This window comes from Jaculus jaculus, chromosome 4 (assembly GCF_020740685.1).
Source record: "Jaculus jaculus isolate mJacJac1 chromosome 4, mJacJac1.mat.Y.cur, whole genome shotgun sequence".
Taxonomy (NCBI): domain Eukaryota; kingdom Metazoa; phylum Chordata; class Mammalia; order Rodentia; family Dipodidae; genus Jaculus; species Jaculus jaculus.
The window spans coordinates 122629799-122690746 of NC_059105.1; the positions used below are offsets into that span (position 1 = coordinate 122629799).

General features: G+C 43.8%; 1 protein-coding gene across 6 annotated transcripts; it reads left to right on the forward strand.

Annotated features, from left to right (window-relative positions):
* The first annotated feature begins 10426 nt into the window (after positions 1 to 10426).
* On the forward strand, positions 10427 to 56880 carry Psd4 (pleckstrin and Sec7 domain containing 4). 6 transcript variants are annotated; one of them, XM_045148257.1, is made up of 17 exons: positions 10427 to 10483; positions 16591 to 16680; positions 42208 to 43236; positions 44437 to 44545; positions 44968 to 45343; positions 48205 to 48381; positions 48791 to 48871; positions 48990 to 49102; positions 49287 to 49345; positions 49529 to 49618; positions 50640 to 50683; positions 51057 to 51217; positions 52292 to 52362; positions 52638 to 52801; positions 53235 to 53379; positions 53547 to 53690; positions 55253 to 56880. In XM_045148257.1, the coding sequence occupies exons 3-17, from the start codon at positions 42319 to 42321 to the stop codon at positions 55508 to 55510; spliced, it is 2910 nt and encodes a 969-aa protein (XP_045004192.1). In that variant the 5' UTR covers positions 10427 to 10483; positions 16591 to 16680; positions 42208 to 42318; the 3' UTR covers positions 55511 to 56880. The 6 variants fall into 6 exon arrangements, with proteins under 6 accessions (XP_045004192.1, XP_045004195.1, XP_045004196.1 ...); XM_045148258.1 differs by lacking the exon at positions 10427 to 10483 and adding an exon at positions 10521 to 10584; XM_045148260.1 differs by lacking the exon at positions 49287 to 49345 and having other exon boundaries at positions 48990 to 49098.
* Positions 56881 to 60948: the final 4068 nt, after the last annotated feature.

Below are 60948 nucleotides of genomic sequence, written 5' to 3' on the forward strand. Positions count from 1 at the left end.
TAATATAGTTTTGGAAGCCTTAGCCAGAGCAATAAGGCAAGAGACACACATAAAAGGGATACAAATTGCAAAGGAAGAAATCAAGTTATCATTATTTGCAGATGACATGATTCTATACATAAAGGACCCTAAAGACTCTACTAGCAAGCTGTTAGAGCTGATCAAAACCTACAGCAATGTAGCAGGATACAAAATAAATACACAGAAATCAGTAGCCTTCATATATGCTAACAACAAACACACAGAGGATGAAATCAGAGAATCACTCCCATTCACAAATGCATCAAAAAAAATAAAATACCTTGGAATAAACCTAACTAAGGAAGTAAAGAATCTATACAATGAGAACTTTAAGACACTCAAGCGAGAAATTGCAGAAGACACTAGAAAGTGGAGAAACATCCCTTGTTCCTGGCTTGGAAGATTCAATATCGTGAAAATGGCAATCTTACCTAAAGCAATCTACACATTTAATGCAATCCCTATCAAAATTCCAAAGGCTTTCTTCATGGAAATAGAAAAAACAATCCAAAAATTCATTTGGAATCATAAAAAACCTCGAATATCTAAAATAATACTGAGCAACAAAAAAGAGGCTGGTGGTATCACCATACCTGATTTTAACCTATACTACAGAGCCATAGTAACAAAAACAGCATGGTACTGGCACAAAAACAGACATGTAGATCAGTGGAACAGAATAGAGGACCCAGATGTAAGCCCAAGTAGCTATAGCCACCTGATATTCGATAAAAATGCCAAAAATACTCATTGGAGAAGAGACAGCCTCTTCAGCAAATGGTGTTTTGAAAACTGGATAAATATCTGCAGAAGGATGAAAATAGATTCTTCTCTCTCGCCATGCACAAGAATTAAGTCCAAATGGATTAAAGACCTTAACATCAGACCGGAAACTCTGAAACTGCTAGAGGAAAAAGTAGGGGAAACCCTTCAACATATTGGTCTTGGCAAAGACTTTCTGAATACAACCCCAATTGCTCAGGCAATAAAATCACAGATTAACCACTGGGACCTAATGAAATTACAAAGATTTTGCACCGCAAAGGACACAGTGAAAAAAGCAAAGAGGCAACCTACAGAATGGAAAAAATCTTCGCCAGCTATATATCTGATAGAGGATTAATATCTAGGATATACAAAGAACTCAAAAAGTTAACTAATAAGGAATCAAACAAGCCAATCAAAAAATGGGCTATGGAGCTAAATAGAGAGTTCTCAAAGGAAGAAATACGAATGGCATATAAGCACCTAAAAAAATGTTCTACGTCACTAGTCATCAGGGAAATGCAGATGAAAACTACATTGAGATTCCATCTCACTCCTGTCAGATTGGCCACCATCATGAAAACAAATGATCATAAATGTTGGCGGGGATGTGGAAAAAAAGGAACCCTTCTGCACTGCTGGTGGGAATGCAATCTGGTCCAGCCATTGTGGAAAACAGTGTGGAGGTTCCTAAAGCAGCTAGAGATTGATCTACCATATGACCCAGCTATAGCACTCCTAGGCATATATCCAAAGGACTCATCTCATTTCCTTAGAAGTACATGCTCAACCATGTTTATTGCTGCTCAATTTTATAATAGCCGGGAAATGGAACCAGCCTAGATGTCCCTCAACAGATGAGTGGATAATGAAGATGTGGTACATTTATACAATGGAGTTCTACTCAGGGGTGAAGAAAAATGAAGTTATGAAATTTGCAGAAAAATGGATGGACCTGGAAAGTATTATACTAAGTCAGGTAACCCAGGCCCAGAAAGCCAAGCGCCACATGTTCTCTCTCATATGGGGATCCTAGCTACAGATGACTGGGCTTCTGTGTGAGAATGAAAATACTTAGTAGCAGAGGCCAGTAAGTTGAAGGAGACATAAAGGGTGGAGAAAGGAAGGGAGGAGGATACTTAATAGGTTGATATTGTATATATGTAATTACAATGATTGTAATGGGGAGGTAATATGATTGAGAATGGAATTTCAAACGGGAAAGTGTGGGGGTGGGGAGGGAGGGAATTACCATGGGATATATTTTATAATCATGGAAAATGTTAATAAAAATTAAAAAAAAAAAACAAGCAATACTCAAATACTAGTTAACGGAAGAGAGCACAGGTAGAACCGGAACCACAAAAAAAAAGAAAAAAAAAAACAACTAGCAAACATAAATACACAGCTTTCAATAATATCTCTTAATATCAAGGGCCTCAATGCCCCAACGAAAAGACATAGGTTTGCAGACTGGGTTAAAAACCATGATCCTACAATTTGTTGTCTCCAAGAAACTCACCTTTCTACAAAGGATAGACATTGTCTTAGAGTGAAAGGTTGGAAGACGGTGTTTCAAGCAAATGGGCCTAGAAAACAAGCAGGGGTTGCTATCCGACTATCTGACAAGGTAGACTTCAGTCCAATGTTAGTCAAGCAAGATAAGGAAGGTCACTTTATATAGCTTAAGGGAACACTCCAACAGGAGGACATTACAATCCTAAACATATATGCACCTAACATGAGGGCTCCCAAATTCATCAAACAAACACTATTAGAACTAAGGTCACAGATAACACCAAACACAGTGGTGGTGGGTGACTTTAACACCCCACTCTCATCAATTGACAGGTCATCCCGGGAAAAAATAAACAGAGAGGCATCTGGACTAAATGAGGTCATAGAAGAAATGGACCTAACAGATATATACAGGACATTTCATCCAAAGGCTGCAAAATATACATTCGTTTCAGCAGCACATGGAACATTCTCTAAAATAGACCATATATTAGGACACAAAGCAAATCTTAACAAATTCAGGAAAATTGAAATAATTCCTTGCATTCTATCTGACCACAATGGAATTAAACTACAAATCAGTAGCAAGAAAGGCTATAGAGCATACACAAAATCATGGAAACTAAACAATACACTACTAAATGATGAATGGATCAATGAAGAAATCAAGAAGGAAATCAAAAAAATTTATAGAGTCAAATGATAATGAGAACAAAACATACCAAAATCTCTGGGACACAATGAAGGCAGTTCTAAGAGGTAAATTTATAGCCTTAAGTGCCTATATTAAGAAATTAGAAAGGTCACAGGTAAACAACCTAATGCTTCACATTAAAGCCTTGGAAAAAGAAAAACAAGGCAAACAAAAAATCAGTAGGCGGGAAGAAATAATAAAGATTAGGGCAGAAATTAATGAAATAGAAACAAACAAACAAAAAATCCAAAGAATTAATGAAACAAAGAGTTGGTTCTTTGAAAGGATAAACAAGATTGATAAACCCTTAGCAAATCTGACCAAAAGAAAGACAGAAGAGACACAAATTAATAAAACTAGAGATGAACAAGGTAACATCACAACAGATTCCAGAGAAATTCAAAAAATCATAGGGACATATTATAAAAGCATATGCTCCACAAAGTATGAAAATCTGAAAGAAATGGGTGATTTCCTTGATTTATATGCCCTACCTAAATTAAATCAAAATGAGATTAAACACTTAAATAGACCTATAACAAACATGGAACTCTGAACAGTTATCAATAATCTTCCACCTAAAAAAAACCCAGACCTAGATGGATTCACTGCTGAATTTTACCAGACCTTTAAGAAAGAGCTAGCACCATTGCTTCTTAAGCTTTTACAGGAAATAGAAAAAGAAGGAATTCTACCAAACTCCTTCTATGAGGCCAGCATCACCCTGATACCAAAACCAGGCAAAGATAGAACAAAAAAAAGAAAATTACAGACCAATCTCCCTCATGAACATAGATGCAAAAATTCTCAACAAAATATTGGCAAACAGACTACAAGAGTATGTCAAAAAGATGATTCACCCTGACCAAGTAGACTTTATCCCAGACATGCAGGGATTGTTCAACATATGAAAATCTATAAATGTAATACATTACATAAATGGGTTGAAGGACAAAAATCACATGATCATCTCATTAGACACAGAGAAAGCATTTGACAAAATCCAACATCCCTTCATGATAAAAGTCCTACAGAGACTGGGAATAGAAGGAGCATATCTCAATATAATAAAGGCTATTTATGACAAGCCTACAGACAACATATTACTAAATGGGGAAAAACTGGAAGCTTTTCCACTAAAATCAGCAACAAGACAAGGGTGTCCACTGTCCCCACTTTTATTTAATATAGTTTTGGAAGTCTTAGCCATAGCAATAAGGTAAGAGACACACATAAAAGGGATACAAATTGGAAAGGAAGAGATCAAGTTATCATTATTTGCAGATGACATGATTCTATACATAAAGGACCCTAAAGACTCTACTGGCAAGCTGTTAGAGCTGATCAAAACCTACAGCAATGTAGCAGGATACAAAATAAATACACAGAAATCAATAGCCTTCATATATGCTAACAATAAACACACAGAGGATGAAATCAGAGAATCACTCCCATTCACAATTGCATCAAAAAAAATAAAGTACCTTGGAATAAACCTAACCAAGGAAGTAAAGAATCTCTACAATGAGAACATTAAAACACTCAAGCGAGAAATTGCAGAAGACACTAGAAAGTGGAGAAACATCCCTTGTTCCTGGATTGGAAGAATCAATATCATGAATATGGCAATCTTACCTTAAGCAATCTACACATTTAATGCAATCCCTATCAAAATTCCAAAGGCTTTCTTCATGGAAATAGAAAAAACAATCCAAAAATTCATTGGGAATCACAAAAACGTAGAATATCTAAAATAATACTGAGCAACAAAAATAAGGCTCGTGGTATCACCATACCTGATTTTAACCTATACTACAGAGCCATAGTAACAAAAACAGCATGGTAGTGGCACAAAAACAGACACGTAGATCAGTGGAACAGAATAGAGGACCCAGATGTAAGCCCAAGTAGCTATAGCCACCTGATATTCGATAAAAAATGCCCAAAATACTCATTGGAGAAAAGACAGCCTCTTCAGCAAATGGTGTTTTGAAAACTGCATATATATCTGCAGAAAGATGAAAATATTCTTCTCTCTCACCATGCACAAGAATTAAGTCCAAATGGATTAAAGACCTTAACATCAGACCGGAAACTTTGAAACTGCTAGAGGAAAAAGTAGGGGAAACCCTTCAACATATTGGTCTTGGCAAAGACTTTCTGAATACAACCCCAATTGCTCAGGCAATAAAACCACAGATTAACCACTGGGACCTCATGAAATTACAGGGATTTTGCACTGCAAAGGACACAGTGAAAAAAGCAAAGAGGCAACCTACAGAATGGGAAAGAATCTTCGCCAGCTATATATCTGATAGAGAATTAATATCTAGGGTATACTAAGAACTCAAAAAGTTAAATAATAAGGAATCAAACAAGCCAATCAAAAAATGGGCTATGGAGCTAAATGGAGCATTCCCAAAGGAAGAAATACGAATGGCATATAAGCATCTAAAAAAATGTTCTACGTCACTAGTCATCAGGGAAATGCAGATTAAAACTACATTGAAATTCCATCTCACTCCTGTCAGATTGGCTACCATCATGAAAACAAATGATCATAAATGTTGGCGGGGATGTGGAAGAAGGGGAACCCTTCTACACTGTTGGTGGGAATGCAATCTGGTCCAGCCATTGTGGAAAACAGTGTGGAGGTTCCTAAACAGCTAAAGATTGATCTACCATATGACCCAGCTATAGCACTCCTAGGCATATATCTGAAGGACTCATCTCATTTCCTTAGAAGTACGTGCTCTACCATGTTCATTGTTGCTCAATTTATAATAGCTGGGAAATGGAACCAGCCTAGATGTCCCTCAACTGAGGAGTGGATAATGAAGATGTGGCACATTTATACAATGGAGTTCTACTCAGCGGTAAAGAAAAATGAAGTTATGAAATTTGAAGAAAAATGGATGGACCTGGAGAGGATTATACTAAGTCAGGTAACCCAGGCCCAGAAAGCCAAGCGCCACATGTTCTCTCTCATATGTGGATTCTATCTACAGATGATTGGGCTTCTCTGTGAGAAGGAAAATACTTGGTAGCAGAGGCCAGTAGGTTAAAAAGGGGACATAAAGGGAAGAGAAAGGAAAGGAGGAGGATACTTAATAGGTTGATGTTGTATATATGTAAGTACAATGATTGTAATGGGGAGGTGACATGATGGAGAATGTAATTTCAAAGGGGAAAGTGTGGAGGGGGAGTGAGGGAATTACCATGGGATTTTTTTTATAATCATGGAAAATGTTAATAAAAATTTAAAAATTTTTAAAAAAACGCAAAAAAAAACCCAAAAAAATTAAAATGACATTTCAGAGCTGAGGAAATGGCTCAGTGGGTAAGAGCTCTTGCAGACCAATCATGAGAGCCTTAGAGGTCCCGATTTGATGTAAATTCTATCCCCCAGCCTCCAGTTAAACACCTGGGCATGGCACACCTGTAACTCCAATCCTCTCCACTCCTGGGGCTCACTGAAAATAGCATATCAGGTTTCATTGGAGATTCCATCTCAAGGAAACATGTGGATAAGTGATAGAGACAGACACCTGGCATTCTCCTCAGACCTCCACATGTGCATGGAGTGCACATACATGCATACACCATATATATTGCACTCATGCATAAATAATTCAGTAAATAAATACATGGATCAATAAATATGTCATTTCAAAGTCTAGCCAGCATGGTCCCTCCTCTTGGATCCATCTAGGGCTTTTATATTTATTTCTGTTAGGTCAGTAATTATGAAAGGGTATCCATATTTATTCTTTTAAAATATATTTCATTTATTTATTTAAAAGCGTAGAGGGGGGCTAGAGAAATGGCTTAGTGTTTAAGGCATTTGCCTGTGAAACCTAACGACCCAGTTTGATTCCCTAGGACCCATCTAAGCCAGATTCACAAGATGGCCTGAGCATCTGTAGTTCATTTGCAGTAGCTGGAGGCCCTAGCATGCCCATTCCCTCTTCTCAAAAAAAAATTTTTTTAAGTAACATAAATAAAAACCAGAGAGGGAGGGAATGAAAGATCACAACAGAGCCTCGTGCCACTGCAAATGAACTCCAATGCATATGTCAGTTTGTATATCTGGCTTTACATAGGTAAAGGGACTGAAACCCAGGGTGTCAAGCTTTGTAAGCAAGTGCCTTCAACTGCTAAGCCATCTCTCCAGACCTTAATCTTTATTCTTGTAAGTTAACCAGCTAGTCTGTCACAGTTGCATAGGTTTAAACAGAATTTAGAAGACAATTTGTAATAAAAATCACAGAAATTACTGTTGCTGAATGAATGGGGTCCCTAAGTTCTAGTGTTTATAGAAGATTTTTTTAATTTTAAATGATCCTCAAAGGTCTTTATGCTAAAAGCTTGGTTGCTAGCATATAATGCCACTGGGAACTAGAGGAACCTTTAAGAGGAGTGGCCTAGTAAAAGAAAGTTAAGTCACAGGGAGTATTTCCCCTTCATGTCTCTTTTCCTTCCTGGTCACCATGAGTGAACAGCCTTCTTTGCTGTCCCAGATCATGATGTACTTCCTTGACACAGGACCAAGCACAACAAGGCCAAGTGATCATGGACTGAAACCTTGGAAAGCAGGGACAGCCCCATTTTTAACTTTACCCCCTATAAATGGCTTGTCTCAGAAACCTTGCATAGCAATGGAAAGATGACTAATACAGCATGAAAACCTGATCAACCTGACCTTTGGAGGGAAAAGATAGAGATTCAAAATACTATCCTCACTGGAGCACACTTACTCACATTTCATTTGATATTTTATTACCAATAGTTAGTTCTGCTGAAATTCTTCATCTCTTTTCCCATTTCCCCTTTCAAGGTTCTTTATTATTTATCATAGCTTTTCTTTTTAGTTCATTAGTTATTAATAACACAACCTTGGTTGTTTGTGGGACTTTTTCAATGTACTTATTCCTCTTCACTACATATTTTTCTGTTTCTTTGAATAATTTTGTGTTACATGTTGACTGTCAAGGAAATTAGTTTAGTGGAAGCTCATCCTGGTCTTGTGGATTAGTTTTCTATTTTATTTCCATGAATACTGGGGATGTAGTCCTATTGTCTAGGTGTGACTATCCTGGGGTTTCAGTGAAAGCTCAAAATTTTTACTCAGTCAGAAATGACAACACTTAAATTACATTCCTCTGGGGTTACTAACTGTTCAACCTTCTGTCCACTGTTGTTTTCTGGAGTTATTTTCATTCGGCCCCATGTGTTCACTCAGGGGTCCCAAGGATTTGCAAGGGGTTTGTATGCACACACATTTCCCCTTTGTAGCTCCCTTTTCCCACTCAGGAGCAGCTCCCCCTGCCATGTGTAAGACAGCTACTGCTTATCTGCTCTGCTGAGCTGCAGGTTTTTGTATTTGGCTCATCCTCCTATTCTATAGTGCCCACCAGTACCTGGCGTGCATACAGTAGATGCACAAGAAATATTCATAGGGCGGACATACGCAGTAACGATTACTGACTGGCCCCCTCAGGACCCATCCTGTTGCACAGGGATTTGAAGAACCCTTATGCCCTGTCTGTCTCTCTGTGTGACTTTGGTCAGGTTTCTTACCTTCTCTGGGTCTCATTAAGTGTAAAGCTTCCTACCTAACAGAGTTGTAAAAAGTTTACGTGTAGCTCTCCATACACATTAGCTGTGGCCGGCCGTTGCTTACAGAGCACTTGGTCAGCTCTGCTTTCAGGCACCATTCAACTAACCGCTGAGCTTTTCCATGATGCCAGTTTCTAAGGCAGCTAAAAATATCACGGGACATACAGGAAACATGGAATCACTCAACTCAAAATTTCACATAGTGACAGAAACACAAGCTGGAGCGTGCTTGTAAACGTCATCCCACATCCGTGGGTAAATTTGGGGAAATATGCCACCAATCCCAATCCCCTTAGGGAAAGTTCATAGCAGCGGCGCGAGTCAGAGCTCTCCATGTAGTCTTCCCTAGCACTCAGAGGTAAGAAAGAACTACTGGAGACAAGAGGACGCTCCAACGGGGCTCGGCGCGACGAGCAAGTATCTGCGTCTAGCCTGGGTTTCCGGAGCCCGTGCTGGAAAAGCGAAGGCTGGAGGCCCGCACCCCTCTCTCGGCTCCCGCGGCGGTCCGACCAGTCGGCCGGCCCCGCCCCGCCCCGCCCCGCCCCGCCCCGCCCCGCGCTCGCTCCGCCCGCCTCCCCTCCCGGAAACCCGGATCCCCGCGAGCCCGCCGAGGGCCGCCAGTAGCCGCCCTCGCGCGGCGGGGGCGCACAGCCTTGGGGCGTGGGGGCGGCGGGAGCCCGAGCTGGAGCCCGGCGGGAAACGGGTAAGAGCAAGTGGGGAGGGCCGGACTGGACTGAGGGGAACGAGCCACCACGGGCCTCCACCGCCCGGTGCGGACACCGAGTAGGTGAGCACCTGCGGAGCCACGATGGGTCGCCGACGAGACGACCTGGGCTCTGAGCCCGGGGCAGGCTGCAGCGAGCGGGGACCCCGGGGTATTCAGCCTCCCTGAAGGGAGTCACTCCAAGCATGGACTGCGGTGTCTCCAGAGACCTCACAGCGAGGCTGATGGATTGGGGTTCCAAGTGTCCAAGAGAGCAGGGAGTCCTCATCGTCTGAGCTTTGCGCCTCGATGCTCCCATGGCAGGTGGGGACCCTCCCCTCTCTAGCTCCAGCTTGATGGAAGCTGGGTTAGGGGGTTGCCCCCAAGGCATGCACTGACACTAAGGAAACTGCATTTCTTCCCCACCTGCTTAGTGCAGACCTCTTTCCATGGCTCTTGAAGTGTCTGGGCACAAAGCTTGGAGGACATTCCTGGGAAAGTTAACAGTGCTCACCCCACAATCCCTCTGAGGTTCCTTTCTGGCCATAGGATTGAGTGTAGCTTGTCCTTTTTCAGCAGGTCAGTGATAGAGCCAGGGGTGTGAATTCTACTGGATATTTTCAGGCCATGGGATGGGTTTTACCACTGTGATCAGTGCATTCATCAAACCCCTGTGTCCATAGCCAGCATAAGTCAGAAGGCTAGGTAGGATCAAAGTAAAAAGTGGGGCTATTTTAACCTCATCTGCCAATGAACCTCATTAGCTCAGCCCCGCCTCAAGTCCATAGCTGATTGGATGTAATTAGCATCTAATTGAATGTCTGTGAGACCCTCTGTTTGAGAAACAAGCCAAGGTCAAGTTTAGACAGCGTGTAGTGCTATGGTTCACTCCGCCTTGTGTTGGTGGAAGGAAAGAAGTCAGTTTATTTAGCAGGTTTTTGTTAAGCTTCAAGGCCATTCAGACCTGTAGGTACTGTGAATGTAGTCCTTTACATACTGGTTGTAGGAGACAGAGTAAAATGGTGACTTGCATTTTCAAGTATTTTATTTTTATTTATTTATTTGACAGAGTAAGAGGGAGAGAGAGAGAATGGGCGTACCAGAGCCTTCAGCCACTGCAAATGAACTCCAGAAGTGTGTGTCCCCTTGTGCATATGACTAAGGTGGGTCCTGGGGAATTGAACCTGGGTACTTTGGCTTTGCAGACAAGCGCCTTGACGGCTAAGCCATCCCTCCAGCCCAACTTGCATCATTTTAGAGAATGGTAAGTGGTATAGAAACAAAAAAACAAAAAGAAAAGAAAAGAAAAATACACCAAAACAGGTCAATGAGGGATATGGCAAGGAAACAAGAGAAATTGGCCCTTAGCTAGAAAGGGTAGCAGCAGACTTCTTAAATTGAGGTGAGGAAATGGTATTGTCTTGAGGTCTGAAGTGTGGAGACAAGCCAGTGAGTGGGAGTTACAAGCTGTCTGTAAGGTCCATGAGCAGTGGATGAGGTGAAGTTCTTAGAGTACTTATTGTTGAAGCTAAAGTGGAGCCCTTGCTTCAGGTCCACACTGCTATTTTATCAGGGTGGAGTTCTGGCTGTTGCCCCCCATGTTTAGGGAAGTATAGAGATGTTACATGAAAATGTTCCCCTTAGGGCTGGGGAAATGGCTTAGTGGTTAAAACATATGCCTGTGAAGCCTAAGGATCCTGGTTCAATTCCCCAGGATCTACTTAAACCAGATGCACATGGATCTGGAGTTTGTTTGCAGTGGCTGGAGGCCCTGGCATGCCCATTCTGTCTTTCTCTCTCTCTCTCTCTCTCTCTTTCTCTCTCAAATAAATAAATAAATAAAATATTTTTTAAAATGTTCTCCTTATAAAATAGCTGTGTCCAGGTACATTCCCACAAGTTCTGGTTTTAGGCTGTGGAGAGAGAGAGGAAATGTGGTTGCAGTATAAACATTGCATAGTGTGTATGAGGTCAGTTGGTCAGGTTCTATTCAGTCCTACCCAGTCTGCCACCCAGCCTCCTGCCCATGGTTCCATTTCCATTTCCCTGTGGACTCTCTGCTACCACCTTATCCCCACACCTCTCTTAGATGCTGGCCCTAGTCTCTCCTTCCTCTAGGATCAAGGTGGGTAGCAATAATCTGGAGAAAATTGTTATCTCAGTTTGTTTTCTGTTACTTCAACAAAGTACCTGAGACTGGGTAATTTAGTTTTTAAAAAATAGATGATTTATTTAGGTCATTGTTCTGAAGGCTAGGATGTCCAAGATTGTGGTGCTGGTATCTGATGGGGGTTTTCTTGATGTATCCTAACATGAGGAGGGTACCAGATAGCCAGACAAAGCAAACTAATAAGAGAGCAGCCACGTTTATGACACCCCATTAATCCATTAATTCATGAATAGATGAATCTACCTATGGGAATGAACCATTATGACCTAATCAGTTATGAAGGCTTCACCTCTTAAATTAGCATGACTGGGAATTAAGCTCCAATCCCATGAAATTTTGAGGACACATTCAGATCATAGGAATTACCATTGCAACTGGCTCTCCTGATTTTCACATCAAGACTGGGGAGAACAGGAAGGCATATTTTCAGGTCATGGCCCAGTGCAACAAGGTTGTTGGCTGGGTGGAGATGAGCCATTGGAGACCTGGTGAGGGGTGTGTTTTAGCTGAAAGATGTTTGTCCACAATGGAGAGGAATCCCCAAAACATGACCACACGTAGTAGCAAGAGGAAACACTAGGGAGCTAGGCTTGGTGGCATTCACCTATAATCCCAGCATTTGGGATGATGATTATGAGTTTACCAGCCTGGGCTATATTAGAAGATCTTGTCTCCAATAATATGAGAGAGAGAGAGGGAGGGAGGGAGAGGGAGAGAGAAAGAAAATGAGTGCAGAGAGACTAGGGTTGTGAGTACATTTTAAAATATTTTAATGGTAATGTTTGTATATGTGTTAAATATTTTTTCAATTGTTAAAATATAATTTATTTCCAAGAGGAGAGTGGGGAGAGAGAAAAAGAGAGGAAGAGAGAATGGGTGTGCCAGGACCTTCAGCTGCTGCAAATGAACTCCATATGCATGCACTACTTTGTGCATCTAGCTTTATGTGGGTACTGGGAAATTTAACTTGGCTTGCTAGGCTTTGCAGGCAAGCTCCTTCACCACTTAGTAATCTCTCCTTCCTCTAAATATTTTTTAGAAATAATTAAAACAGCCCTTAAAGTCACCAGTGAAGAATTTCCTATCCTCTGATCTCTGATCCTTCTCCTTGTTGCTGAACCCAAACCTGTCTTACTTGCCTCTTGAAAAGGGCCCAGTGAACTGTGAACCAACTTTGCAGCAAGGAAAGGTATTCTATAAACCAGCAGCCATATGGTAAATGCCCATTTTAACACAGATTTTTGCTTGTGGGTTCATTTGTTTATTTGAGACTCATTATTGGAGACAAGATCTTCTAATATAGCCCAGGCTAGTAAACTCATAATCATCATCCCAAATGCTGGGATTATAGGTGAATGCCACCAAGCCTAGCTCCCTAGTGTTTCCTCTTGCCACTACGTGTGGTCATGTTTTGGGGATTCCTCTCCATTGTGGACAAACATCTTTCAGCTAAAACACACTCGTCACCAGGCCTCCAATGGCTCATCTCCACCCAACCAACAACCTTGTTGCACTGGGCCATGACCTGAAAATATGCCTTCCTGTTCTCCCCAGTCTTGATGTGAAAATCAGGAGAGCCAGTTGCAATGGTAATTCCTATGATCTGAATGTGTCCTCAAAATTTCATGGGATTGGAGCTTAATTCCCAGTCATGCTAATTTGAGACTAGGCTGGCCTTGAAGTCTTGATCCTCTTGCCTCCACCTTTTGAGTGCTGGGATTGCAAGCATGGGCCACCATACCCAGTTGCATGTTAAGGATCAAACTCAGGGCTTCACATCTGCTGGGTAAGCACACTACCAACTGAGCTCCATCCTCAGCCCTTAATTCAGAGCCTTTTATCTGTAAAGGAAATGACTGAAGAAACTGGCTGCTGGTGATCTGGTCTGCATCAGTCATGAAGGGAGAGGAAAGAGGTTGAGGAAGTATCAGGTAAATCAACCTTGCATCCCTACTTTAAAGGTTTATTGAGAGCCACATGCTCAGGAGGCACAAACTTTTCTAGCAAAGATAGACATGTATAAATACAGTGTGGTGGCTCTGGGGCTGTAGTGCTGTGGGCTAGGTTTTCTTTCTGTTATAAGCATGGCTGCATCCTCAGAGCCCATATATGTGTGCATACCTTCCCCTTTTCCTTTTGTTTTTACAGATAAAATAATATAAATATAAATATAATACTTTTTTTAAAATTTAATTTATTAGTTTTCATTTCAGTGAATACAGGCAGTTTGGTACCATTATTTAGGCTCATCTGTGATCTACCCCCTCCCATTAGACCCTCCTTGTTAATGAAAATGGGTCGTGCATTGTGGAGTTAGCCCCCAGTTATTAGTATGATAAATGTCTCTGCAAATCATGACCCAACATGTAACTCTGACATTCTTTCCAAGAAAACCTTAGCATTAACAGTCTTTTAAGAAATATAAATTAATTTGACCTTTTAAAATTTTATTTATTTACTTATTAGAGAAGAGAGAGATATGTCAGAGTTTTCTGCCACTGCAAATGAACTCCAGATGCATGTGCCACTTGATGCATCTGGCATAAATGAGTACTGGGGACTTGAAGCCTGGGATGTTAAGCTTTACAAACAAGCACTTTTAACCACTTAGCCCTCTCTTCAGCCTGAACCTCACCTTTTACATGCATTTCTTGATGAATGGATGTACTGTATGTATAAAGCTAGTCAACTGAGAGTTATAGGTTGTTTTCCATATTTTTGTTTGTTTGCTTTTGTAAACAATGGTGGCTGAAAGGTATTTGTACCTCATCTCTCTTCTCAAACTCATCAGTGTGGTTTAAAAGTTCTGTATATGTTAGCTTGTTTCACCAGCTGCTCTCTAACAACACAGCATGACTTCCTTATGAAAGCTCTGATTTCCCTATAGCTCTGCCAACTTGGGGGGGGGGGGTTGCATCATCCTTTTGTTTTTGCTGACTTGGAAATTATAATATAGGATAAATAATATAGGATAAATGGTGTTTTGCGTCTTCCTAGGTTTTAAACTCTTTGTCCTTCTGTTCATATCCTTGATATGTTTGTTAGCTTTGTATTATTGAGCAAGCACTCTACCAACTAAGTTACTTCCCCAGCCTGTGTTTGATAGGTTTCTGTTACTGTAATAAAATACCTGAAATAACCAATTTATAAAAAGGAAAGGTATATTTTCTATGATTGTAACAAAATATTTAAAATAATCAACTTAAAAAGTAAAAAGGTGGGCTGGAGAGATGGCTTAGCAGTTAAGCGCTTGCCTGTGAAGCCTGAGGACCCTGGTTTGAGGCTCGATTCCCCAGGACCCACGTTAGCCAGATGCACAAGAGGCTGCACGTGTCTGGGGTTTGTTTGTAGTGGCTGGAGGCCCTGGCGCGCCCTTTCTCTCTCTCTATCTGCCTCTTCCTCTGTTGCTCTCAAATAAATAAATGAAAATAAACAAAAATTATTTTTTTTAAAAAAGTAAAAGGTTTTATTTTGGCCCACAGTTTTGGAGGCTTCAGTCTCTGGTCAGCTGAACTATTGCTTTGGTTCTGTGGCCAAACACAGCTGCTTAACTCATGACCAAGAAGCAAAAGAGAGAAAGAAACTTGTCTGGGGTCCCAGTGATTTAAGACCTCTTACTAGGTCTCCTCTGAAAGGTTCTACCACTTCCCTAAGTTGCGCTATGGGTTAGGAACTAAGCCTCTAACTTTAACACATGCAACTTTTGTAGGCCTGTATCCCAGTGATTGCCCCACGTGTCTTCCACCCCTCCCAACCTCATGAGCAGCAGCCATTCTGATGCATTTATGATAGGTTTATCCTTAGAGCTGAACATATTTTAGAAGAAGGCATGGTGATGACTTATATATGCATGCATTACATATATTACATTGTGCTATAAAAAATGATCTTTTCTTATATATGCTATAGCCATTTCTTTTTTTTTTTGTGTGATGAACTGGTGATATGATTCCTGAGAGGTCAGAAGCCCCTGTATTTCTCATATCTGCTGCATGAGGGGAGAGCCCAGGTTGTTGGCAACACTGCTCACTGAAAAAGCTATCTAATGTGAAGCCATTTGCTTGGGCCCAGAAGTGAGAAGGGCAATCTTGGCATGTGGGCCAGCTGCTAGGTCTGAAGATGAGGAGAGTTCCTCTCTGCAAGTAGGGCTCTGGGCTATAGAGGGTTTCCTGAGTCTTCAGGAAGTCAGTTCTTGGGAAGGGAACCTGTGGGAATGACTTGACATTACTCTGGAAGAGAGAAACTTGAAGGGTCAGAGAGGCCTAGCCAGATCAAGAGCCTTGGGGCACCTATGTATGGAGAAGTGGATGAACAGGCTGGGCCAGCCAAGGAAACCTGGTGTTTTAATTTAGTGTGTGTGTGTGTGTGTTGTGCACATATGCATGCTTGTTATGTGTGTGGGGACATTTGTGTGATGGTTCATGTGCACGTGTGTGCACTTGTTTGCATGTGGGGGTCAGAGGACAACTTGAAGTGTTCTTCCTCAGTATATTCTCCACCTCTTTTTGAGACAGGGTCTCTTACTGGCCTGGAGCTCACCAAGTAAGCTAGATTAACTGCCCAGTGAGCCCAGGGATCCACCATCTCTGTCTCCCCAGCACTGAGTTATAGGTATGTACTCTAAGCCTGATATTTTATGTGGGTACTAGGGATTAAGCTCAGTTTCCTATATTTGTGAGGCAAGTTTACCAACTGAATTATATCTACCCAGCTCCAACCAGAGGTATTTTTGAAAACTTTCTGCTATTCTGGAACATGGGGTTATAGACAAGGAGCACCTCATCCTTTTTGACTGGAGGATACAAAGCTGTGCTGAGGTACAGGAGGAAGGTGACCTTAGACAATGTGATGTGCTGGTTCTGTCCTGCAGATGTGAACTGGCAGGTACTAGCACTGCTTCTTCCTGCAAGGACCTACCTGCAGAGTGATGAGGCTAGAGAGTAAGTCTATCCCTACTGGTCAGAGGGCTCAGCACAGCCCAAGGCTTTGTCATGACCTTTCTGGTGGCCCAGAAATGCCTTGAGTTGCCTTCCTCCTTCCTTGCCAAGCATACCTGCACTTTCTTTTTATAAGTCATGTCATGCCTTGTTTTCCTGCTAGCGATACACACCTGGATTACTACTCAGTGATTAATGGCTGATCAGAATGATTGTAAGGAAGAGGAAGACATACGTCTCTTTCTCCAAAGAGGTAAGCACTGAAAACTGACAGATCCAGCTGTACAAAGTGTCTGCTCACTTACGTATCCTTGTCATGATTTTTGGCACAAGAGGTTTTCACCTGTAATATTTCCTTAATATTTTTCTCCACATGTACATATTTACAAACCACATGCAGTAGGTATGATCTATTTTAGCCTTTTATTCTAAGTAACAACATCTAAGAGACCACAAGCTTACTACTATAAAGCTGTATTTCTCTAATGCATATTCAAATAAACACCTACAAAAAGGTTCATTATGTATATTATATATCCAGTTAGAGAAACACAACTTGAATTTCTGGATTGTAGGAGTAGGTAATCTTTGCAAATGCTTCCTCCCCACTCTACTTAGGGGAGGATATTGTCTTAGATTTCATGATGAATTAGCAAATTAAGCTGACAAAAGACAGATGAACAGGAATAACTGGCTTTTTACATGATGAAAGTTAAAGGCTTGTTAATACTTAGCTGGGAAAAAGAAGGAGCAGAAAAAGGTGTCTATGGGGAGAAAAAACAGATGGATTTTTGAGAAAACAAAGACAAAGAAAGTTTGTGATAATGTTTATTCATGAGTGGTTCTGCCAGCTCCTTCAGAGCTTCTCCAGAGAGAAGGACTTGGCTAGGTTTATTTCTCTTTTCCCTTCTGGGAGTAGACCCTCCCTGAAGAAGGAATTTATAGCAGCCTTGTTTCTCAGAAGTTGCTGCCTTCCATCATGTAAAAGAAGTTCCAAGAAGGTTTCTTGCTGCATCTACTGTATTTCAAATGTCTTCATCTTAAAATACTATTTGTATCAACACTGGGGTTCCATGTAGCTCTCCAACACCTGTATCAGGGAGGTGATGCTGGCAGCCACTTTTGGGATGGAGATAGCTAAGGGTCAAGAACAGTAGTCATGGTTCAGTAGTAGAACATTTGCGCAGCACACAGTAGACCCTGGCTTTCATCCCCAGCACTAACCCAAACCTGTGCAGTTTGAAATTCTCACCATTGTAAAATAATCTCCCAGTACTTAAACTGACCAGAGATATTTCATCATTACTTAATTATTATAAGTAGTGACTGGTTCTGGGCTGGTGTGCTTTAGCAGATGTCTGGGTTTCTTCTAGTCCCAAGGATGTAGGACATGGAGGGTGAATAACTACAGAGGCCACATGAAAGGGAGAACCCCATGACAAGGGGCTACAGAGAAAATGTTCATCCAGAGTACAACCCAGGAGGCACATCCTTGGACACAAAGAAGTAGTAAACCTGCAAGTTTGCAGGGTAAGTTTTCATGCAGGGGCAGAGGAAAACCTGCCGCTCTCATTTGGGCTGTTTGCCCCTGGCTATCTGTCTGCAAACAGATAGGGTTTTTTTTTTTGTTTGACAGGTCACATGTGGACTTCCTAAGGTTAAAAGACTACCTCAAGATTGAGTAACCAAGTGCACATGTGCTTGCCATTCACTTTTCTTCCCCTTCCTTCTGAGAACTGAGCCTTAGGGCCTTAAACATTCTAAGCAAATGCTCTACCCAAAAGGGATAGTGCCAGCCCTATTCATTCATCCATTCATTAATTTACTAACTCATTCATTCCTTTTGAGAAAGGGTCTTGCTAAATTTCTCAATGGCCTAGGCAGTTTTTGAACTCATGATCTTCCTACCTCAACCTCCAGAAAGGCTGGAATTTTAATCATGCATCACCATACCTACTTTCAGAATCACTTGTCTTCTTCAGGGAATTGAGGGAAGTATTGATGCCCACAGATGTACTGTGAACTTGGTGGTGATAATTACTATGGTTTCTTCCCCTTCCTCTTTGTCCTGCTTCTGAGACACACCCCACCTCAGGACGCAGGCATTCAGGAGGGTTGCATCAGGCCTCTGCAATTTTCTTACTCTTTAGAAGCTTGGGCCTTGCCCCACCTCCAGTTCTCTGCTCTGATCCCTGGGGACCCACCCCCAGGCCTGCGGATGGATGTCCTCCTGAAGATTCAGCTTGCAGAGGTTAGAAAGCTGGAAAGAAGTGAACCTTTTATTAATGGAGAAAAGAGCATGGGTCTGCTTTACTTCCATGCCTCTCTAAAAGAGAGAACTGTTATTGGGAAAATTTCCAAGGTATGAGATCCTATTGATGTACATCAGGCCTCCCCTGCCTGGTAGCTAGTGAACCTACAAGTTTGGTATTTCAGCTCCATCAACTCTAGATTTTTAAGGACCCTAGTTGGGAAAAAAGGCTTTGGGCTTACATCACATGAGACCCGACCCCACTGGTTTGGAGAGAAGGTGTATATCATGCTGGGTATATGTGTAGCATAAGGATAGTAGCCAGTTAGAGCAGGAAGTATTTGATGGAGTCTGAGAACTCCAGTGACTACTCAGACCTTCAGTCTCATCTGTCTGGAGCATGGGCACAGTGATGCCCTTCTTCCCCCAAGCTCCTAAGGACTAGAGAGACTACATTTGGAGGGCTAGGTGGAAGTTGCCACACAGCCTCAGGAAAGGCCATACCCAGGCCTTGTTACCTCCTGTTCTACTCTCTTTGCCTATAGGAGAAAATCCCCAAGGCTATTCTCCCAGGTGATAGGTTCCCTTCCTCTCCTCTGCTAGAGCTCAGAGTGTGAGAAGCCACTTCACCACTGCCACTACTTGTGCTGAGCAGTTTCCTCTGTGGGCAAACAGGAAGTAGCACAGTTTACCTCCTGGGAGCAGAAGGGGCTCTCTGGCCATGCTGCAAGCTGTGGGCTCTGTGGGATGTATGCTGTTTTTTGTGGCCAGGTCAGGAAGCTGCGTGTCCTCTGGGCCCCTGCAGGGGATGGTGGTCTGGGGAAGGGACTCCAGGAGTATAGGAGAGGGATGCAATCAGTAAAAGCTCACTGCTGGTGAGACTCTGGAGCCAGGAGTTATCTTGGTCTCCACCAACAGATCCCATACTTGAGTTTTGCCCCCACATACACAAAAGTTAACTTTATGAATCTGACACACTGCCTAGTGTGCTAAGGAGACAGATAAAAGTTCATTTTTAAAAACTGCCTCCATTCCAATTTAAACTTTTTCATAAAGTATGAGAAAGAATTAGTAATCATGTACAGCAGATCAAACTGGTTTTAAAGAAACATTAAAAAAAAGTTAATGACCATTGGCATTTTTCCAACTTCAAAGACATAGTATAATCTTTAGGTAGTCTGTGTCAAACTTATAAGGCTAATTTAATCATCCAAATTTATAGCTTTTGGTCCACTTAAGACCAAAGATGAAAATGTAGATAGTAGATAGTTCTACAAAGGAAAAACAGTTCCCAACTAACACTTTGGGGTGGATTTCCAAATTTCCCACTTCAGATGATACTGAGTTTTTCCTTGGGTTTCAGTGGTTCATAGGGTTCCCTCCCCCCCCCCCACACACATAGACTACTATTATTCTCGGTCTCTTTTTTTGTAAGCATAAATACAAACTTTCTTTATTACATATGATATTGGGATATAACCTTTGATATTTAAAGTTACTAGTTCATATGTGATTAGACTGTCAATGAGATTGCTCCAGATCTGATGAACTCAAAGAAGTCAGGCAGGATTCTTCTTATACAACAGCCAGTCCCCAGATATATCAGCCTGGAGTTGCAGCCCATCCACAAAACATGTGTAAATAACCTGGGGTCAGAATTTCAGAATAATCTATAGACAGATCATTAAGGCTGTAAATTCTCTCTGTATGTCTGTCTCTCTCTGTCTTACATACATACACACACACACACACACACACACACACACACACACAAAACCACAAGGAACCTACTTAATGTAAGAGATCTTCATTGTTTCAGATTTTTAAAAATAGAATAAAATAAGACACAAATTATTGCATTTTGCTTCTTATAGTCTCAAGAAGATGATAGTCATAGGAGATAGAGCTGAGATGAAGACTCCCAAGAGTCTTGGAGTTTCTTCAGTCTTGAAGTTTGTTGTAAATAAGAACCACTCATATTGTAAACATTCATAGGATTTTATACATATTATTATATGTGATATATATATGTATATATGTGTGTGTATGTGTGTATATATATATATATGTATGTATGTATGTATGTATGTATAAAATCACATAAAACCATTGCCTAGAAGGAAAGAGAGAGGCAGGTTCATTCCCCACATTGTTATTTGGAAATTCAGAAGGGGGAGATGACGGCCTTAATCCCTTATTAAGTGGCTGAGGGGAATTTGTATGTCAAACAGAGAGGAATGAAGTTCATGGTCAAGAGAAGGCTGCAGACCCATAAACAAGAGGAGGTGTTGGAGCCTGGGCTTGAAGTAGGAGGTAGATTCCTTGACCAACTGACCAACACTGTTCCAGCTTTGGTGAACTGAGCCGTAGTGGATCACTGGAGAAGTTGGATTTCATGAGGAGTTGGATCTGGCCCATAGTCAGGAGGTGACACTGCTGCTTACGTCCTTGTTTTCCTTGCCTCATCACCACCCTGCCTCTATCTCCATTATACCCTTTAACTTCACTTGACCATATTTATGAGTGATCATTTTCACTTTTCATCTTCCTCGACTTTCCAGTGGGCTTTTGAACAGCCAACAATTTCCTCCTTTAGAAGTAACCTTTTCTCTTGTCTTTTGTGAAAGCATTCTCTTCTGTTCCTCCTGCCCTTACTAGTCTCCTTTGCAGACCTTTCCTCTCCCATTCTGGTGGGTTTTACCACCCTTGGCTCAGATACCTCTCTGCTGTTCATATAGGCTCCTAAGTTCCAGGCGTGTTTTTCATATGCCAGCCTGAGTTTTTCAGACACCTAAACCCAATATTTAAAATTCAAAGCATTGATTTCCTTCTACAAGTTCCCTCTTCCACTTTTCTCCCACTTCAGCAAATGCCATAGTTACTACCATCCAATTGCTCAAGCCAGAAGTCTGGAAGTTGTTATACCACCCATATGATTAAGCAGCAGGACTTCCCAGCCATTCCCAGTCTTTAAATTCCGAGTCCTAGGCCTGCTATTCTCATCCAAGGCAGTGTCCTCCCTTACCTGGGCATCCAGAGCTATCTGACTGGTCTCCTTGCCCTGTGTAGCCCTTGATGGCCTGTTCTCCATGCAGCAGACAAGATGATTTTACAAATCTGAATAAAACCCTCCCTGGCCTACCAGTTCCCTGACTGAAGTGCATGTTCACTTATGGTTGTGGATTCTGCTTGGCCCTCTGTGTACTACCACTATCAATACTGTTGTCCATTCCCTTGACCTTCCCAACCCAGGTAAGGAGTTAGACCTGCACCTCCCCAGCCTACAGTGCTCTTCCCTGCTATTACCTCCACAGAGGCCACCCACATGGCAGTGAGTTCACTCTGCTGCTGTCACTTCTCCCAACTTCTTCCTCCTGGCTTTCATCATATTTTATAAGCTGGCGTTGGTTAGCTAACCTGCTTGCTTATTTCCTATCGCTCAATTGGAAGCTCCCCAGGAACAAGAGTCACATGATTTATACCTGGTGAATTAGCAGCTTCTAGCATGGGCCTGTACTCAGTAGGTGCTGGCTTGAGCCATGGTCACATGCCATAAGCATCTGCAAGGCTGGGAGCCCAAAAAAGGGTTTGCTTCTTGGTGCTAAATATAGCTTTCTGATTTACCCAGCTGGGTGGAGACTTGTGAAATCCCCAGTGTTGAAGGAATTACAACTTGGAGGAGAGAATGGACCAGGTTACACTAAGTTGAAGGTGTTTATAAAGTTGTGCCAGCATTTGTCAGTCCTAGAAAGTGTGGTGGTCTGGTCCCATTGTGGCCATCAGGACTCCATCTGATATGATAAATATGTAAAAGTTATGCAGAACTAACAAATTGTCATAAATTATGTCTTATTTCCTTGCCTTATTTTTTTCTAAGTCCCAATTTATTAGCAGCCTGGAGGTGCAAGTTTATAGGAGGACTTAGCCTCCTTTCAGTGAGGCTACTGTGGCAAGCCCACTCCAGCCTTCAGCTCTGCCTCCTGTTCCCTTTTCCACTCTGACTCTACATCATGTGCTTCACTAGGTATGTGACCTGAGCATGGCACCAAGCCCAGTCCTCTAGCCCACCCCCTGCTATTGCTGCTCCACTCCAGGCTAGGGCTGTACAGGACACCAATGTCTTGGATCCGTAAGAGGAGGACACTCAGGTTCACAGCAGAGAGTTCCAGGATCTTGGGTACCCAGAGAGATGTATAGGTCCAGGTAGACACATCTATGGTGGGAGGGGTGCAGCCATAGAATGACCTGTGTTAGAGACGGGACATCTCAACCGTGAACCATATGCATGGAGGGTCTCTGATAGCACTTGCTTATAGACAAGGCCAGTGGAAAAGACCCAGGATAGACAGGTGCATTTCTGAGGGCTGAAGCTTAGAGTGGGTGGTATCTTTGGACCTTTAGCAGAGCAGTCAGTGGAGTTGAGGCTGGAGAAAGAGTGGACTGTGTAGATAGCATAGTACAGTGAGTGGGGCTCCACTGTCCTCCTCACTGTCATACTTTTGGGCACTACAGCCTATGTCCTTAGAATTTGTGTCTGGCACTCAGCCACTGGGACTGGGTGATAGTGCATGTGCCCAGAGGCTCAGAGTTTAAATCCCTGCATGTAATGTCCCATTTGTGTAATCCAGCATTGACTGTATCTGTATAAAGTCATTGTGAGAACTCATTGAGGAGTTATTGGGGGACTCTATAGCTACAAGGCAATTATCTCAGTTGTCATTATTACTGGTGACATGGGACATAACCATACAAAAATTGAAATATCAGATGAACAAAATGTTATCCACGTGGGGCCCTCTTGCCTCCCACACGGTGCCTGTAGTGGACTGAGCTGAGGCAGAGACAGAACCTGGGGCATAACCACAGACGTGAGGACGGAGGGGTCTTTTTGCACCCCAGGCCTCATCATCTTCCTCTGTTCCAAGCCCTTTGTGGGAGAAGGCTGGTCTTATCTGTGGCTGGTACCACAGGATAGGACCTTCCAGGGAGCAGAGCAGGGGCCCAGAAGGTGTCTGAGCTGGAAATAGAGGCCTTTGTCTTGTGGGCAGGAAGTGTGAGGTACTGAGCAGCTCTGAGGGCTGAGGAGCCCCGGGGAATGGGAGGGGTTTGTGTCACCACAGTGAGGGGAGCGGAAGTTAGAGGCTGCAGCCACGACATTTTGTGGGGCAAACTGAAACTGTTCCTAAGACCGTTGAGTCCAGGACAGCACCTTACTTCTGGGCCCTGAAGGTGAGCCTAAAGTGGGAAGAGGGGGGATCAGGAATGTGAACAGTCAAATATGGGGTCTCATGTCTGGGGCTGGGGCCAGGTGGACAGGAAGAAAGCAAGATCTTCAGCTGTGAGTACCACTGTGTGTGCACCTACTGCCAGCACACCTGGCATCAACCTGGCCTTGGTAGACTCTGGCCATCCCCTTCTTTCCCTCCATGCCCTCTGTTCCTCTGTCAATCCATTGTCTAGACCTTATCTGATGTCTTCCCTTTCTCCCCTTCTTTTCCACAGAGCCCCCAGTGATGGAGGATGAAAGGAAAGGAAGCCTCCCAAAGGTCCCTCTAATTTGCTGTGGTTAAGATCTAAATGTGCCTTGACTCTAGACCCTTGAGGTTAAGAGTCCCAACAGTCCTTGGGGCTATAGCATGTCTGGGTGTGGTCTCTGCAGGAAGCTATAGGAACGGAGACTGGGCCTCAGCCATAAGGAGGCTCTCAGCTTCACCCTGAATTTAGGGCCCTTGGAAAGGCTGGGATTAGAACTAGGGAGGGTCTCCCTACCTGTTTAGTCCTGGTTTAGGCCTATTGTCCTGATGTACAAGACCATGTAACTCTCAAAAGTCCTTACTCTGATGGTAAAGGAAGTCTCATGGAGTGGGGCCCAAGTCTCTGCTCTCTTAGTCTAGGGTCTAAAAATACCATAGTTGGGGTCATTGCTCTGCGAAAAGAAGGGGAAAGATGATCTGACATTGGCCCTTGGGCTTGAACAAGTGGGTCCCAAACAGGTGGGTTTCCAGCTTCTTGAGTTATAGAGCACCACACCATCCTCTCCTTTTATGGGTTAGGAGCACCAGTCTGAGGGTAGAACCAAGCTGTTATGGTGAGAATACTGAGATTAGAGAGGCGTAGCCCAAGCCTGCTAGGGTCTCCTTGACTTTCCCAGGCTGCAGCTGTTCTGGGGCCTTTTGATTCATGTCTTTCCCTCAACTGTCGTCTTCTCCTTCCTGAGCCCTACCAGCTGGTTCCACAGGGGTGTCCCCTTCCTTCCTCTCTCTCTCCCTCTTTCTCCTCTCCACATTTGCATGAAGCCCTCCTTGGGAGCAGAACAGTTCTCATGGCCCTTGTAGGGGCCATTCTGTACTGAGGAACTCCACTTAGGACTCCTTCCCCTCAGTCTTGGGATGGATCTAACCCCATTGCTGCCTGGACTGCACAGGGACAGGACAGCTCACCTCCCATGTGTCTGGAGGGGCAGGGGATATCTTGTTTTTGTTTTTGTTTTTTTTTTTTTCCATAAGAAGGGAAATATTTCTAGGGTAAAAGGAAGTACACTTTGCTTACTGAGCCTAGAAGGTTAAATTGGGGTGGGATTGGGAGACACAGGTTCCAGACAGGAAGTTCAGAGCTGACTCTTTCAGCTGAGAACTGAGAATATGTGGATCTGGCTGAGCCTGACAAGGAAGGTTGGTTGGTTGATTTCTTTTGGCTTCTCTGAGTGAATGGCAGAGTGGTAGAATTAAACTGAGCAGGTCATGATATTTACTAAGCACCTCCCATGGTCCAGACCTAGCAAACCTGAAGAGTAGCTTTGCTTCACCTAGTTTCTTAGACCACAGATAAAGAACCAGGTGAAGTTCCCTTTGTCCCAGGGATGTTCATTTATGGAGTCAGAATGTGAGCCTAGTTTCTGAGCATCTGTGTCCACATTCTTTGCCATCACCCTGAAGTGAGAACCCATGGCTGTCACCTTTCCGTCTTAGAAGAGGCTTATCCACCTGCCTCTGTACTTGACTTCCCATTGTTTATTTAAGTGTTTATGTGTGTTTTTGTGCTGGTGCATGTGCGTGTGGGTGCACACATGATTGCTTGTGAGTATGGAGGCCAGAGGGCAACACTAGGTGTTGCCATCCATTTTTATTTTGAGACAATCATTGGACTGGAACTTTCTGAGGAGATTAGATTGGCTGGCCCCAGGAATCTGCCTGTCTTTGCTTTCTTGGTACTGAAATTACAAGTGTACACCACCAGGGCTGGAGAGATGGCTTAGTGGTTAAGCACTTGCCTGAGAAGTCTAAGGACCCCAGTTTGAGGCTCAATTCCCTGGGACCCATGTTAGCCAGATGCACAAGGGGTGCACATGTCTGGAGTTCATTTGCAGTGGCTGGAGACCCGGGTATGCCCATTCTCTCTTCTCGCTCTCTCTCTGCCTCTTTGTCTCTCTGTCTAAATAAAAATGAACAAAAAATTTAAAAAAACAAAACAAGTGTATACCACCACACCCAGCCATGTGTGTGTGTGTGTGAGAGAGAGAGAGAGAGACAGAGACAGAGACAGAGAGACAGAGAGAGAGAGAGAGAGAAAGTAGAGGTTAAAGTTGGGTGTTGTAGTAGATAGCCTCGCTGAGATGAACTTTCAAACCAGGTACATTTGTGGATAAAGGGATATTTATTGAGGTTTACAGATCCAGGGGATGTTTCATAAGGGTAGAAGAAGCTGGCCTACTTCCACAGGATGCAGAGAGAGAAGCCCCACACCAAAAATCCCAATAGCCACACAGCATACTTCAGGAACTCTAGACACTTTGCATATCTTTAGACTGGAGTTTTAAATATACCACCACACCATGGGCTGGACCTTAGGATCCACCCAGTGACACCTCCTTCAGCCAGTGGCTGCAGATCCAAACTACAAACTAATAAGACCCTGAATTTATAGGGGGCTGTCTATTCAGACTACCACAGGTGTCTTTCTCTATAGCTTGTCTGCCCACTTCTGGAATTCACTAATTTGTCTAGACAAGCTAGCCAACAAACCTGGGGATCCTCCTGTCTCTGCCTCTCCAGTGCTGGGATTATAGATGTAAACCACCCAACCAAACATTTTTCTCAGGACTTGGGGATACAAACTGAGGTCCACATGCTTGTATGGCAAGTACTTTACCACTGAGACTTCTTTCCAGCCCCTTTAAAAAAATATATTTTATTTATTTTTATTTATTTATTTGACAGAGAAAGAAGGAGAGAGAGAGAGAGAATGGGCATGCCAGGGCCTCCAGCCACTGTAAACGAACTCTAGATGCATGCACCCCCTTGTGCATCTTGCTAATGTGGGTCCTGAAGAATTGAACCTGGTTCCTTTGGCTTTTTAGGTAAGCACCTCAACTGTGAAGCCATCCCTCCTGCCCTTGCCCTGCTTTTTTATATGAGTTTTGAGGATAAAACTCAGGTCCCCATGCTTACACATTAGTCATTTTATCAACTGAGCCATCTCCCCGACCTCTGGGCTCCAGTTCTTTTTAAATTATTATGAGGGCTGGAGAGATGGCTTAGCGGTTAAGCGCTTGCCTGTGAAGCCTAAGGACCCCGGTTCAAGGCTCGGTTCCCCAGGTCCCACGTTAGCCAGATGCACAAGGGGGCGCACGCGTCTGGAGTTCGTTTGCAGAGGCTGGAAGCCCTGGTGCGCCCATTCTCTCTCTCTCCCTCTACCTGTCTTTCTCTCTGTGTCTGTCGCTCTCAAATAAATAAATTAATTAATTTAAAAAATTTTTAAATTATTATGAACTTTACTATATGAACCAGTCATATGTTGGTTTATTCCCCTCATGTTATTCTTTTATATCCTCTCTTCCCCACCCCCATTCCATTGAGACCCTCAGTGGAGTTGTTGGTATTCACCATGGGATTATGAATGCATCGGTCAGTTTTTGTGGGATGGGGAAAATTCTTGCCTATCATTCTTAAGCTAGAGTATAAGTCTGTATCCCAAGTGTACAAAGAAAATTCACTATTAGAAAGTAGAACCCAAGCTAAGCATGGTGGCACATGCCTTTAATCTCAGCACTCAGGAAGAAGAGGTAAGAGGATCAGATCTCTGTGAGTCCCAGGCTAGCTTAGGGCTACTGAATGAGTTCTGGGTCATCCTTGGCTAAAGTGAGACCTTACCTACAAGATCAAAAAGGAACTGCCTTGAAGCCCTGAGTAGTATAGAACAGACTGTCCTCTTGGCCCACAGTCATTATTTTCTGTTCTTTCTCTCTCAGTTCCATGTACAGTGTAGCAGTATTTTCCATAGAAAATGCCCATCTATCATGGAAAAAATTACTTGCAATGTTGTCAGGGAAGAAGGGTACTCATTATTCCTCACCTCATTCCCTCACTCTTTCCTCCCCTGTGTGCCCTCTAGAGCACTTGGCCTTTATCTTGGATTTTGTAAATCCATTCTGTGTCTCCAGGAATGTGTCTTTAAACTGCTTAAGCCATCACAGTGCTCAGAGAAAATAGAAAGCCCACTTTACTTTTGAGGTAGCCGCTTCTCCTTTTGATGCACATGCTACATTCATATATTGCTGAATCCCTTCCTGCTTTGTAATCTACTTGAGACAGGTGATTTCAAGAGATTTTACTAATCTCCCAGGCTAGAAAAAAAAAATCAAGAAAGTTCTAGATGCATGAATACCACATGTACTCCATCCCTTGTTCCTGACCTGCTTGTGTCTTCCTTCTCCCAGGAAAAATAGGTGATTGGTGATATAACCTTAATGACAATCAGAAGTGACCACACTCTTCAGATCATCCCACCCATCCTTTCAAGGGGAGCAATTAAAAAAGAAACACCTTTCTCCTCTGTCCTCCTGGATGTCCAAGGGTTTATGCATAGAAAAAAAGAGTGATGCTTATGAGTGCTATAAACTCTGGTTTGGACCCTAGCTGTCCCACTTGCTAGGTGAGCACTTTGGATGAACTTCTGAACCTCTCTGAGTCATAGCTTTTTTTTTCACAATTTTTATTAACATTTTCCATGATTATAAAAAATATCCCATGGTAACTCTGAAAATTTTTATAAAAAATATCCCTCCCGCCCCTCACCATACTTTACCCTTTGAAATGCCATTCTCCATCATATTACCTCCCCATCTCAATCATTGTAGTTACATATATACAATACCAACCTATTAATTATCCTCCTCCCTTCCTTTCTCTTCCCTTTATATCTCCTTTTTAACTTACTGGCCTCTGCTACTGAGTTTTTTACATCTCATACAGAAAGCCAATCATCTGCAGCTAGGATCCATATATGAGGGACAACATGTGGCATTTGGCTTTCTGGGCCTGGGTTACCTCACTTAGTATAATCCTTTCCAGATCTATCCATTTTTCTGCAAATTTCATAACTTCATTTTTCTTTACCGCTGAATAGAACTCCATTGTATAAATGTGCCACATCTTCATTATCCACTCATCAGTTGAGGGACATCTAGGCTGGTTCCATTTCCCAGCTATTATAAATTGAGCAGCAATAAACACGGTTGAGCACGTACTTCTAAGGAAATGAGATGAGTCCTTTGGATATATGCCTAGGAGTGCTATAGCTGGGTCATATGGTAGATCAATCTTTAGCTGTTTTAGGAACCTCCACACTGTTTTCCACAATGACTGGACCAGATTGCATTCCCACCAACAGTGTAGAAGGGATCCTCTTTTTCCACATCCCTGCCAACATTTATGATCATTTGTTTTCATGATGGTAGCCAACCTAACAGGAGTGAGATGGAATCTAAATGTAATTTTAATCTGCATTTCCCTGATGACTAGTGATGTAGAACATTTTTTTAGATGCTCATATGCCCTTCGTATTTCTTCCTTTGAGAACTCTCCATTTAGCTCCATAGCTCATTTTGTGATTGGCTTGTTTGATTCCTTATTATTTAACTTTTTGAGTTCTTTGTATATTCTGGATATTAATCCTCTATCAGATATATAGCTGGCGAAGATTTTTTCCCATTCTGTAAGTTGCCTCTTTGCTTTTTTCACTGTGTCCTTTGCAGTGCAAAATCCCTGTAATTTCATGAGGTCCCAGTGATTAATCTGTGGTTTTATTGCCTGAGCAATTGGGGTTGTATTCAGAAAGTCTTTGCCAAGACCAATATGTTGAAGGGTTTCCCCTACTTTTTCCTCTAGCAGTTTCAGAGTTTCAGGTCTGATGTTAAGGTCTTTAATCCATTTGGACTTAATTCTTGTGCATGGCGAGAGAGAAGAATCTATTTTCATCCTTCTACAGATATATGTCCAGTTTTCCCAACACCATTTGCTAAAGAGGCTGTCTTTTCTCCAGTATTTTGGGCATTTTTATCTAATATCAGGTGGCTGTAGCTACCTGGACTTAGATGTGGTTCCTCTATTCTGTTCCATTGATCTACATATCTGCTTTTGTGCCAGTACCACACAGTTTTTGTTACTATGGTTCTGTAGTATAGGTTAAAATCAGCTATGATGATACCACCAGCCTTATTTTTGTTGCTCAGTATTATTTTAGATATTTGAGTTTTTTTGTGATTCCCAATGAATTTTTGGATTGTTTTTTCTATTTCCATGAAGAAAGCCTTTGGAATTTTGATGGGGATTGCACTAAATGTGTAGATTGCTTTTGGTAAGATTGCCATTTTCACAATATTAATTCTTCTAGTCCAGGAGCAAGGGATGTTTCTCCACTTTCTAGTGTCTTCTGCAATTTCTCGCTTGAGTGTTTTAAAGTTCTCATTGTAGAGATTCTTTACTTCCTTGGTTAGATTTATTCCAAGGTACTTTATATTTTTGGATACAGTTGTGAGTGGGAGTGATTCTCTGATTTCATCCTCTGTGTGTTTATTGTTAGCATATATGAAGGCTACTGATTTCTGTGTATTTATTTTGTATCCTGCAACATGGCTATAGGTTTTGATCAGCTCTAACAGTTTGCTAGTAGAGTCTTTAGCATCTTTTATGTATAGAATCATGTCATCTGCAAATAATGATAACTTGATCTCTTCCTTTCCAATTTATATGACTTTTATGTGTGTCTCTTGCCTTATTGCTATGGCTAAGACTTCCAAAACAATATTAAATAAAAGTGGAGACAGTGGACACCCTTGTCTTGTTGCTGATTTTAGTGGAAAAGCTTCCTGTTTTTTACCATTTAGTAATATGTTGGCTGTAGGCTTGTCATAAATAGCTTTTATTATATTGAGATATGTTCCTTCTATTCCCAGTCTCTGTAGGACTTTTATCATGAAGGGATGTTGGATTTTGTCAAATGCTTTCTCTGCGTCTAATGAGATGATCATGTGATTTTTGTCCTTCAACCCATTTATATAATGTATTACATATATAGATTTGCATATATTGAACCATCCTTGCATCTGTGGGATAAAGCCTACTTGGTCAGGGTGAATGATCTTTTTGACATACTCTTGTATTCTGTTTGCCAATATTTTGTTGAGAATTTTTGCATCTATGTTCATGAGGGAGATTGGTCTGTAATTTTCTTTTTTTGTTCTATCTTTGCCTGGTTTTGGTATCAGGGTGATGCTGGCCTCATAGAAGGAGTTTGGTAGAATTCCTTCTTTTTCTATTTCCTGTAAAAGCTTAAGAAGCAATGGTGCTAGCTCTTTCTTAAAGGTCTGGTAAAATTCAGCAGTGAATCCATCTAGGTCTGGGTTTTTTTTAGGTGGAAGATTATTGATAACTGTTCAGAGCTCCATGTTTGTTATAGGTCTATTTAAGTGTTTAATCTCATTTTGATTTAATTTAGGTAGGGCATATAAATCAAGGAAATCACCCATTTCTTTCAGATTTTCATACTTTGTGGAGTATATGATTTTATAATATGTCCCTATGATTTTTTGAATTTCTCTGGAATCTGTTGTGATGTTACCTTGTTCATCTCTGATTTTATTAATTTGTGTCTCTTCTCTCTTTCTTTTGGTCAGATTTGCTAAGGGTTTATCAATCTTGTTTATCCTTTCAAAGAACCAAGTCTTTGTTTCATTAATTCTTTGGATTTTTTGTTTGTTTGTTTGTTTCTATTTCATTAATTTCTGCCCTAATCTTTATTATTTCTTCCCGCCTACTGATTTTTGGTTTGCCTTGTTCTTCTTTTTCCAAGGCTTTAAGGTGAAGCATTAGGTCATTTACTTGTGACCTTTCTAATTTCTTAATATAGGCACTTAAGGCTATAAATTTACCTCTTAGAACTGCCTTCATCGTGTCCCAGAGATTTTGATGTGTTGTGTTCTGATTATCATTTGACTCTATAAATTTTTTGATTTCCTTCTTGATTCCTTCATTGATCCATTCATCATTTAGTAGTGTATTGTTTAGTTTCCATGATTTCGTGTATATTCTATAGCCTTTCTTGGTGCTGATTTGTAGTTTCATTCCATTGTGGTCTGATAGAATGCAAGGAATTATTTCAGTTTCCTGAATTTGTTAAGACTTGCTTTGTGTCCTAATATATAGTCTATTTTAGAGAATGTTTCATGTGCTGCTGAAAAGAATGTATATTTTTTGCAGCATTTAGATAAAATGTCCTGTATATATCTGTTAGGTCCATTCCTTCTATGACCTCATTTTGTCCAGATGCCTGTCTGTTTATTTTTTCCTGGGATGATCTGTCAATTGATGAGAGTGGGGTGTTAAAGTCACCCACCACCACTGTGTTTGGTGTTATCTGTGACCTTTGTTCTAATAGTGATTGTTTGATGAATTTGGGAGCCCTCATGTTAGGTGCATATATGTTTAGGATTGTAATGTCCTCCTGTTGGAGTGTACCCTTAATCAATATAAAGTGATCTTCCTTATCTTTCTTGACTAACGTTGGACTGAAGTCTACCTTGTCAGATATTAGGATATCAACCCCTGCTTGTTTTCTAAGCCCATTTGCTTGAAACACCGTTTTCCAACCTTTCACCCTAAGATAATGTCTATCCTTTGTAGAAAGGTGAGTTTCTTGGAGACAACAAATTGTAGGATCCTGCTTTTTAACCCAGTCTGCAAACCTATGTCTTTAGGTTGGGACATTAAGGCCGTTGATATTAAGAGATATTATCGAAAGGTGTGTATTTATGTTTGCCTTTTTTTGTGTGTCTGGTTCCTGTTCTACCTTTGCTCTCTTGTGTTAACAAGTATTTGAGTATTGCTTGTTTATTCCAGGTTCCTTATATGTGTGCTTTTCCTTTTGTTCAGCATGGAGGATTCTATCAAGTATTTTCTGTAGATCTGGTTTTGTCTTCAAATACTCCTTTAACTTGCTTTTGTCGTGGAATGTCCTTATTTCTCCATGTATTTGAATGGATAGCTTTGCAGGGTAAAGTAACCTTGGTCTTGGAATATATCACTCCAAGCCCTTCTGGCTTTTAAAGTTTGTGTTGAATAATCTGCTGTAATCCTGATGGGCTTGCCTTTGTAGGTAACTTGATTTTTTTTCTAATTGCTTTCAATATTTTTTCTTTGGTTTGTGTGTTTGATAGTTTGATTATAATATGGCGAGGAGAGGTTCTTTCCAGGTTTTTTCTGGCTGGGGTTCTAAAGACTTCCTGTATCTGCATTGGCACCTCTTTCCCAATTTGGGGGAAGTTTTCTTCTATGATTTTGTTGAGGATGCCTACTATGCCTTTGGAATAGAATTCTTCTCCTTCTACTATACCCTGAATTCTTATATTTAATCTTTTCATAGTGTCCCGAATATGTTGATATTCCCACTCATACTTTGCTATAAGTTTGTCTTTCTCTTTGTTGGAATGTATTAGATCTGCCACCTGGTCTTCTAGCTTAGATATTCTGCCCTCTCCTTCATCCGTTCTACTGGTGAGATTTTCTACAGTGTTTTATTTCATTAACTGTGTTCTTTATTGCTAGTAATTCTCACTGGTTTTTATTTATTATTTCTATTTCCTTATTTATGTCTTGTATTGCCTCCTTTATTTCATTAAATTGGTGTCCTGCGTCTTCTTTGATTTCCTCTTTGATTTCTTCTTTGATTCCTTTGATTTGTGCTTTGACTTCTTTGAACATATTTACAATCATTCTTTTGAAATCTTTCTCAGGTATTTCTGCTAACTCATTGTCACTGGAGGACATTTGTGATGTATTAATAGTTTTAGGTGGATTTATATCCTCTTGGTTTTTAGTGTTTCTTGTGGTATAATGTATATATTTTTGCATCTTGGATTATGTTAATGCTTGGATTTTCTAGCTAGCTGGGTATTCTTAGCTGTATCAATTGTTTTGATGTTATATATCTTCAGGGTAGGAGCTTAAGGTGTTATGTGTGGCTCTTAAGACTCTCAGAGTATCTACAAAGGTGTTCCTAGGGGTTGAGTTTCCCTGCTATGGGAGTATTCAAGTAGGCTGAGTGGAATAAAATACAGGTAGATTCTAAAATTTAACTAAACACTGTACACATTCAATCAAAAACAGTACTGAGTATTTATGCAAGAGTAGTTATTGTAACAGCCAGATTCTCTATCAACAAAGAGGTTAAGATTTCTGGTCTGTTGAGGGATCTAAGCTTGCGACCAAGTGAGACCCTTCCCTGGTGCAATCCCAGTTACCTTGGATGATTTTGGTCTCAGTCAAGTTGCTGTCTGCGTCATTGGGCTGCTGTTCTGATTTCTGGAGCTGGGCACTGGCTTTTCAGGCAGGGCAAACCAAGCTTGGCAACTTTGGCCCTGCAGATCGGCACCCCCGCTGCTGGAACCGCCACTGCTGCTGCTGAAGCTCCCGCTGCTGAATCTGTCACTGCTGCTGGGTCTGTCACCGCTGCTGCTGAAGCTGCTGCTGCTGGATTTGCTGCTGCTGCCGCTGAAGCTGCCACTACTGGATCAGCCGCTACTGGCACCACTGTTGCCGGTGCCAGAGCCGCTGATGTTGCTGCTGGACTCTGCTCCTGCTTGGGTTCTGCTGTTGGCTCAAGTTGGCGTGGCCGGGTCCTGGGACCGTTGCTCTGTTTGCTGGAGCTGGGCATACGCAGTTGGGGAGGGGAGGGAGCTGCAGCTACTCTAGTTTTCTCGCTGATCTATTTGTTCTACCTTGTGATCTGCTCCTCCGTTGTTCTCTGTCGCTCTCCCTTCACGTTTCTTGAGTTGCAGAGAGCTCCCCTTACCTGGCTTCTCCTGTGGCTCAAGCCGAGTCTGACAGCTTTCTGGTGCACCGCCGCTGCGGTCGTCAGACCTGCCGGGGCCGCTTTTTCTGGCCTGTGCAGGCTCTGGATGCTCTGGATCTCTTCTACTTCTCTGCTGCCGTTTCAATTTCCTATACACCTCACTTTTTAGTAAATGTGTGCATTTTGCTGGGGATTTTTTTGTCCTTTTCCCCCCTAGGCTGCTTTGGCGTGGTACCTACGCTGCCATCTTAACCGGAAGTCTAGTCATAACTTTTTACTAGGACAAAGGAGATGTTTCTACTTGTCTCATTCATGGTATTGATAGCAGGAGATGAGCTCATGGCTGTACAGCTAGATAAAGCACATGTGCAGGGGCTTGATAACATTGTCTACACCTTCACTGTTTGGTTGGGTAGCCAGATAAAAGGTAGAGTGTCCAGTTAAATTTGAATTTCTGATAAACTGTGAATAAATTGTTCATACAAGTTTGTCCCAGCTACTGGGGTCCTACACTTTTTCTAACATTGCTGGTTATCAATCCCATCTTTTCACATGCCAAACAATCACTCTTACCTTAAGCTGTATTCTGAGTCCCCTAGTGTACTCATTTGCTGAATTTAGCAACTCCACAATTAAGCCATATCTGTCCATATGGCCTGACCTCCAGGAAGCTAGGTCTACCTTCCCTAGGTTCTGGAACCCCAGTTAGGCTTGATGTTTCAAGTCAATACCAGTCTTGAGCATTTTTATTTGTTTTTTTTATTTGTTTGTTTGTTTTGGTTTTTCGAGGTACGGTCTCACTCTGGTCCAGGCTGACCTGGAATTAACTATGTAGTCTCAGGGTGGCCTCAAACTCATGGCAATCCTCCTACCTCTGCTTCCCAAGTGCTGGGATTAAAGGCATGCACCACCATGCCTGGCTTTTAACATTTTTGATCTACTTGAAGGATAATGATGTACTTCCCAGAATTTTGTGGGTACGTGCTGGGAGATATGATCAGCCACACTAGTACTGAGACTGTGCAGATCCCTGTCTACTGTGGGTCTAATTAGTGTAGTGTAACTTCTTACATGTCCTCATGTACTGATAGACTCAAGTAAAGGCTGTGCAATTGTTAAAGGCTTTGTCATGTTCTTTGTATGAACAGTGACTTCCTTTTATATAAATTATCTGATGTTGAGTAAAGATTCAACTACTACTGGAAGGTTTGTCTTTCTTCACATTGTAGGGTTTTGCTTGAGTATGAATCTTCTGGTGTAGCTTAAGGTACCAAGAAATTATGGAACCTTGGCTGCATTCTTTACATGTATACAGTCTTTTTCCAGTATGAATTGTTTTATGTCAGTGAAGCTGTGAATCATAGTTAAAGGTTTGTCCACAATCTTTACAACTATAGGGTTTTTTCCCCTAGTATGGATTCAATAAGAGTTAAGTGACTGTTAAAGGCTTTGCCACATTCTTTGCATGCATAAGGTCTCTCTCCAGTATGTATTTTTTGATGCACTTTAAGCTGTTTGGAACCGTAATAGGATCTTCCACATTCCTTACAACTTTAGGATTTCCCTCCAGTATTACTGTTTTACTGTACATTAAGGTTTGAGCCATTATTAAAGGCTTTGCCGCATGCTTGACATTGGTAGTGTCCCTCAACATGGATTCTCTGATGTCGTTTAAGATGATAAGAACAGTAACAGGCTTTGCTACATTCCTCACATCTATAGGGTGTCTTTTTAGCAGGAATAATATGATGAGCACTAAGATGTGAGTAATACTGAAAGCATTTACCATATTTGTTACATCCATAGGGAAGTCCTTCCCAATGGATTTTCAGATGTTGGACCAAGTGTACAGAACAGTTAAAAACATAAGGTTTCAGTCCAATATGAATTTTTTTGTGTGTGATAAAGTTAGGTTGAGACCCAAAGGCTTTGCCACACTTGACATTCATATGGTTTTTCTCCTGTATGACTTACACAGTGCTGGTTAAGGTGTGTGTTACTCCTGAAAGCTTTGCCACATTCTCTCTGGTATGATTTAGATGATGTTCTTTAAGTTTTATAGGCCTATTGAGGCCTTTGCTACATTCCTTACATTGTGTGACTTCTCTCTAATATGAATGTGATGATGATGTCTAAGATTTCTGTCACTACTAAAGCCTTTGCCATTTTGTTCACATTTGTAGGGTTTTGCTCCTGTATGAGGTATTTGGAGTCGAGTGACAGATGAGTGAGTTTTAAAGGCTTTGCAATATTTGTTTGATGCATAATCTTTAAAATGAATTTTTCTATTTTGCCAAGTATGCAGAACACTTAAAGCCTTTTCCAAATTCTTCACATTTTTAGCGTTTCTCTCTCTTATGAACTGTCTGGTGTTGAGTAAAGTTTGTACTTCTAGTGAACATTTTGCCACATTCTTCATATATGTATGGTTTTTCTCCAGTATGGACTACTTGTTATATAGTTAAGGCTGAATAATGTTTAAAATACCTACCACATTCTTTACATCAGGAGGACTTATCTATTATATGAACCCACTGATGTTGATTTGAGGTTGAGCCACTAATAAAAGCTTTTCTACTTTATATTTTTAAGGCTGCTCTTCAATATTGACATTATGAGAAATGGTTAATTTCGAGAAACAAGGAAAGTAATAGGCAGATTTGGCAGATTTGCAAAGGTTCTCTAGAAAAAAAGAGCACATTTGGGCTTCTGAATTGAAACAATTAATATTTTGAATTTCATTACATTGAGAACTTCTTATTTCCAATATAATTACCCTTACTATTATTTAGGACAAAATCTAAAAGGCAGCCAGGTGTGGTATATGCCTTTAATCCCAGCACTCAGGAGGAAGACACAGGAGATAGGAGAATCACCGTGAATTTGGAGCCAGCCTGAAACTACATAGTGAATTCCAGATTTACTGGGCTAGAGCAAGACCCTACCTGAATATGCAGTTCCAAGCCCTTTTCTCCTTACACTCCAAGGTTGTTTTAATTGCTCCAGAAATGTGGCCAGGTATGGCTTACACACAGCAAGATCCAGGAAACATGGTTTCTATAGTTCTCCAATGTCACATCCCTACACAAATTCCACTGATCATAATCTGTGCATTGCAGCTTCTCCAGAGAGAAAACAATGGGCACATCCTTGAATAACAGCAGGTCCATAGCTAGGTGATGCCTGCATCCACTGGTAGGTCAAGTCTGACAGGGCCTAGAAATATGTGGAACTTCTGATCCTCTGGCCATGGCTTCTCCCATAGTTTCCTACCAGCCATGAAGGAAGGTCTTTCTTGAGGTCTCTACAGAGTGAGAGTTATGAGTTGGTGTCATCTTGACGACATACCCTGATGCGACATGAGGCTGGTGCACATTCAGATGTGATGTGTGGAAATACGAGGATGAAGACAGAAGGGAGCACACAGGCAGGCACAAACAGCAGAGCTTAGCATGGAGAAAGGGGTAAGAGGACAAGAGAAGTTAAACTCAGGTTCTGGGAAAGGAAGCTGTTGCATAGAACTGGGGTTGCCCCAAGTTCAGACACTTGTAACACAGCTGCATTCTCTCATCCTTCCCCTCCAGCTTCTAGGCAAAGTGCTCTTCTCAGTTGTTTCCTGTGTCCCATGGTCTGTTTTTCTGTGGAGTCTGTGATGTGGGACATTTCATCTCCTTAATCTAATTTGATTGTTCTCTACCAGGCAGGTCTGGTGAGCATGGGGTTCAGGATCCAGGGAAATGGCTCTTGTATTAGCTTGTAATTATAACAAATACTTGAGATAATCAGCCTATAAAGAGAAAGGTATTTTGGCTTACAGATGTGAAGGTCCTAGACCATGATTTATTGGCTCCATTGCTTCAGCTTGTGAAAAATCATCATATCATGGTGGTTGTAAATGAAAGAACCAGGTTACTTACCTCATAGCCAAGGAGCAAGAAGAAGAGACTATGGTCCTACAACTCCTTTCAATGGCTAACTTCCAGTGATCTAACTTCTTCCTTCCCATAGGCCCTGCTTCTTTTTATTATTATTAGTTTTTTACTCAGTGAATACAGTCAAGTTGTACCATTGTTAGCCTCCTCCCTGTCCACCCCCTCCTCATAGGCCCTTCTTGTTGGGGAATAGGGGTCTTGTATGGTGGGGCTAGACATCAGTTATGGTTAAAAGGCATTGTCTCTGTGCATAATGACCCAACATGTGGCTCTGACATTCTTTCCACCCCCTCTTCCACAAATTTCCCTGAGCCATGTTGGGTTCATTTTAGGTCTGCTTCAATAATGAGGTCTTGGAAGCCTCTGTGTCTCTGGATCTCTGGTTTGCTAGGAGTTGATTGTTCCCTGTGTCTGTCTTCTTCACCCTTGTGCTGGTACCATGTTCACCACGAAAACAGCACTCTTGCTTGTTTCCCCACTTATTCTTAGTTTCAGCTATAGGCCCTACTTCTTGAAGTGCCAAGCTAGGGACCAAGCCTGTAAGATATGGGCCTTTTAAGGAACATTCCAGGTCCAGACCATAGCAGGTCTTTTTTTTTTTAATTTTTTTTTAATTTTTTTTTTTTATTTATTTGAGAGCGACAGACACAGAGAGGAAGACAGATAAAGGGAGAGAGAGAGAGAATGGGTGCGCCAGGGCCTCCAGCCTCTGCAAACGAACTCCAGACACGTGCGCCCCCTTGTGCATCTGGCTAACGTGGGACCTGGGGAACCGAGCCTTGAACCGGGGTCCTTAGGCTTCACAGGCAAGCGCTTAACCTCTAAGCCATCTCTCCAGCCCCAATAGCAGGTCTTGAGGTCTATTTGTCTCTTCCCTGTTGGAAGGCCTCCTGCCAGAAAGAAGCTTGAATAGCAATGATAAGCTACCTACAAAATAAGGAAGCAGGTTTTGCTCCTCTGACTGAGTCAACAAGTCCTATATATGAGTGCTCAGCCTGTCCCATTGGGTTAGGGGCATGAGATACAGAGATGGAACCAAGAATGTTGAGTAGAATCTTAACTAAAATAATTGGAATGACAAGCAAGATGGGTTTCAATTAATCTGGTTCAGAGTTAAGGTTTAATGTAGAAAATGGCCCTGCTTTTCTGAAGGCCAGTCTCTGGGGAGAGGCTGACTTATGACTGAATAGAGTGACTTTGAAACTTGATTAGGGGCCTTTTCTAGTCAGCTGAAACTTCAGAGTTGGGAGTGTGTCATTGAGCAACTCCAGGTTCATATTATACTACAAGTGAGAAGTATGTGGTTGGAACAGATGGGTACACTAGTTGTGAGGGAATTTTAGAAGGATATATATTCTAAAGATGGAGAAACTGACATGCATATTATCCCCACCTCATTTCTCTCTGGCATCCTCAGGCAAAGCAAAATCTTCTCTATGACCTTAAATAGATGGACCCTACCTTGATTTCACAGCTCTGAGGGTTAGTGTTTGTTGAGTGTCTAAGCATGGGCCTAGCCTGGGCTGACCAGTAGCCATGCAACACCAGATCTTCTCTGAGGTAGAACCTCAATGCTGTCTTTCCAGGTTTTTTCACTCAGCTCTAAGTGGCAGGAAGAAAACTGAGCCCAGGTCATGTAGGCATCCATTCAGCTCTGTGCTCTCTACTGCTGGACATGAGGGAATTATCCCCATGGGTTTCTTACCTGTCATTAGAACCTTGTATACCAAGTCAGGCCCCACCCTCTTATAGTCTACCTAAGTTAAGAACTCAGTTTCAGATCTGGAGCCTGGGACAAGGACTGAGCATGTGGTGAGGGAGGTTGTACTGGGGAAGGCCAGCTGGGCAGCACATCCTTGTAATAGAGGGAGAGGCACCTACAGCAGGGAGCCACTGGGTGGAAGGTGGGTGGTCTGAGGTCAGACTTGGGCCTCTCTTCACAGCTGTGGATATTAATCTAGGTTCAGACATTGGTTTCCTTATCTGTGAGACATAGCTGCAACAAGTGTATATCCATCTTTCAAGTGTCCACGTTATGGGTAGCAGGTGAGGATGGGCCTGACTAACAGGACATGTGGACGGGGTTTATTGTTGTGTGTGAGTCAGACATTGATGTTGGTTGTGGGCATGTCTATGTGTGCTTTTTAGTATCCTGATGCCACAAATATTTCACTACAGTTTATAAGCACACCTATAGTCTTTGAAGATAGAATTGTATGCATGAAGAAAATGAGACAAAGGGAAAGATGTGATAAAATAGGGGTGTATTTAACAATGGAAATATATACCATAGGTCTATATACTTAAACCTGCAGTTCCTGGATCTAGCATAGCACCAAAGAAAAAACAGGTCACAAATTATAAGTGTCAATATTCATTAAATCAAAACAAGCCTGTCATTAAGGGGAAGCAGGAGCCCTGGGTGGTGGCACATGCCTTTAATCCAAGCACTTGGAGGCAGAGGTAGGAAGATCACTGTAAGTTCAAGACCATCTTGAGACTACATAGTGAATTCCATGTCTGCCTGGGCTCGTGTGAAACCCTTCCTTGGGGGGGAAAAAAAAGGTGGGGAATCAGGGCTACAGGGCCGCAATCTAAGCTACCATCTCATGTAGTGGATAGAGACTCATGATCCTTGAGAAAATACCCACCACATTCCTTGGCTCTATCTGATAGGGGTGCACCCTGAGCAGTTGTGTAGTTGAAACACAGGGCAGCTCTGTGTATAGTATATATGGAACCCCTGGTACATATGGCTACTGCTTCCTCACCTTACCATCCCCAAAAGGCAAGAATCTCCCCATGGAGCAGGTGATATGCTCAGTGAAGGGGAAGAAGGGTCAAATCTCCCACTGTGAAGCTGAGGCTGAGCTGAATGGGGAAGCCTTAGCTGTTTCCCCTGGGCTTGGATACATAGCTGCATACACCTCACATGGAACCAAGACCCAGCCTGTGAGCTGGCCTTGGAAAGGTACAGGCCCCTAAACACCCTCTCACAGAGTACACTGGCAGTCTGTGGCCTTTATCTGCTGAGTGCCTGCTGCTCTAGTGAGTCCACTCTTCTCCTTGCCTCTGTAGTCTGTATGTGACTCTCACTGTGGCTTACATGTCACTTTGACTTTCCACCACCTTCACAGTACCCTGAGGCATTTCCACCTTCTCTTCCTGCTGATCTTGGTCCTGGGCCTTTGCATTTCTTAATTAAAATTCCCAAGAGAGATACATCCTTTCTTGCAAAGCCCCATGGGATTCCTTTGGCTAATGGATGGGTATTTTGCGGTAGATACTGCCCTGGTGCCAGTTTGAGGTTGTGGAGTCAGAAACCATATCTGGTATGAGTGTCCTCCTGGCAGGGCTGTGAGGGCAGTGTTGCAGAGGGACCAAGGGCTATAAACATGTCCAGCAATCTGGACATGGGCCTTCAAGGATTGATAGTCTTTCTCTAACCTGCTGTAACTTTGGCTATTTCCAGAATAGATATGGATTCCCTGTTGCCCTTCTGGCTGGTGCTTCCCTTCATCCATGAAATGGGATTGTGAAAAAAGACACTACTTGGGATTCCTGCTCACCTTTTGCTGTGAGAATGATGGGCGACAACAAACCTTCAGACCACCCGCAATCCATGGAACTTCTCAATATCTGTTTGGGAGAAAATCTTCAACAATGCTCAGAAGCAAGCCCAGGAGAAACACATGGCCAGCCAGGCCCTCCTAAACCTTGTCAGGAACGTACCTGGGCTTTTGAAACTCCTGTATCCACCCAGCCTGATGTTCCTCACACTGGCTCTGATGTAGAGCCCACTCACCAGGGAAGCTGCTATTTCCAGAGGGAGTACAGTCATATACCAGCCTTACCTGGGTCACTGGGGAATAGCTGCCCTTTGGGGAGTCCACAGCAGAACCCAAGCTCATCTACACAGGTGGTTTTCTGGGCTGGCATCCTGCAGGCCCAGATGTGTGTCCTGGATCTGGAAGAGGAGTTGGAGAAGACAGAGGGGCTCAAGGCTGAACTGAGATATTGCCTCTCCCCACCTTCTAGGGACTTCCCTGGTGATGTCAGCCAGAGCCCTAGCCCCCCTGAAGTTGAGGAGGACTCTGAGGATGACAACAGTGGCCCTGAGGGGGAGAACCAGGCCTGGCCAAGGGAAGAAACTTTGGGCTGTTCCCCAGAGTGGGGTCCTGAGGAGGAGAGCATCTTCTTTGACAATCCCCTCTTTCTGGAGAGCCCCTGCTCAGACACCAGTGCTGTTGAGGAGTGCTTTTCCTGGGGTTTGTCAGACACTTACCCTGATGTGAAGACCCGACCTGACAGCCTACAGGCCCAGAAATCTCCACTCTCAGGAACCTCAAGGTTCTGGGAGCCAGACTTGGGGGTTGACATAGCTCATGATAGTGGGCATACCACTCCTCCTTTCCCTATACCTTCCTATAAGCCACACACTTGCTGGGCCTCATGGGCCACTGAGGGGTCACCTATAGCATCTGCTGAGGAGGACAGTAAGGTAAGTTTAAGAAACCAGCCTACAGTAGTGTCAGGGATGTGGAAGGAAGGCTTTCCTCTTCCTCTGGGGCCACAGGTGCAGGACACAACAGATGGTGCAAGAGAGACCAGTGTGGACTCCAGAGCAATGGGCAATAATGTCAACTAACACACAAAAGTAACTGAATCCACAAATGCCTCTGTGGCCCCATCTCCAAGGAGGTTATGTCTCAATGATGCTGGAAGAAGAAATAGCTCCTCCTTTACAGGGTATTCCAAGGCATTCTAAGATCCCTCCTCCCACTTTCCAGAAGTTCCTAGTGGTCACAGGACACCCTACGCTAACCTTTGCCCTCAACTGAGCGGTGTCTCTGTCTTGAAAGATTTGAACATTGTGTTACTTTTAGCTCATCATCTTTCCTTCTCCCCCTATCCAGGGTCAGTAATAGATCAGTCCCTTGTGACAGTGGCAAGAGTTGCATAGTTTTCCCAGCAAGTCCTCTGCTTTAGAGGTAAAGGGACTCAAGATGGCCAAACAAGGCTATAACTTTCTAATCTCTTCAACTCCCAAAGAATAATGGAGATCAGAGGTCTACACTCCCATAAAGGTCCTTCTCTCAGGATTTCCCTTTAAAGCTCTAGGTCCTCAGAGAGGAGTATGGTAGCTCCACCCATTTGAGAGGATTGCTCTTTCTATAATTCACCTCTTCTGGGATAGAAGTGGCCCTATGTGGGACTATCTGGGCAGCCTGAGAGGAGGAGAGGTCTTCTGGGGCTGCAAGCAATTTCCTCTTGTCTTATTCTCCTCTCCTCTCTGCTTGATCCCTCTCCCAGTCTTCTCTGAAATACAAGCCTAGCCTTGACTTACCTGTAGCACCCTGTGTGGACCAAACATTGACCTGGCAGTCAGGACGCCTCAGATTTGACGTTGGTCCTGCTGCCACACATCCTGTTCAACCTTGGGCAAGTCTCTTCCCCTCTCTGTGCTTCAACTTCTCCATCTGTTAAAGAGGATCATGAACCTATTGATTTCCCAGGACCGTTTACCAGCCTCCTAGCATGTGGGTCTTCTCCCATCCATGATTCTTTTTCTCATCTAATTGTCTAGACTGGTGTCCTGTGTTTTAGATGGGAAGACTTCCTGTAGGGAGGGACTTTATATTCTGTCAGCATCCTTTCTTTCTGCTTTCCCCAACTTTCCTGCTCACCTCTCTCACTCCAGGAACCACAGATATACCAGAGGATCTCTGAACAAGCCCAACCCATTCCTGAGGGCTGGCAGACAGAAGGTTCTACTTGGCCTCTGGAGTCTTTCATCTCACAGAACAGAGGTGAGTGCATTGTAGAAATATGAGAATTTGGGTGATAGGTTTTGGGATTCAAAGTGGAGACAGAGGTCATTGTTAGGTTCGTTGTACTGTGTTGGAGCCAGACAGACTTGACGTTAACTCTGCTGTAACTTAATCTGTAAATGAATGTTCTAGTGCTCAGAGTGATGGGATGTCTAAAAGACCCACCATCTTTGATACCTGAGCCTTACTGGCTCAGCAAAAGTCTTGAGTCCTGAGTTGTTTGGGGACCAGAGTTCTGGGAGCCACTGCCTTCAAGAGAAGTATAGGTCACTACTTACAGTAGGACAGGGCATCCTACCCATATCCAGACAGGCTTCCAGGGATGCAGGGGATGTCTGGGGATAGCAGACAGCATTTTCCTGCTTCCTGCTCTGAGTCTGTGTACTCTTATTCTTTGTCAGGTGAGAGGGATACTGGACATCCCCAGGAACCTGCACCCTGCACCTTGGCCCCTAGCCTCTGTGGGAGTGTAGACTCTTCACTACAGCCTACTTGCCCAGATCCTGAAGGCACAGGTGTTGGCCCTAGGTCCAGCCCTGTGTCCTTCCAGGACAGCCCACAGGTCCAGTGCCCCAGTTCCAGTCTTTTTCCCAAGGGACCACTAAATGCTTCATTCTCATGGCTCATGGAAGAGAATGGATCAGAGCCAAGTGACCTGAAGAAAGAGGAAACAGGTGATTCCTCAAATCCAAGGCAGGAGGCAAGGAATGGAGGCACAGCCAGGACTGAAGAGATTATAGCTCTGCAGCCCCACATCAATTTGAGTTCTACAGAAGGGTGAGTCTACCACCTGTGTCCTGGGCTCCTAATTATGTTGCATTTAAGAATACCCTGGTCTGGGGCTGGGGAGATGGCTTACTGGTTAAGTGCTTGCCTGTGAAGCCTAAAGACCTTGGTTCGAGGCTCGATTCCCCAGGACCCACGTTAGCCAGATGCACAAGGGGGCACACGCATCTGGAGTTCATTTGCAGTGGCTGGAGGCCCTGGCGTGCCCACTCTCTCTCTCTCTCTCCCTGCCTCTTTCTCTCTCTGTCACTCAAATAAATAAATAAAATGATTAAAAAAAAAAAGAATACCCTGGTCTGGGTAAAGAATGAAAAATGTACATTAAGATTCCATGTTCATTCTGATGTTGATTTTAGTCTCTAAGACCAGTTATATAGATTACAAAGGATTATGTGAATAGGCTGTGGTAGAGTTTTAGAATAGATTGGAATTATTAAAATTAACCACAAGAAGTTAAGACAGCCACAGACATGGAGGTAGGATTTGAACATGCTGAGGCAAGGCCATCAAAAATGTCCCCAGAGTGTAGGAAACTGGTCAGGGCCATGTTCAGTCTTGGGGGTTGAAGATTGGGGCTAGAGAGTAGGGTTTACAGATTACTTGGAACTTGGAGTGTCTAGAAGAAATTCATCAAAGAGTTTGGGTCTGAGGTATTGACTGGAATCTCAACAAGGGGAAGACTGATTGGGAATGAGATACTGGAACTTGGTGTCCATAGGATTGTGTAACCTCAGAACTGCAGCCAAAGCTAGGAGCAGGGCCAGTGGGAAACTAACTGAGATAGTACATCAAGACTCTCAGCCCCTGGGGACTCAGCAAGGGGAAGGGCTTTGTTCTGTACTTGGCTGAATAAGGGTCACATGAAAGAGACTAGGAGGAGCTAACAGGGCCCCAAGTCATGAACCAAATGTCCCTGGTACTTGGAGAGTGAACCCTGCTCCATCTCAAGCCCTTGGGTGGTGGCAAAAGAATTTCAGTGGGTAACACAAACCAAGGAACAATCTTCCTCATTAATCCAGAAACCATTTTGCCCTGCAGCCTTTCTAAGGCTGGCTAATCACAGGAGACTTAGTATCTAAAAAGAGAGATTCATTATTCCATACAGTAAAGTGAATCTAGCCCCACACAAAAGCAAGGCAGTCCACCTAAAATGATAACCTTACTTTCAGAGTACATAATGAAAAAATTTGAACTCAAACTTTATCTTGGTATATGACATTAAACATATGAATAAATTTGTTTAATCTCGTTTTTTAAGATTTATATTTATTTATTTGAGACAGAGAAAGAGAGAGAGAGAGAGAGAATGGGCGTGCCAAGGCCTCTAGCCACTGCAAACGAACTCCAGATGCATGTGCTGCTACATGCATGTGGCTTATGTGGGACTTGGAGAATCAAACCTGGGTCCTTAGGCTTCACAGGCATGTGCCTTAACCACCAAGCCAACTCACCAGCCCTGGTTAATTTTATATTGAACACAATGTATGAAGCTTAATTTTCCTGGCATGTTTTCTATTCCCTGTCCCCCTTGACTTTGCCAGTGAAATCATGAAGGTTTTTTTCTTTTTTACATATAACTTTATTAAGATATAATCCACATGCCATGTGGTTTATTCATTTAAATGTGCATTTCCATGACAATTTTGTATTTATATAGTTTTTTTAACCAAAGTGCTTCCCTATCTAGACATTATTTTAATAGCAATATTATTGTCTCATTTTAAAATATCTTAGGGCTTCCTTCATTGGTTTATTCAAATAATCATCTTTAGACATGACAGTTACATCATTATTTTCATTTCCTCCTCTTCAGTTGCTCAGTGGACTTGTAGGTCCTCGTTTGTCAGCGGGCTTCCCTGTGTTTCCTAGAGTCTCCCAGAACTATTTTCATGGCCTTCATGAAACCCTAGTTTTGTTGTTGCTGTTGTTGTTTTACAAGATGTGGTGTATCACTTCTGACTCTGCTGTGTTTATGCTACATTGAAGGATGTCTGGGAGGCTTAGGAAGCAGAGATTACCAGCAAAGAACTGAGCTTTCTGTGCTAAGGGAGCTATTGCATCAATTCTAATAAGTGGTCAGTTTCTCAGTTTTTCAGAGACCTATCTGTATTTTCACATTATGATCATACTGTGATATTAGCCTGCCTGTAAAATTGTTTTAACTAGTAACTTGAATAATGAATATGAGACTAAATGTTTCTAAGAATCTTACTGCTAGATCCTTGAGTGTCCTCTGACTCTGGTATGGCTTTCCTGGGTCTGTTTATACCTGTCATAAGTTACCAGCCAGTCTCCTAGGCAGGGGAGAGGAGGGTTATTGTAAACTTCCTCTGTTTTCCCTAGTTGCTGCTGTTCTTAAAACCAGTCTAGCCTCATTGTTATACTTTGCTTGGCTCTAGAACTAGGAGTGGAGTCTGAGGCTGAGGCTGGGGAAGAGACATGAAGGCATAGGAGGATGGCTGTGGGGGTGGAGGTAAGAGGTAATCCCATCTTACCATAGGTTGGATAGCACACCATTAGCGTTCCATTTGAGCTGAAATAAGCTTGGCACATCTCTGTGGTTTACCTGGAGAAGTTTGAGATGCCAAACTTGATTCTAGTCCTTGTACGTTTTATGTGAATACCTTCTCTCTGAGATCTCCTTGTCCTAACCTGGGTCAAGCCAGGCTGGATGTGATGTTATCTCTTCCTGGGTAAGAGTCTACATCCCACTCCTTGAGACGCATGAGTTCCAGCTCTGCCCCTGGACTTTGGGCTCCTCTTTTCATGATTAGCCTACAAGGACACTAGAGACAAAACCCCTGCATGCTCATCCCTAGTGAGAACATGAGGATACTAATGGACTTTTCTAGGCTTCCAGAGAGTCCCATGTTTCAAGTCCAATCACCAGGGGAAGAACAAAAGCCATCAGCTGGAGACAAATTGGGTAATGGCTTCAGGAATGACAAGGAGGCCTGGAACCTAGCCTCCCGCCTCTATCACCTGGATGGTTTCCGGAAGTCTGAAGTGGCTGCTTACTTGCAGAAGAAGTAAGGGTTTTTTGCAGCTCAAGGATGAAACAGAGCACAAAGGAGCTTCCTTCCTTTCCCTGTGTCTCCTTTATTTCAACTGCCACTTTTTATCTCATCATGTCTATCCTGCCTCTTCCCCATCCCCCAAGTAGTCTTTTTTCTATCCCTGGCCATACCTGATGCTTCTTTGTAGTCATGCCTGAAATACCTCTTTGATCTTTCTTTAAGTCTGTGCATCCAGACCTCTTGCTCACCACAGACACCAGCCCCTGGCTACCCCCTTGTCCTCTTGGCATATGATGTCCAGTCTGACTAAACTTTTCCCTCATCTGGTCTCCGCCACATCTGGCTCCATAAAGTGCTGACCTTAGGGCTCTTCTGCATCTGCAGCCTGGCCTGACTTTACCATCTCCATTACCCTCTGCAGCAATGACTTCAGCAGGGCTGTTGCTGAGGCGTACTTGTCCTTCTTCCAGTTTGGAGGCCAGAACCTGGACCAAGCCCTCCGGTAATGCCTCTGGCCCTCTGGGGTGGCTGTGAAAGAGGGGATGGCTTCAGGGTAGTGGTTCTGCCTTTCTAGGATGTGTGGAGTATACCACCTTCTTGACTCTGGCCCTCTTTGGCAGAGGCTTTCTCCAGGCCCTAGTGCTCAGTGGGGAAACTCAGGAGCGGGAGCGAATTCTCTACCAATTCTCCAAACGCTACCATTACTGCAATCCTGGAGTCTTCCTCTCAGTAGGTAGGGAGGGCTGGCTGGTGGCAGGGTAGGGGGACTTTAGCAGTGGCTATGTGTCTGCTCAGAGTTCAATGGGCAGCCACTGCTGGGCAGGTGTTGGGCTGTGGAGAAATAGGAAAAGGAAGTCATTCTGCCTACTATGGGCAGAGGGTCCAATGAACTTTCTACTTGCCTCTCTCTGGGGAAGACTCCATACACACCTTGACCTGTGCGATCATGCTCCTTAACACTGACTTGCATGGACAGGTAAGAAGTGGGCAGGGCACCTCTGGATGCCAGGCAGAGGGCAGGGTTGGAGTGGTGTCTATGACAGGGCAGGGAGGGTAATTTAAAGACCAGAGGTCCAGGTCAGGGTGGGTTGTGGCAAGGCTTGGGGTATTCTCTATCAGGATGAAGTGTTCAAGCTGTCCCACTTCTCCATGGTAACAGAATATTGGGAAGAGCATGTGCTGCCAAGAGTTCATAACCAACCTGAATGGCTTGCAAGATGGCAAGAATTTCCCAAAGCAGCTGCTGAAGGTATGGCTTTCTCACAGGGCCAGGACCAGGAGCTTCTTGTTCTCTGTCTGAGACCGGGAGCCCTGGGTCCACTGGGGAATGCAGAGCTCAGAGCTTGCACTAATGAAACATCCTTGAGTAGATGAGGACTTACCTGCTAGTTCCCAGCTAGCTGCACCAGCACCATCTTTGAATTTGTTAGCTATGCAGATTCTTAGCCCTAGATCTATGACATCATATTCTGTGTAGCTGGAGCCCTATAAATTCCTAAGAGATTTTTACATCTTTGGAGTCTAAGAAGTGCTAGTTTATTGATTGTCTGAGTGGATGCAAGGAAGAATTTCATGTAGGGAAAATCTGGAGTTCAGATTTGGAAGATGAGTACTCCTGGTTTGATTTCTAGTCTTGTACAGTGTACCCCTTGACCAACTCTCATTCCTTCTGAAGGAAATGAACACCTCACAGGGTCATAATCAAGAGTAAATAAATTTTTTCAAGTGCCATACATAGCATGTGCTTCACAAGCAATTCGGTTACTGGTTGTTGCATCTACTCTGTGATAATTTGTTGAACATGTACCATATGCTCACACCTTGCCAGGATAAAAGGCAAGAAATAAGAAATGCCCATCTATGTTAATACTGTTTTTTTATTATTATTATTATTATTATTATTATTTCCAAGTTTTAACATTTCATTCATTCATGAATTCATTTTCAGACATTTCTTTTGAAAGTTGTTCATGCAAGTTCTTTTCTGGTCCCTCTGGGCAGGATGGAATGTGGGTGCCTTATGTTACCTCCAAAAGATCTAGGTCAGGCCTCAGAAAGCTTGGGCAGGACAGGGTCTTGGATGCCTGCATCATCTTTATGTCTCCAATATCCAGCCCAGAGATGGATGCGTGTTCTTTCAGGGAAGAAGTTCAACTATGAGTAGGTAGAAGGAATGGGTGGTATACTATGCTCCTTGATGAGTGCTGACAGAGTTAGTTTAGGCCCCATAGCTACTTGGCTCTCTACCTACCTGTATGCTTCTGTTTCAGGCTCTCTACTGGTCTATCCGAAGTGAGAAGCTCGAGTGGGCTATGTAAGTGTGCCTCCTTCCCTGTTCACCTTCACTTCTTTCACCTCTGCCCCTGGGTCTTCCTCCCTCTGTTGCCCACCTAACAAGTTGGAGCACTTCAGGGCTTTGAACAGTACTTTCTGTAAGTGAGTAGAGCTAGAGGCAGGCGGCTGATCAAGTCTCAGGAAGGACATAGGAGCCCAGGCAGTACTAGAGAAGCCAGAGGTGGAGAGAGGGTAGCTGGTCCAGGAATTGTTGGGTTGGCGTTGGACTAGGGCTTTTTTGAGGGATGCTATTCTGTTCTTTCCAGAAAGAGATAGTGCTGAGGCCCAATGCAGTGGGTATTGCTATGGTCTTTGCCTTCTAAGCACTCCCAACTTTATTCTTTGCCATCCAGGGATGAAGAGGATGCATCTAGACCTGAAAAGGCTAGGCCCTCTCCCACAACTGGCAAGATGAACAGCCCCTTCCTCCAGCTGGCTAAGGACCAAACAATACCCACCTACAAGCAGGGCATCCTGGCTAGAAAGATGCATCAGGATGCTGATGGCAAGAAGAGTGAGTGCCTCCTTCCCAGGAACAGGGCTGTGTGTGGGGAGCACTCTGCTCGGGGAACGGGGCCCTGAGTGTTCAGAGAAATGGGTAGTTTGTGTTCTTTTCTCAGTATATCCAGAATGGTAACTAGGTGCTGAGACAAGACAAAACAGGTCTGGTTATTCTCAAACCCTAGTATCCCTGTGGAAAGGCAGAGATCAGACAAGTACAGGAGGCCTTGAGGAAAGGTTTTTGACTTTGTTCTAGGGGCTGGTTATAGGGACAGACATAAGGGAAGCTTCTGGAAAATAATGACATCAGTATGGAACCTTGGAAAACAAGAGGGTATGGGTTTTTGTAGTTGTCTGGGTGCCAGCAAAGAGCATGCAGAATCTTCTCAGAGCATGTAGTTTGTGAGAAGGAATGAAGGGGTGCACTGGGTCAAAATTTACAAGTCTGCATTTGAGCCTCATTCTCTGGGCAGTTGGATTTCTGAGGAGAGCAACACCCTGACCAGAGCAGCAATCTCTGGAATTACAGATTAGACAGGGTGTTATGATGGGCAGTGACAGGGAGAAGCCACAGGGGCCAGTTTTGGCACACAAGGGCAATGTGAAGAAGGGAGGAAAAAAGGAGAGACTCATGCAGAGGGGGTTGCTAAAGGCAGAACACCCTAAGCCTAAGACTTAAGTGCCAGTGCCCTGTGGGTGGCCATACCCATCTATCTTGCAAAGTGTCTGAGTGAAATTGGTTTTGTGCCTGTGTATGTGTGCACCTGGGGTTTGGGGCATGTTTGTCTACATGAACATCCATGTTTATATATAAAACATTGTCTGATACTGTTTCTTAGTGGGACTTTGTGGAGACATTAGATGTTAGTGATTGTATATGTTTTCTTGTGCTGGTATGCTATACTTATGTTTATGTGCCTGCTGCCCAGGAACAGGGCTGTGTATGGGACCACTCTGCACAGGGGTCAAGTGAGGGATTGAAGGTGGGGAAAAGGGTATGGTCGGGGATGTGTGCACACTTCTGTGACTATCTGAGCATGTTTTGATATGGTACTACCACCCACCTTTGTGTCTGTTACTGGAATAGCACTGTGGGGCAAGCGCGGTTGGAAGATGTTTCACACCTTACTTCGAGGGATGGTTCTCTACTTCCTGAAGGTAGGCAGGGAGTCAGTAGCCCTATTGATTACTTCCTGGGGCTTGGCTGAAGAGTTAGTGGATGGGGAGCGGGAAGCACTTGTAGACTGGGATGTGTGTCCTAGGATACTAGTTGCAGAGACCTTATAGTAATAGCACCACCCTGGCTGGCAGGATGCTAGTTGTTAAAGTGTATTTCAGACTCTGGGCAGAGTGGAGGTCAAGGAGAAGCCTAGAACTGACTGGTGGGGAGGGATCTGATGACTTTTTTTCTGAGCTCCTGTGCCTGGTGGCAGGGAGAGGACCACTGCCTTGAGATGGAGAGTTTGGTGGGACACATGGTGGATGAGCCTGTGGGGGTGCATCACTCGTTGGCTAGCCCTGCCACCCACTACACGAAGAAGCCTCATGTCTTCCAACTGCGGACTGCCGATTGGCGCCTCTACCTCTTTCAGGCACCGTGAGTCATTAGGGTGGGAGAAAGTGGCGAAGGCTCAGTTCCCCTAGTATTCTCCTCTCACACCCTGAAGTCTACTGGCCCCAGCCCCGGTGGGAGCTTCTATCTTGACCAGGTAGAGGAGCTCAGGATTCAGAGATAGGACATAGGAACAGCTGCTCCTCTTCCCCGCCCCTTGGTCAGTGTACCAGGCTTTTCTTTGTAAGGACAGGCCCAGCCTCCCATTTGTGAACAGAGGACTCTAGGAAGCCATCACCATTTGATATAAAATCTGTTGCCTTCCTAACTTTTCCAAACTCTTTGGCAGATAAAATCCCGTCAACGTAATGGCTCATGGCAGGGCTTCTGGTTTTATAGGCTGAGTCCTCAGGGGCACGGGAAAGATGGGAGGTGACAGGACATGCCCCTGAGGACCTAAGACTTCCTTTGCCCGCAGCACTGCTAAAGAGATGGCTTCCTGGATTGCACGCATCAACCTGGCAGCAGCCATGCACTCAGCGCCGCCCTTTCCTGCCGCCGTAGGCTCCCAGCGCCGATTCGTGCGACCCATCCTGCCCATGAGCCCAGCCCACACCTCCCTGGTATAGCCTCACCTAGCCAGCGGGTGTATAGGAAGCAGGAGATGGGTGAGAGCAGCGCATCTGGCTGGTGGTCCCGGGACCACGGAGCGGGACTGCATGGACCCAGGCAGGGAGCAGGCACTGGGTGGGGGTCTTGAGACCGCTAACTCACCAACTATGGCTCCTAGGAGGAGCAGCATCGATCCCACAAGAACTGCCTGGATGCTGCCTGTGATGACCTGCTGGACTTGCAGAGGAACTTACCTGAGCATCGGGGCCGCAGCCGCGAGCTGGAGGAGTACCGTTTGCGGAAGGAGTACCTAGAGTATGAGGTGAGACACTTGCAGTCTCCTGGCTGCACAGCACCCCCCCACACACACTGGGCCCTCTGCCACTCTCTTCTGGCTATCTCTGTCACTGCAGCCTCCATTGGCTCTGTCCTGACTGGAAGATTTGTTGATGGCACATTAGGGGGTAGGAGCAAGGGCGGGGGGATGATACAAAGTGAGTAAGGATATGGTCTGTGATCACTAAGGCCCATTCTTTAGTTTTTCTCCTCAGAAACACATGGCAGTTGCTTGTGTGGAAACACAAGGGTGTTGTTTTACAAGTTATTTTTTTTCTCCTAGGAGTATATCTGCCTTCCTAAGCAGAAGGAAAATTATAGTTTTACTGAATTATTCCCACCCCCAATAATCACAGGTAGTATGTATAGAGCTTTAATTACTTGCATGGATTATCTCATTTAACTATCTATAATTATGGGATGTGTGCTATTATCCTCATTTTATAGATGAGGAAACTGAGGCACAGAGAGATTAAACAATTTGTCCAGACCTGATAAATTTACACGCTGCTCTAGTCACATTGTGCCTCACATTTGATCTTAACTGAGGCATGGCCTTTGCTCTATGACTCAAGTATTTTCCCCTCTAGTCTCCCCCACTCCTACCTACTTACACACTCTGATTGTGCTTTGACCTCACACCAGTACACACTCTAGGATCCTAATGCACAGTTAGGGCTGTGGGGTTCTTGTTTAGGGTAGGGACCACTGGATAGGGAAGGTAGGCAAGGTGGAGTGTGGGAACAGAGGGAGGAGTAGACCATCTGGAAACAGAGATTAGGGAGAATCATCAACAAGCTTCCTGGCTGCCCACCTAGCCTTCCTGTAGCTTGGTCCCTCCCTGGCTTGCTTTCAAGGTGCCTGCCTGGCCCTTTGACTTGCTGATAGTCTCTGTGGTGGTTAGTGCCCCACTTCCCAGAGGTGCTTACATGAAAGAACCCAGCTTGATCATGACCCCCTCCCAATTGAGACCTTTAGCCATGGGCCATGCTTTGCCTTCCTCAGTCAGATTTTCTCCTTTATTACTTAGAGAAAATAGTTTGCATCTTGCTAGCCTCCCAAGGCAGGGATGAAGTCCCATTGGGAGGGAGGGCATGAAGGTACATTATAACCTGGGAATGATACCCCAGGATGCTAGTCACAGAGAGGCCTTAGTGGTATTAAGCAGATGTGGATCCTTAGCCTCACATTTTCCAGACACCAGCTGTTCAAGTGCTATTCAGGTCCCAGTAGAGCTTAGTCCAGATATGAGCTGCTTAGGTGTAGTACTGAACAGGTCTCTGGATTGGTGGGTTACACATCTGTGAGTATCTCAGTCATAACCTGGTCTAGAGATGGATAGTACTAGAACTGGACATATGATACAAGTAATTACACATACTCCAGAAACACCCTCAGCAGTCTAGCTGCATGAGCACCATGCAGAACTGTTGGAGCAGCCCTCCATCACCATAGCTTCAAATACCTGTCACTTGTCCTTCAAGACTCCAGACTCCTCCTGACCTGGAGTCAAGATTATGCTAAGGCAGTGGGGCCTGTGTATTGTAGAAAATGCGTTATGAGACATACGTGCAGCTGCTGGTGGCCCGTTTGCATTGCTCCTGGGGAGACCTGGCTCAGTGGGAGGAGCAGCTGGGGAAGGAAGGTGAAGGCATTCTGGAGCCCAAGCCCAGCCTGAAGAAGTACCACTCAAGCCCATCCCTGCACCAAGATGAGGCCCCCACCACAGCCAAGGTGAAGAGGAACATCTCAGAGCGCAGAACCTACCGGAAAATCATCCCCAGGCGAAACTGCAATCAACTGTGAAGCCAACAGCACCTCACAGACACTGGCCCCTTTTCTGAGGGGCCTTGTCTCACTGGCTTCATGACAAAGAATGAGGCACCCCCCCCTTCTCTGCTGAAGGACATTCATTCCCTTGTGGCTCCCATTCCCTGACTCTAGAGCACCCTGCTAAGACTGCCACATCTTCTCACCACTCCTTGTGACAGCCCCTCTGTTGCCCCTATTCCTGGCTATTCCTAGGTAAAGACAGAAGTTGGGCAAGGACTTGGCTCCAATGCCAGAGTTCATCCCATGTCACCTCCATCCCCCAGAATTCAGAGCATCCTTATTTCCTGGACACATGTGGGCCTGGTTTCTGGTTTGGTAGCTTTGAGTAGTGTAGCCAGGCAAACACATCCCTGAGGATGGTGCTCCTTAGAGAATGAGGTGACTTTCCAGAAGAAACAAGCAGGAACTCTTAGGAAAGCCTAACCAGCATCTTATGACCCAGGGAGCAGGGTCACTCAGCCCCATCCCCAGTGGGACAGCCTTCTGACAGGGACCTGGGCAGGTTTCAAGGGCTCAGCAAGGCTGTGAGTTCCAGGCCTCTGATTGACTGTTTTGTCCTATAATAAGCCATGCCCCCTAGCTGATGAGAGGACCTCATGCCCAACTGTAAATCAGTACATCAGATCCTGTGGCCTGAGCCAGGACCAGTTGGGGTGAGAGCCTTCAGAGCTCTCTGGAAAACCCTGGAGTCCTGTGAACAAGGAACCTTTGTTCCTGAGAGCAAGGAAGGTGGTTCTCCAGATACATACCATTGTAGAGTGCAGAGGGGTGGAAGGTATTGACCAGCTCCTTTGGAGTCTGCCTAGCAGTGGAGGTGGAGGCTTTATGTCCTTGGTTCTTGTTCAGATTTAAGAGACTGCTGCATGCATCCCTTCCTCCATACCTCTTAAAACTGCCTTTCTGAGGATGTCAGGACCCCTTCCTTACTCACAGGACAGCTCCTGATGCTTTGCTGCCCTCCCCTTGTCCTGCCCTCTGGTTGCCTTCCAGCTAGGACAGTTCTCTAGAGGAGGTTCTGGAGACTCAGGGACTTGGGGCTGTGCCTGTGGGAAGGAGGTTGGGCTGAGGGGAGCAGCCACCATTGTCTCTGTTCAGCCATGTGTGCCAGTAGGCTGCCAGCCAACCAGGGGCCTCGGCTGCCACCCCTACCAGCTGATGCATTGCCTTTCCTGCCTTCCTACTGGGCTCCCCTCCTCTCTTCTGGTGATGTTTTAACAGCTCTGGAGGCCTGGAGCTCCAAACAGTGAGGCTAGTCTGTGGGAGCCACATGGGGGTCTCTGGCCAGGACATGGAACTGGACCAGCCACCCAATGGATATACAATAAATACCAGTCAACAAAGGAGCAAATGTGTAAGAGTGTGTAATGAAGGGAGGGTCAAGCAGTTGGGGCCACCTGCAGTGTGGCAGGCTGCATCTCCCTTTGACCTTTGTGGTAGTGTGTCTGTGCTTATATACAGAGTGCTGTGGGTTCATGCTTGTATCACACTGTTTCAGGCTGCCTCAGAATCATTTTCATCCATCCATTTCACAGATACTATGGGATGCTTTCTATGGTCAGTACTAGAGGATTCAAAATAAATTAAACATGTCCCTGACTCAGTGAGTTGGCAGTTCTGTCCACTGGTTCCCAGCTGTCAGTATAGAGACATGCTTTATCTTGCTGGGGAAGCTTGCTGGAAAAAAGGCCATTCCTGCTGCATACCCAGGGGATTTGGATTCAGTAGGCCTATCAAGGGGATGGGTATATATGTTTAAAATTTATTAGGCAAGTCTTAAAAGAAGCTAACAGCTATACCAGTTACCCAGTCATCTCATTTTATTGAGGTAGAAACTTTGCTGCATGTGGATGTGACTTAGTCAACAACTGATACTTACAAGCTAAGTGTCCTTGAATGGGTTGTTTGATCTCATTAAATATGTATCAGACTTAACACAATAGAGGGTGGAGGTTTGTCCACATGTCACTCCTTGATGTTCCTTTGCACTTAGAACCAGAACTCCTTTTCATTTGTGCACGTAGCACTTTTGCAGCTAGATGATTATGGTTGCCTGGCTTTCTAAGACAATGCTACCTGGCACTTCACTCCAGGACCCTCTTCCAGGAGGTCTGCAGAGTTGGAGACATGATCATTGGGCTGCAGTTTTAACATGTGGCCACTGAGAGGCAGGCGTGTACAACTTATATGGAAATTTAATATTTCAGAATTGAAAAAATTACAAGAAAAGGGAAAACACAAAGACAATGGCCTATAGCCTTAGAGCAACCTAGCACACTGGCTTCTCTCTCTGATGGCCTGTCCCCACTGTCCCCTGCTAGCACCTTTTCCAGCTTTTCTGGATTACAGTATCTCTCACCCACACCTTTGCCTGCCCTTCCCCCAGAGGAAGAGTTCCTTGTTTACATGTTGTGACTAACACCTTCCTCTAGTCCACATCTCTCCTTCAGAAGTCCCATTAGGAGGCCCACTTTCCTACCCTTCCATATGTCACCTCAGTGTCAAGCGGGGAGGGGAGAGGGCAGTGACCCTATAAGCCTGCCTTAGACTGCTGCTTCCTAGGTCTGACTCCCAGGATGGCTGGGCCTCACTAGCTGTTTCTTCTTACCTGGTTCCCTACCCAGCTCTCATTCCTCTTGCCTGGGCTTCTGCCCTACTCTTCCTTGAAAATACAACACCAAAGGGCACTGATGACATTTAGTCATCAAATCCATTGCATTCTATCCAACCTTTTGCTAAGCAGCCTTTGACCCTGAAGGCCACATTACTGTCTAACCTGTACTTAGGCCCTAGAGGCAAACTGCCACAGGTGCAGTCCTAGCTGCACATTTTCTAGCTGGCCATGGGCCACTTCCCTGACCTCTTGTGCTTCTGTTTACTTCTTTATAAAATGGGGATAATAGCACCACTTACCTCACAGAACTGAAGGAAGAAGGAGTGAAATTAGGCATGTAAACACTTCAAAACAATGCCTGGCACTGAAAGAAGGCCTGGTAAGTTAGCTATTAGCAGGCAGCCTCACTGGATCACTCCAGGCACCCTCTCTGCCTTCTTTGAGTCCTGGCTTAGATCCTGCCTCAAATGAGTCATCCACTTTGGAGGTGGGCCTCTGTGCCTGGCTTTTCCACTGCTTGAATGTTGCAGAATCTTGGCTCAAATATGATTCAGGAAAAAAGGACAATGATAGTTTTCAGAAATTGGGTGCTCTGTTTGCAGGTCCTGGATGCAGGTGAGGTTCAGTCTAGGGCAACACACCCCTCTTACGCCTCATTTCTCTCTTGTTCTCCTGGCACTTCGCCTTCCAGGCAGGAGCAAGATCCTTTCGGTGCATATCTAATATGTAGAGACTACTACCTAGAAATTTCAATCTCAAATCCAGGAAGAATAGTCCTGGGTCATTTGCCTTGGGCTCATATCTGAGCCAATCACTTAAATCAGGCCAGGAGCCTGGGAAATTAAATTCCATCTTCAGAGATGGTGTGAGTGAGGCCAATACTACTCAAAGGTATTAGCACCAGCTGCTGAAAATTTCTGAATACTGTAAACATAAGTAGGAGGAAAGCATGATGGGAGAAAATCAACTAGAACTCACATGCTATTTCTTCCTGGAAGCTGTGTTGGTCTCTTCCTCTGCTATCACCAAATAACCCCCTTTTCCTCCTCTGTTCTTCTCTTCCTACTGCTTCCTATTTGCCTCTGCTCCAAGAAGGATGCAACCTTCCAGAAGCAAAGCCTAAGGACATTGGTTTCCTTTGCATCTTCTGGACTGTGCTCCAGAATCTGACATCTAGAGTCAATTTTCTCTTGTCCTTCTTGCACCTCCACCCTCAAACTTCAGTTTTATTCTCAGCAGTCCTCCTTAGCTGACTGAAAACGTCCAGGAGAGCTTCTGTGAAGGCCAAGGGAAGCCTTTAGCCCAGATCTCTGATCTGAATTGCAGACCTGGACAAGTTCTCACTGTCTGGAGGTTGTGGCTGGCACTTCAGTAAATTTTCCTGAGAGTATAAAGTACTGTGTAAGTATACCTACTAGATTCAGTTTAGTGATATCTCTCCCAAACTCATCTTCTCTCATCCCCTTAGGAATTACTTTGTGACAGTTCACCCATTGTTTTGAAAGACAATACCCCAAGACACATAGGGAGATGTGATCACAGGGGCCTTTGCCTCATTTTTGGTATTAACTAAAAGAAGCTTTTGGTTTTATGATCTTTGCCCCCATCTTGGATATAGCACAGAATTGGGCAGAGAATATTCCTGCACATATCTCCTTGCCTCTTTCCTTCCGTAGAAGCATTCAGTTCCCCCTTGTCCTGGCTTGAATTAAGCTTGGAAGCTTGCCTTCAGTTACTGATGTCTCCTCTGAAACACTGGTCATGTCCATGCCCCAGATCTGTGCTCCAAAGCTCATTGGAAGAAAACCCAATGCTGAAGGGAGGTTTGGTTGTATAGAGTCCTTTGCTTAGGATGTCTTATAGTGCTCCTGCTGGGTTCAGTTTGGGAGTGACCACCTCAACTCTATGTTGGGTGCTGCATGAGGTGGCTCTAGGGAAGCTGGGTCCAAGTTGGCTGCACTGTTTTTTTTTTTTAATTTGAAAATCTTTTCAGATTTATAAAAAGGTTGCAAACACAGTATACATATACACCCCAAATAGTTTCTTCAACTTTGGCATCTAATATTAATTATAATTTTCACCACTGATCTATTACTAAATTCTATACTTTTCAGATTATCTCATTTTCCCCTATTGTCAATTTTTTGTTCCATGATCACATATAGAATATCACCTTATAATCATATAAAACACCTCTGGAGGTATCATCATACCTGATCTATATATTGCATTGCTGTTAAATGACTTTTTCATATGTAGTCTCCTTTATTAGAGCCAAGGTGAATCATTTCCTTTTGAGCCCACTACTAGAAAAACTGCTGCTGCTTCTTGAGAACCACAACACCATCTTCCCCTCTGTGAGAGTCAACTGTGTGACCATGGCCACCTGCTTACTTGACCACCAACACTCAGCCAAATACATGACCATGGCCACCTGCTCACTTGACAAACAAAGACTCAAGGCTAATTTCCAAACCAACCTTGCTGCCTCCTAGGACCCACTTTCCTAAGCATGATATTTTTTTTATTAGCTTTCTATTCAGCAAATACAGGCAGTTTGGTACCATTATTAGGCTCATCCGTGACCTACCCCCTCCCCAGTGGCCCCTCCTTGTTGATATATATGGGTCGTGCATTGTGGAGTTAGCCCACAGTTACTGGTGGGATAAATGTCTCTGCATATCATGACCCAACATGTGGCTCTGACATTCTTTCCGGCCCCTCTCCCGCAAAATTTCCCTGAGCCATGTTGGGTTCATTTTTGGTCTGCTTCAGTCATGAGGTAAGCATGATATTTTTT

What these genes read in the sequence shown, in the direction of transcription:
- Psd4 (XM_045148257.1), top strand. Translation starts at nt 42,319, where the DNA reads ATGATGGGCGACAACAAACCTTCAGACCACCCGCAATCCATGGAACTT. An exon ending in TGGAGTCTTCCTCTCAGTAG is followed by an intron (nt 49,103 to 49,286) that starts GTAGGGAGGGCT and finishes TCTCTGGGGAAG; the next exon opens with ACTCCATACACACCTTGACC. An exon ending in ACACTGACTTGCATGGACAG is followed by an intron (nt 49,346 to 49,528) that starts GTAAGAAGTGGG and finishes CCATGGTAACAG; the next exon opens with AATATTGGGAAGAGCATGTG.